The sequence below is a fragment of the Neomonachus schauinslandi genome, chromosome 1 (genome assembly GCF_002201575.2).
Source record: "Neomonachus schauinslandi chromosome 1, ASM220157v2, whole genome shotgun sequence".
Classification (NCBI taxonomy): domain Eukaryota; kingdom Metazoa; phylum Chordata; class Mammalia; order Carnivora; family Phocidae; genus Neomonachus; species Neomonachus schauinslandi.
The window spans coordinates 150,289,872-150,361,960 of NC_058403.1; positions in this window are offsets into that span (position 1 = coordinate 150,289,872).

Below are 72,089 nucleotides of genomic sequence, written 5' to 3' on the forward strand. Positions count from 1 at the left end.
GAAATTGTTATAGCTCTAGACAGACTCACAAAGGAAAAGAGAATATGCAAAAAAAAAAAAAGAATGAGAAGGGATCTCAATAGAGAACTCACAGGCATTGAATGGGTAATGAGAAAATATTAAAATATTAGTAAGAAACTAATAAGGAAATATCACAAAAGTTAGAAAATATTAGAATTCCAATCACATAAATTTGATGATTTCAATGAAATGGAGTAATTCCTTCAAAACCACAAACTACCCAAACTCACCAAGAATAGATAACCTGAATAAAACTATATCTATTGAAGAAATTGAATTCATAGTAAAAAAAAAAAATCTCCCAAAAGGAAACTCCAGACCCAGATAGTTTCACAGGCAGAGAAGAAAAGGCAACATCTGCAAGATTGGTAAGGAGGTCCCCAAGGTAGGAGAACTTTATTAATTTGTCTGCCCCCATGGTTTACCCCTTCAAGCTTTGCAGCACTGGAGTCACTGAAGAAGTCCTATAGTTTTGACCCCCTGGTGGGAGAGAAGGAGGATTTATTCATCCAGAGAACTAACTCCTGTTTCTAAACCATTGTAGATACTAAGGACCTCAGAATTCCTTTCTCAGGCATTCCTGAGTGTCCTTCCAAGAGTCTACCTGGGCCTTTTTCTGAGTGTACCCCTATGCTCAAGAGTTGTTTTCAGGGGCACCTGGGTGGCTCAGTCATTTAAGCATCTGACTTTGGCTCAGGTCATAATCTCAGGGTCTGGAATTGAGCCCCGTGTGGGGCTCCATGCTCAGCGGGAAGTCTGCTTATCCCTCTCCTTTTCCCTCTGCCCCTCTTCCTGCTCATGCTCTCTGTTTCTCTCAAATAAATAAATAAATAAATAAATAAATAAATAAATAAACAAACAAATAAAATCTTAAAAACAGTTGTTTTCAGAAAGCATAGACTGAGTTGGACAGTCTTAGAAGATTCCTAGAGAAGTCCACACAGTGTGCAGGAAGACCTTTGCAGAACAGAGAGGAGAGGGGTGAGAGGAGGGAAGGGTGGCTTCAGGTGGGGGCCAGAGGCTGAGGGGCTGGCTCTCTTCTTTGCACTGCCATGTTCTAGTGGGAATTTGCAAGGAGTTTGAGCATTATAAACTTGAACCTGAATATCATAAAGTCATATTTTTTTACGATGGAAAGATAAAAAGCTTGTTATTCAGGCTTTTGTTAGCTTGATGTATAACTGTTCAATACCTGGACATGTGGTAAATAGGATCCATTTGTGCTCTTATTCTGAGCCCCTCAGTGTAAGTACTGGGGGGGGATGCTGTTTACTGCCATATTCTGAGCACCTAGAACAATGTTTGGCACAGAGCACACAGTCAATAATAATTTTGAATTAATGAATGTGTAGATGAATAGATGAGTTAGTCCTCACCACATGCCTGAAAAGATCCTAGGTGAGAAGAAAGTGGTAATGGTAAATCATTGACACAATGGTGGATAGTTAGAGCATGATTTGAGAAAAAAAATCCTTTATGAGATTAGACATAAGCAGTGTGTTATTATCTGCTCTGCTGGCCTGTGCAGAAGTGGTCTGAGAGCATATCTCAGATGAGCATCCTGATCCCTGATGGGCTGTCACATGCTGTGTTTCAAGAATACTAGCCTTAGCCCTTTCATTGGAACTCATTAAGTCTCCACTGTGGGTCCCAGCCATGAGATGATGCAGTGGTGACTCAGATGGTTTCTCCATCCTCCGGGACCTTACTCAGTATTTGTCATGTTTGCCAGGGAGAGGTTGATTCTCAGGAAGAACTTTGATTCAAGAATGATTTCTGAACTTTTAAGAATCTCAGCTCTGAAATAACTGATGGTATTCTTAGAAGAAAATTAATTTGAGAACATAGTGTGAGAAATTATAGTGGTAGAACATGTTTGCCTCATACTGATAAAAATTCTCCATTTACTATTTGAATTTAATTGAAACAGCTTCTTAAAAAATTTTCCAATTTTGTTATGTTCCTGTAACACAAAGTCATGGTTATTACTCAACTTCATGATGAATTATTTTCAGCCATTTTTATCAGGGAGAAAATATAGCAAACAAGCAATTCAATTATTTAAAAGAACATTGGAGCAATTAAACTTTTCCTACAAATACCACATGAGTAAAGCAGAAGGACAGAAAGTAATGTATTAACTGTTTGCCATTCAAATGGCTCATTGAGTCTCCAACAACCATATGCTACAAATAGGATATTTATATCACATGAAAATTTAGTGCCTAGAAAATCATCAATAGTAAACTTTCACATGACTCATTGGCTTATGGTCTTTAATGATTAAGCCACAAAGGAATAATTACTTCAACAATACCTCATTTATCTTCTCTGTAACTTCCTCCTTAGTTCTGTTAATTCTATTATTAAATAAATGGTAATATCCACCATTTCTTTTAAAATGTAACTAACTGCTAAATAGAGAACAGTAAGGTAAAATAAAATATATTTATAAATGTGTGATTGTTTGCTTTGCTTTTGAGTTGAAAACTTGTCTCTAAAATAAGACAAGCAGACACAGGATATTGAATCCAGAATAAAATAATATTTAATGTTTATTTACTATAACGTACACAGTACAGAGCTATAGACTTGTTATTATTTGATTAAGGCCTTTTGCCTTGACTAGATATGTTTATAATAGGAAATTGAAAAACCCATTTAGATTTCAAATGCATTCCTATAACCATCCTACCATCAACATGAAAATATGAAGAATACAATTTACAAAGTGTTAAATACACTAGTACACTGGTACACAAGGATAGTTGCACTAAAGGTCCCTGGAGGAAAAATAAATTCATATAAAATTGGCTTCTAATATTAAATGTAATCAGTGGCTTAATTAATGAATTAGATAATTTTCCTAATGTAATTATTATCCAGATATTGGTCTTTAGTTCACTATGTGCCCTCTGTGTGTGTGTATGTATGTATGCTGTTTATTGTGATGGTATTATATGAATACATTCATTACTATATCCTTAAGAGACACTAAACACATTTTAAATTTTTTTCTCCTAATGATAATCTGTTTTTCTTTATGTTCTGCTTCCTTATCTTTAAATTTGCCTACTGCATTTTTAATTTATATCATTTTTGTCTCTAATAGTTCTTTTTTCTCTGTAGTCTTCTTTTTATTACATCTTCTTGCAATATAACAGAAGCAGTATTTTTCCTGTCGTTTGAGGATATTAATTTTTCTCATGTTTCCCTCTACCCATAACACTGTCTATTGATCTTCTGTGTTCCTTAATCTATTTTTAAAATTTTTTCTCTGACCTCCATGTTAAATGTTTTTTTTTCAAATGGTTGGTAATTCTTGGTTCTTAGAAACACATTAAACTAATATTGGGTAACTCACTCTGTGTGTTTTGAGGGGGTGTGGTGGTGGTGGAATGGTACCGTTTGCCAAATGATGCATTTCATCGTAAATTGATCAGGCAGAGGAATGTTTATTTATGGGACAACCAAAGGTCGATGGCTGTAGGTCTTGTAGATTTTTTATCTTGAGCTGGCTAGTTTCCCCAGAGAGGAAACTTCAATCTCTTGTTTGAATATGTTATATAAAGTTGACTTCCAGGGTTTGGGAATTGAACAGGGAAAAGAAGCCAGGGGCTCACTGTTGAAAGCAGGCCAGCTGTCACTTAATCTCTTGCTTTCAGTATTGTGTTGTTACCCAAACCTTCCTTGTGCCTCATATTCTCAAGGCCCAACCTTTTTTTCAGTTAAGATTGAGAGAGTAAATAGGGTTCTTCCAGGGAGAGGAAGGTCAAGTAACTCAGCTTTGTAGGAAAGATAAGGAGATCCAGATTTCACATTGCTCCTTGGTCAAATTTTCAGTAAAGTTTACTGTTTTCCACTTCCATCTAGCTCCCCTGATTTCAGAAGTATCTAATGCAACAAATTTGTATGCATTTGGGTGTGGAATAGGTCTGTGGCAGGAGTCACCTTGCTGTTTTTTTTATTTTCCCACCACCAGCAGCAGCTCAAGTTGTATTTAGCCTTCTCTGCTCTGTCAGTCAAGGTACTTCTTATTTATCCTCCATTTTCTTTTCCTGTTCTTTCTCTCTCCCCAACCTCACTTTGTGGATTTCTGTCATTTTGATGGGATTTAAAAATCATTACAAATAATGATAGTAGTTTTGGTTATGTGCCACTTTCTAAAATCTCCCAATGAAGGGAGTTACCAGGAGTTGGAAAAAGACCACAACAAAGAAAGTGTGTTAGTCTGTTCAGGTGGCAATAATAAAATGCCACAGACTGGGTGGCTTATCGACAACAGAAACCGATTTCTCACAGTTCTGGAGGTTGGAAGTCCAAGATCAGGCTGCCAGCATGGTCAGGTACCGGTGAAGGCCCTCTTCTGGGTTGTAGACTACAGATTTCTTGCCATGTCCTCACCTGGTGGAAGGGCTGGGGAGCTCTGGGGAGTCTTTTTTGTAAAGGCAGTGATCCCATTCATGAGGCTCCACCCTCATGGCCTCAGCACCTTCCAAAAGTCCCACCTCCTAACACCATCACAGTGGGCATTAGAATTTCATCATACCAATTCTGGGGAGACACAAATATTCAGATCCAAGTAGAAGGATAGTGGATTGTATGGTCTGATGGCATGTGCATTTAAAGAGATTCTCCTGTGGGTCTCAGGAGAAGAGAAGAGAAATAGTTCAGCAATAAGCATTCAGGATGGCGTCTAACCCTCCCCCAGGCCCTCTGGCACTTGGGTTATAAGAGAGTAGCCATCAGTCAGAGGGTCCCTAAAGAAACAGTCTCCTTAGAGTGATTCAAGTGTTGGTGAGTTTCAAAGGTGAAGGAAATCTAAAAGAAGAGATTGAGGAACTAGGGAATTTTGTTAGTGCTGGATGGAGTATTCCAGAGAGTATGAAGGAAAGGTTTGAGAGCTAGGCAAGGAGTGAAAATTTGTGTTAGGTTGTGGATGTACAAAGCCCTATGAGGAAAATGTCATACTGTTAATGATGACATCAGTGGCTTGGACACCTCGTGGTGACTGAGATCATGAGGGGTGTAGGAATCAAAGGGTCTGTCCTTGTGGCCTAAGGGAAAGGTGAGTTGTCAGTTCTAAGTTCGGTATCCTTCGCACACCTGGTCTCTTGTACCACTGTGATTGATGGAACAGGTAGCATGGCTACAAGGACTGAACCAAGACCAACAGGACCCTGGAAGGTCCCTTGCATCAGGTCCCTATTGACCTCCTTTATTGACTGAAGTAAGTGGTGGTGTTTTTCCTAGCTGACCACATTCTCTGAGGCCTCCATCCACTCAACTGTGGCCTGGATCTGCCATTAATGATGTGCGTGGGCCTCATTTCCCTCACATACAAAAGGAGGGCATTGGCTTACTTCAGTGCTTCTCAAATTTTTCCTAGAGAAGTTTTCTCACACATCTCCTAGAGAAGCCTGTGAAGGTGGCCTGAATAAACTTAGCATTTATTACATTTTAGCTTCACATTCGATACGAAGTTTAAGTGGGAAATAATACTAGCCTATGTGGTGTGATCATTTCTTGACATATTAATTGGATTTTACATTTTCTGCTGCAGGAACCATGACAAATTAGAGCTATGTGTGTGGCATTCCCTGCATTTTCTTTCTTCTGTTTCAGAGAAGTTGCCAGATCCTTAATTTTTCTTTTTTTTTTTTTAAAGATTTTATTTATTTATTTGAGACAGAGAGAATGAGATACAGAGAGCATGAGAGGGAGGAGGGTCAGAGGGAGAAGCAGACTCCCTGCCGAGCAGGGAGCCCGATGCGGGACTCGATCCAGGGACTCCAGGATCATGACCTGAGCCGAAGGCAGTCGCTTAACCAACTGAGCCACCCAGGCGCCCGATCCTTAATTTTTCTGCCTCTTTTTATTTTTTCAGAGTATAAGGAAGACAGAAGCTGATGAATATTAACCGTCCTACCTATCTGTGAAAATCAGAACTCATGGAGCAGTCTGTCCTAGGTATGGGATTAGATAATGTAGAGGGATAGATGCATGGGCCGGGAGAGGGGGGTATTTCCCCTCAGTCTGGGAGGAGGACAGGGTTTGGGGCCTGTGTATAGTTTAGATTTCGGGTCCACCCCTGGCTGCACCCAGAAGAGTATATGGTACACATCAAAGGCTTTACCCTTGGTCTGGGGGCTCCAGCATCAGGGAGATTTTCCCATGTCTGGTTTTAGCTCTGTTGTAGAATATTTGATGGTTTTAAGAGATCCCAGATCATTGAACAAAAAAGGATATCAGCAGTGACTGTGACGGAATGAAGATAAGACAATCCTTATCCCATTTGGGGAACTTCATGGAGGACTCCAGATTCTTGAATGATCCCAGAGGGAACCCGATCAGCTGTCACTTAGATTCACTTTTGTGTCAGCCTTGCAGGGACACTGAGTCACATTTGGCTCCCTGACCTTGGTAAACTCTCTTGGTCTCCTTTCCTTCATTGCAGAATTGAGAAAGTAGGACTGCATGATTTTCATGCGCACACCCAGCTTTAAAATAAAATGTGATCAGGCAGGCAATCCTACCCAGAAGACTCTTCCTCACGTCTCCTCTTTGCCACCCACTAAGCCAAGGCCATGCTCTGGAGTAGCACAGCCAGTTTATGTAGGCCATTGCATTCTAAATGGGAGAGAGTATGCTTTTTGCCAGCTTCTTTTCATGTTCCTTTGCATAGGAGTGTTAGAGAGTTCATTCTGAGCATTAAAATTAAGGAACATTGAGCAATTTCTTTGTTCTTCCTCCTAGCAGAGCCAACTTCAAAAGCACAACAAAATTAGCAAGAAATATGATGTAAAGAACAAATATTATGATGTCTACGAAGCTCAGTAGCATTTTTAAAAATGGGGAAAAACCAAGCCTTAATAAAGATGTAAGAAATTAAAATTAGTAAAGTTTAGTAAACAGATTAAAATATGCATATTTTTCTCAAGCAAATACCCTAAAGAAAATTTTCACTCCTTTTGAGTGCTTCAAAGTAAATAGTTGTCCAACCCTTAATACTAAATGTATTCATACCTTCAAAGAGAGTAAAAGGAGGCCAAGGGTTAACAAATCCTCATCTTTTCTCCAGTTTGCTCTTTACGGCATTTCCCCATATAAATCTGAGATATAGCAGTCACTCACCCAAAACACTAAAAATTCATGCATCATTAAGCATGTGGAAATTCCCGTAATTATGGGTGTCTTCTGTTCACACTAGTATGTGGGAAAGTTGGGGCTTGAGCCACCATCTTGACATTGACATCATAAGCATAATGTTATGCCAGGTTAACAATGGCATTAAGTCAATATTACATAGTCTAAGGGTAGAGATTTTGGATTCCAGGTTTCCCCAAAACACATAGTTGAATCCAACTCATCTTGGCCAAGTTCCAAAGCTTTACACCAGTGCTTCCTTCAGTGTGTGGTGTGATGGGGACCTTGAGGTCTGGAGAGGGGTTGGAGTTCCTGAATTTCAACTAGGTCTCAGGTGATGTGGATGCTGCTGGTCCACGCACAGCTCTTTGACCAGCAAGGCTTTCTGCTGTACCACGAGTAAGTGTGTAATACACATCCATAACTTTTCAAACATACGTTAAAAATAAAATTCTTTTCCCAAACAATTTCAGTCGAAATATCCATTTACTTCCTGTAATTTGCAACATGAATAATTCTGTGCTAAATAAAAATCTAAATCTTATGAGGCTTTTAAGGCGGGAAGGATCGTATCTCATCTAGCAGATGGGATCGGGGAGCATGACAGAAGAGAGGCAGTCTGCATGGAAGGGTGAGAGGATTTGGATAGGCAAAATGGAGATGCCATTACAACCCCTAATACAATGACAGTAGCTGGCTGCAGCAGCAAACATCTGCATGGCACTTAGTGTCTGCCAGGCACCGTTCCAAACCTTCTACCCATATGAACTCATTGTGCCCTCCAAACACCTCTGAGCCAAGTACTTCTGTTACATCATTTTAAGGATATAATTGACATCACTGGGGCATGGAGAGGTTAAATGATTATACTTTCCCAAAGTCGCAAAGCTAGGAAGAAAGAGCTGCAATTTGAATGCGGGCAGGCAGGCTTTCAGAGTCTACCTTCTAGAGCACTCTGCTCTACTCCTCTGTAAGATGGAAAATATGGCATGCTTCTGGGGGGCAGGTTAATCCACCCAGGATAGCATGAAGGGTGCACGAAATACAGAGAGCAGGTGGGACTGGAGCCACAGAGCAGTCGGGATGTTAGTGCAAAAAAGCTAAGAAGTTTGGACTGGATTCAGTAGGTAAAAAAATACATGAATGCTCAGCTCTGATATTGACTTACTTATTCAAATCTATCAGAATCCCCCAGAAGGTGGTAAAGAATATTTTAAGCACATTGGCGGTCTAAATATTTTTAATATACAATCAACACAGACATTAGTTTCAACAGACATGTGTTCAGTTCCTTCCTCTCCCATTTAGTGGTTGTCAGCCATTAAATAAATGGAACTTTGAGGTGGCCATTAAACAGTATGAACATTTTTATCTTTTTATGGTCTACTGAATTTTGCAACACACACACACACACACACACACACACACACACACACACCACAGATTTCCACATTTGGTGGATAGGGCATGTCACTTTGAAGACAGTGCCATAGCTAGACTTCCCAGTGACACTAAGTGGCCCTCTGGCTGACACAGGAAGTTGTGAAGGAGACTAAAGGCAGTGCCTGGCATTGAAGAAGCAATGTTTAGTGTTAATGTTAAATGACTGGCTATTTGAGCAAAGAAGAGTGGCAAGTAGGGGGCCATTGCCAGTGTTCGTGTGGGCCTGTTCCCATAGCCGGGGAGAAATGGGATGTCTCTGTTCACTCTGTCCCTTGTCTTTGTGTCACCGACCCTTATCTCTGGCATTCTACCTTGAGTTCTTTTCCTTGGCATCTCAAACTGACATCTGGCCATTTCAGCCCTTCATTAAGAAGTGTGAGTAGAGACTTGAGTCAAATAGAATATTTTAGAGACTCTGGGTCTATTGACTCAAAGAGGTTTCTTCCCTTTTATTTCACCCTGGGTGAACCCTCAGCCAAGGATGTATTCATCCTCCCTGTGAGTACAAGGAGTGCACACAAGGGGATGCCCACCCTCTCCTGACCACAGCAAGTGTTTAGAATCCCACACCAAACCTTGCCCTCACTCCAGCCTTACAAACTCTGTTCTCTGATTTTCCTTCCAACTTACCATATCCTCATGATGCCAATGAACACTACCCAGGTATACAGTTGAAGATGCTTTAGCTGTGATGTTTCTCCTGACTGCAGTCTCAGACCATTGTCTGGCTTTCGGATGCCAATCCTTCAAGATCCCAGGACACCACTCCTGGGTTAGACTTGCATAACCTCAGCCTCTGCCCCCCACATCACAGGGAGTCAGCTTTTGCAGGGAATAATTTCATAATAACACTACTCAACTGAGTCCTTATAATCTCAGGCACTATGCTAACAGCTATAAAGACATTATGCTACTTAAGTCTTCAAATAAAATAACTATTATTATCTCTATTTTACAGATGAGGAAGTTTAAGCACATTGTTAAATGAGTGCTTAATAAGTGTTGTTTAATACTATTATACTTATAAGAATACAAAATGGTTTTATAACATTGTGATGCCATTTGGTCAAATATATGCAAGAAATTACATTCCACTGTGAAATTCAGGCACATCAATGTATAGATAAAAGTGCTTTAGAAAGGGCTGTGATGGAAATGTACACCAGAGAGCATGATTATGTCACAAAAGAGGGTCTAATTCATGCAGTGTGAGCTTCAAGCAGAGCATGTACTCTAGGGGAGGAGTCTGAGCCTCAGGAACATTTGAGAAAGTCTGGGGGCAGCTGGTGTCCTAATAGTCTGGGAGGAATATTGGCATTCAGTGTATGGGGCCAGGGATGCTGCATTCCCATGGTGTCAGGGCAGTATCTCATAACAATAAATTGTATTATCCAAAATGCCATGTTGTTTAAATGTACTATATATTTAGTGATTTTTAATTTTCTTTTGGTTTGCCTTTTTTGTGAATGACTGAAAGAATCTCCCTGTGTGACTGTGTGTGTGACTATTTCTTTTTGTACTTCTGGTGATTTTTTCCTTTCTTTTATTAGGCTATTAGGTGAATACAAATTTATTAGGTGTATTAGATGAATACAAATTTAGAATTGTTACATTTTTGGGAGGTGAACTGAATCATTATATTATGTTCCTTTTGATCTCTGGTAATGCTTTTCCTTAACATCTGTTTTGCTTGTATTAAAATAACCACGGAAGCTTTTTGTTCTTGGTTGGCTTTTGAGGGGTGTGACTGCCTTTTTGTGTGTTGTACATTTAAGTTTTTTAAAAATAAACTTTTAATTTAATTTAATTTTTAAAAAGATTTTATTTATTTATTTGAGAGAGAGAGAATGAGAGAGAAAGAGAGCATGAGAGGGTCAGAGGGAGAAGCAGACTCCCCCTGAGTTGGGTTTGATCCTGGGACTCCAGGATCATGACCTGAGCTGAAGGCAGATGCTTAACAGACTTAGCCACCCAGGTGCCCCATAAACTTTTAATTTTAGAACAGTTTTATAATTAGAGAAAAATTGCAAAGGTAGTAAAGAGAGCCCCTGTACATCCCATAGCCAGTTTCCTCTATGATCAACATCTTATATTAGTATGCCACATTTTTCAGAATTAATGAACCAACATTGAGTATTATTAACTAAAGCTCATGATTCATTTAGCTGTCCTTATTTTTTGCCTAATGTCCCTTTTCTGTTCCAGGATGACTTACGGGACACCATATTACACTTAGTTGCCATGTCTCCTTAGGCTTCTCTTGGCTGTGACAGGTTTTCAGATTTTTCTTTCTTTTTTTTTTTTTTAATGACCTTAATAGTTTTGAGGAGCACTTGTCAGGTATTTTATAGCATGTCTGTCAACTGGGATTTGTCTGACATTTTTCTTGTCATTGGATTGGGGTTATGAATTTTGGGGGAAAAGATCACAGAGATAAAGTTGTCATTTTCATTACATCATTTTAAGGGCACATACTATGAACATATCTAGTCACTGTTGATGTTGACCTTGATCACTTGGCTGAAGTAGTCAGGTCTCCCTTTGTCACTGTAAAATTGCTTGCCTCCCTCCACTGCCCACTTTCTATACTGTACTCTTGAGGATGTTACTATGCACGGCCCAGGCTTAATGAATGGGAGTTATGCCTACCTTCTTAAGGGCAGAATATCTACATAAATTATTTGTAATTATTTGTCTTCTTTTTCTCATTTATTTATTCAATCATTTGTATCAGTACGGATTATAGACATTTATTTTAGACTTTGGGTTATAATCCAATACTACTTTCTTGTTGCTCAAATTGTTCCAACTGTGGACACTGCAACCTCTTCCTGTGTCCCTTTGAACTAGTGCTATCATTATGGCTACTTTTTAAAAAAAGATTTATCTATTTATTTTAGAGAGAGAGAGAGAGAGATAATGAGCATGCAGGGGGTAGGGGCAGAGGGAGGAGAGAGTCCCAAGCAGACTCTGCGCTGAGTGCAGAGCCCCATATGGGGCTGGATCTCATCACCTTGAAATCAGACCCGAGCCTAAACCAAGAGTTAGTCGCTCAACTGACTGTGCCACCCAGCGACCACTGTGGCTACTTTTTTTTTTTTTTTAAAGAATTCCATTACTTTCTTTCACTATAAGATGCTCCAGGCTGATTTTGTATATTCCTACCCCATTTCCAGAATCAGTAATTTCTCCATGGAGCACTGGTTCATTTTATTGGAGATCTGGCTATTAGATGTGCTTGTTGCTACTATAATATTACTGCCTCCAGGTCCTCTCAGCAGACAAAAGGATTTCTATGTATGTATGCTAACCTGTGTACATCCTCATACTTATAAATATTCATCCATGTAACCATATGTATGTATATGAAGTTAAACATGAGTTCAACTCCAACTCCAGCTCATTACTGTAAAGATTATTCTAGCTTCTTCCCCTGGCTTATCTATAAATTTCCACTCCAGCAATAAGAAACCTGATCCTACCATACACCATCCATTTTCTTAATTGCTGAATTCCAGTATTAAAACATAGCAGCATTAGAATTGTTCACTCATAACTTCTATACTTCATTTACCTTATCAATAAAAGCACAGTACTTATGTACAGTTAATTTTGCCCTTAGTGTTACAGATTCTACTCCACTTAGTTCAGTGCCTTTTCTTCTACTTCCTTCACTAATATTATTTTTTAGACCAGTTAGATTCTTTTGCCATATCCTACATTCCATCCAGGAATCTTCTGACCTACTAAATTTCCTTAAAAAATTTGCATGCATTAAGATTCACTCTTTGTGTTGTAAAGTTCTATGGGTTTTGATCAATGCATAGTGTCATGTATCCACCATTAAATTGTCATTTGGAATAGTTTCATTGCTTTAAAAGAAACTCTGTGCTTCAACTATTCAACCCTACTGCCCTCCCCCAAATTCCTAGCAACCATTGCTAGAGTTTTGCCTTCTCCAGAATGTTGTATAATTAGAATCATACAGTATATAAGCTTTTCAACTGGGTTCTTTCATTTATCAATTTGCATTTAAGATTCATCCCTGTCTTTTTGTGGCTTGATTTGCTATTTTCAATCAGACTTCATTTTTAAAAATTATGGTTGCCTAGTGTTTGCCATATACATTTTTCAAGTAATCTAAGTTGGCTTCAAATAACACTATCAGTATATTTATTCCTTCCCATCCTGTATGACATCATTGTCATTCATTTCACTTACGCATATGCTATAATTATCCAATATATTGTTACTATTATTACTTTACACAATTATTTTTAGATAAATTAATAATAAAAATATTTTATTTTACCTTTATATTTTTCTTTTCTGAAACGCTTCCTTTCTTCAAATAGATTTAAATTTCCTATAGAAACAATTTTCCTTCTCTGTGAAGAATTTCTTTTAACATTTCTTGCAGGACAAGTCTGTTGGTGATGAATTTCCTCAATTGTTATTGTGTAAGAAAGAACACTGCATGTAGAATTCTAGGATGGTGGATTTTTTACTCAGTACTTTAAGTGTTTCACTTCACTGTCTTCTACCTTTGCGTGGTCTCTGATGAGAAGTCTCTACTAATTCTTATCCTTGTTCTATAGGTGACACTATTTCTCTCTGGCTTCTTTCAAGATTTCTTCTTTGTCTTCTGTTCTCTACAGTTGTAATATAACATTCCTCTCTCTATATATAGATATAGATATGTAAATATATATACCAATATATATATATATTGGTATTTTTCCTGCTTGGTATCCTTTGAGCTTCCTGCATTGTGATTTCATACCATCATTGCTTTTGAAATTTTTCAGCCATCATTATTTCAAATATTTTTCTGCTTCATCCTATCTTTCTTCTGGTATTCCAATTACTCATATGCACAGTTCATCAATATTTTGTTCTAGTATTTTTTTCCATTCTTTTTCTGTCTTCGAATTTGAATTTGGGAAGTTTCTGTTGACCTGTCTTCAAGCCCACTGATTCTTTCCTTGGCAATGTCTAGACTACTGATGAGCCCATAAAAGGCATTCACTTCTATTATAATGTTTTTGATTTCTAGTATTCATTTCCTTCTTATTCTTAGTGCTTCAGTCTTTCTGCTTATATTATCTACCTGTTCTTTCATGTTCCTGCCAGTTTATGACTCCAGAACCTCTTGGCTGTGACTATATGAATCTACCAATCTTTCCAGATTTCAAAATGGCTGTTGGTCCTGTAACTCCATTTCTCCTGTGGGCCCAAGAATAGTCATTGATTTTCATGTCAGCTCTTATTGCAAGGATAGAAATGAATATGTATTTTTAGTTCAATTTCTCACTTTTTCTATTTTATGTTTTAGAAGTTTCTTTTCCAAACATCATATAGGTACTTTTAGTAATCTGTATGTGGCATATTTAATATAATTACTGATATGTTTGCACTTAAATGTATTATTTTATTATGCACTTTTATTTCTCTTTTCTTCTCTAGGTTCTTTTTGTTCTCCTATCTTTTCTTTCAAGTATTATGCTTTTAATACATTACTGAATAAATTTGGCAATACCTCCCTAAGGAATTTTGTGTTTTATGTTCATGAGTAAAAATTTTTCACTAGTTTATCTTTGTCAAATTTTAGTATCAAGGCTGAACATCCTATAAAATTTGTTGGGAAATGTTCCATCTTCCTTTGTTTCTTAAAAGAGTTTAAGATGTTTTTTTCCTTGGATTATTGATGGAACTCACTTGTGACGCGTCTGGACTTAAGGTTTTCTTATTTGACCATATGATTTTATTCATATGTGGAATTAAAGAAACAAAACAAATGAGAAAAAGGAAAAAGAGAGAGAGGGAAGAGAAACCAAGAAACAAACTCTTATAGAGAGCAAACTGATGGATACCAGAGGGGAGAGGGTGGGGATGGGTGAAATAAGGGGTGGGGAGTAAGGAGTGCACTTGTCATGATGAGCAATGGGTGATATATGGAAATGTTGAGTCACTATATTGTACAGCTGAAACTAATATAACACTGTGTGTTCACTAACTGGAATTAAAATAAAAACTTAAAAAGAGGTTTTTCTTATTTGGAAAGTTTAATATTATTACAATTTCAATGTTTTCAATAGACAAAGGGTTATTTTGACTTTCTATTACTTCTTTCAGTAGTTTTTATAGTGTACTTTTCAAATAATTATCAAATATATTCATATAAAACTGCCTATATTAACTTTTATCATACTTTCAAATCTCTGTAAGATATATAGTGGTGGAAACACAGATCTTTATGGACTCCACTGAATTTTCTATATATAGGATCATGTCTTCTCCGAATGACAGTCACTTCTTTTTTTAATATTTATGCCTTTTATTTATTTTCTTGACTTATTTCATGGCTGTGACTTCCAGGACAATATTTTAATCTGTTCTTTTCTGTTTATTGCACATAATATCTTGTGTCCTCATTTTTCTGTTGGTCTTTGGTTGTTTGTTGGACATTTATATTTATCAAGTTCAAAAATTAAAAACCAAGTTTTAAAATGTCAGCATAGAAAAGAAAATTATTTTAAAACAAAGTATGTTTGAAAAAGAATTAAAGAGAAAGTCTAGAAAGAAAATATAATAATTGAATTTTAGAAATAAATAATAAAAGAAAAGGAGAATCTAATTAAATATAGATTAGAAAGTAAAAGTTTTCAAGGATACAAGAAACAAGGTAATATACAAGAAACCTACATTCCTGAAGGATAACAGAGAGAGAATAAAGAGAATATTTAAAGAGCTAAGGACTGAGAATTTTCCAGATGAAAGGTATCAAGACAAAAATTCTAGAAACATAAATTCCAAACACGATAAGCAAAAAGCTGCTCAAACTTACACGCATCTCAGAGAAACTCTAGAATACTAAAGGTAAAGAGAAAACTTTCAAACCATGACATACCACAGCTGACTTTTTACAAGTAACAAAGCAAGTCAGAGGATAGTAGGATGTTATAATCAATGTTCTAAGAAAGAATACCTGCCAACTGAGAATTCTATATTCAGAATATGTATCTTTCACAAATAAATGAAAAATAAAGACAAAAATTATAGTGCTCATCACTAGCATATACTCCATAATTAAACATGTGAAGTTATTGTTTGAGCAATGAACAAAAGAAACTAAAAGGGGTTGACAGGTGCAGAAGAAATGGAAGAGAACAAAGGTGGTAGGTGTGTGGACAATGAGCCAGGACTTTATAAAACAAATATATTCATATATTACCTTGTAAATATATATAACTAGAATAAATAAATTGGGGAAGGTGGTTATGAAGTTAAGTTGTTCTAAGTTTCTTGATTCATCTAGAAAAAGTTTAACAGTATCAATTGGCATTAGACTTTGATAAGTCAAATATGTGTGTTGTTGTTTCTAGGTTATTATTTGCTAGAAAGGTAGAAAAAGCATATATATATGCGTCTTCTTAGTAATCCCTTAATTTGTCTAGTTTTTTTCCCCTGAATAAATTCTTTAAGAATTTCTCTTGTGAAAAATATTCCCTTAATTCTTGCATCTTCAAAAATTTTTCTGGCCTTTATTTTTAAACAAAAGCATGGCTGGATATAAATACTTTGTTCTCACTTTCTTTCCTTAAGAACATTAGACATTTTTGCTCCTCTGTGATCTGGTTGTAGTGTTGCTGTGGTGATAGCTATGTTGGTATCTTTTTTTGTCCTTCCAGATTCTCAGATTGATTCTGTAAAAATATTAAATAGTTCAAGTCACCAGAATTGAGAGATTAGAAATAGACTCATATAAATAATCTAATGTAAATAAGATACCTGAAATTAGTAAGGTGGATCATTACATAAATGATATTGGAAAAATTTAAATGCCATTTAGAAAAGAGAACTCTGCATCCTTAATATACTTCTTGAACACCCAAACCAATTTTCAAATGATTACTTATTTAAATATAAAAAAGAAGCTCAAATATCAGAAGAAAATAATCAGTGAATGAAGGAATCCTTTTTATTTTATTTTATTTATGATTATTATTTTTTTAAATTAAATTTAATTTTATTATGCTATGTTAGTCACCATATAATACATCATTAGTTTTTGATGTGATGATCCATGATTCATTGTTCTCGTATAACACCCAGTGCTCCATGCAGTACATGCCCAAATTATTTCTGAGCATGACACAAAATCTAGAAGTTGAGACAAGTTTTAAACATTTTTTATGATTAAAAAATATTACAACTCCGAAGGGGTACATGCACCCCGATGTTGATAGCAGCAATGTCCACAATAGCCAAACTTTGGAAAGAGCCCAGATGTCCATCGACAGATGAATGGATAAAGAAGATGTGGTTCATATATACGATGGAATATTATGCAGCCATCAAAGGGAATGAGATCTTGCCATTTGCAATGACGTGGATGGAACTGGAGGATATTATGCTGAGTGAAATAAGTCAGTCAGAGAAAGACATGTATCATATGACCTCACTGATATGCGGAATTCTTAATCTCAGGAAACAGACTGAAGGTTGCTGGAGTGGGGGGTGGGGTGGGAGGAATGGGGTGGCTGGGTGATGGACACTGGGGAGGGTATGTGCTATGGTGAGCCCTGTGAATTGTGTAAGACTGTTGAATCACAGACCTGTATCTCTGAAACAAATAATACATTATATGTTAAAAAAAAGAAGAAGATAGTAGGAAGGAAAAAATGAAGGGGGGGAAATCAGAGGGGGAGACGAACCATGAGAGACTATGGACTCTGAGAAACAAACTGAGGATTCTAGAGGGGAGGGAGGTGGGAGGATGGGTTAGCCTGGTGATGGGTATTAAAGAGGGCATGTTCTGCATGGAGCACTGGGTGTTGTGCACAAACAATGAATCATGGAACACTACATCAAAAACTAATGTATGGTGATTAACATAACATAATAAAAAAATATTACAACTCAAAACCAAACTACTAGATAAGAGAACATAATTGAAATCAGCCAATGTCTTTTATACAGAAATCTTAAAATTTATTTAACAAATTTAAATAATCAAAACTAAAACTGGGCACATGGTATGAATGAATAGCTCAGCCCAGAAGAAGCAAACACATGGTTAATAAGTATGTAAGATGAATATTCAATATTATGCATAATTAAGGAGATACTGTTCAGAAATGAATGTGTTGATAATAGCAGATTCATTAGGCAATCGTGAAATACAAAAAGGTCTGAAACTCAAAGTTGTTTTTGTAAACTTGGCACCAAATGTTGTTTGTCAACAAAATCTTACCTGAACTGACAATAGGTGTTGGCTCATATGTCTGCACTCCTACCAGTCACTCAAACTATTGCTTTTTTAGAATTTTGTTACTTTTTTGTTATTTTATTATTTGGGTCTTAATTACACTGTGAAATTGTCAAAAGACATTAAGGATATTTCATGGGCAACAATAATTTGGGGGGGATAAACTCATACAAAATTTCTGGATGATAGTTTAGTAATAGGTACCAGACATAAGCCTGCGTGTGCACACACACACACACACACAGTTGTATCCTACCACCTCAGCAACACTTCTGGAACTGCATCTTACATGTGGAGTTGTTTGTACTGCAGCTATGTTTGCAATAGTACAGGGTAATCTAATATTAGTCATTATGTGACAAATTATATCAATTATGATGGTGCCATACAACTGAGTAGCAAGATGGCAGCTTTGAAAAGAGATGGCTCTCTATGTGCAATTTCCATCTTCTTTCCATACTCATGTTTAGTCCATTAATATTAAAAGAATGACAAGTTTGTTTTGTAAGGAGTATCATTTACTCACTCTAAATTTTCTAATTAAGTTGAAATTATGGTATAACCATGCTCCAAACATATGCAATAGTTAGAAAGTAATGGAGTAAATTGTAATAAGTTCATTGAAAAAGATCTTCAAGATACATATCAAGTGAGAATGGGAGAAATTATTCTTTGGATGGAATTTCCCTTATGTCATCCCTGAACTTTAGACAACTTCAAAATAAGAGTCATGTCCTATGGAGAAGTGAAGTAAGGGTCTGCTCAATGCATGGATATTCATGTAGGGTCCCTTCCTATGAGGATGAGAGCAGTTGGCATCAATATCTCCAATACAGGTAGCTGTGCCCCCTGAGACAAGGATCATTCTCTTAAGTATCCTTGGAAGCAAAGAACAGAAATATGTTGGAAAGTGAAAATTCATTGAAGAGAAAAATTAGTTGTAAAACTGTGCAGGGGGGGCAGGACCTCTCAGATAGGACTGATCTACATTTAATTTATATTGCACACATTCTATATACACACACATGAACCTGTATGTGTACATATAAATATATTTTGTATATATGTATAAACACACTGATTATATATTAAATGCCTACATGCACATCATTTTTAAGAAATTTTTTATTGTTATGTTAATCACCATACATTACATCATTAGTTTTTGATGTAGTGTTCCATGATTCATTGTTTGTGCACAACACCCAGTGCTCCATGCAGAACGTGCCCTCTTTAATACTCATCACCAGGCTAACCCATCCTCCCACCCCCCTCCCCTCTAGAATCCTGTTTGTTTTTCAGAATCCTGTTTGTTTTTCTTGCTGATCGCTTGACATTTCCAAGAATAGCTTTAATTAACCTTACCCTAGTGAGTAACTTTAATGCTGCTCTGCATATCTCTGTAGAGTTTCTTTTGTGTATCATGGTTCATCTCCCCCTCCGATTTCCCCCCTTTCATTCTTCCCCTCCTGCTATCTTCTTTTTTTTTTCTTAACATATATTGCATTATTTGTTTCAGAGGTACAGATCTGAGATTCAACAGTCTTGCACAATTCACAGTGCTCACCATAGCACATACCCTCCCCAGTGTCTATCACCCAGCCGCCCCATCCCTCCCACCCACCCCCACTCCAGCAACCCTCAGTTTGTTTCCTGAGATTAAGAATTTCTCGTATCAGTGAGGTCATATGATACATGTCTTTCTCTGATTGACTTATTTTGCTCAGCATAACACCCTCCATTTCCATCCACATCGTTGCAAATGGCAAGATCTCGTTCCTTTTGATGGCTGCATAATATTCCATTGTATATATATACCACATCTTCTTTATCCATTCATCTGTCGATGGACATCTTGGCTCTTTCCACAGTTTGGCTATTGTGGACATTTACATGCACATCATTTTTGAAAATATAACCAAACTTCGTAATAGCTGGGTAGATTCTAATTGACTTGCAGCTATTAAACTAATTTAATGTAAGTTACCATCAAATATAAATGAGTTATTAAAATATCATTGTGCCTGAACTCTTTCCATGCTCATAAAGTGGTCCACTAATATTAAAAGAATGGCAAATTTGTTTTGTAAAGAATATTACTTCCTAACTTTAAATTTCCCAATTAAAAAATACAAAAATGATGATATAAGCGAGTCTTCCAGGAAAATTTTGTTTTGTTTTGTAATTTGTTTTGTAATTTCTCTTCTTTTTTTAAAGTCCTAGTTCTTAGTGGGCAGAGGCCATAGTCAGGCAGCAGATTATTTTCCTCTTTCAAGAGTAGATGCAAAGTCTTTCTCCTTATTTTAAAAAGTTGTATGTGAGAAAAAGTATTTTAAGGGTGTTAACATAATAACGTACCATGCCAGAAGTTCATTCATTCCTTCTGTGCTCAACTTTTGACAAAAATTACATTCTTTTAGTTCTAATTCTTCTGATAGGTTCACATACTATATTGACCAGGACTAAATTTTGCAGATTTTATCAGACACCTCTTGTGAGTCACTTCAAAATCCTTCATCTTTACCTTTTAGACACATGAGCCTGATGGGTTCATCCAGGTGCACTCAAACAGGCCTTACCTCTGGTGATGCCCATGCTCATTTCTAGCCCCGAAGCTCCTCTGACTCTATGATGTGTGATGCCCAGGTCTACACTTTTGAACGTGCAACCAGGAGTCCAGAGGAGTTAATACCCAATGGAACCACCCCTTGACCAATGAAGGATGGAGCCAGTGGATAATATTTCCTCTTTTCTGTTCATAGGTGGAACATTTAGAGAAACACTTAATCAGGTGGGACCTCAGAAGGCTCCAGCTGGATTAAGTAACGGTTGTCACTTGCCAATTCCATTATGCACTTTAGTATCACCCTCTCTCTCCTTTCCTGCTCCACTTCCTATCCTGCCCTCCTGCTCCATGGGGTTCCTTCCCAGTTAAACCAGCTTGGAGTCCTTGCCTCAGACTCTGCTTTCAGAATTATCAAGGCAAAGAAACCAGTAAAACAGTCAATTACTGCCTCCTATAACCTGATGTTGGAAGGTTGCAGATGGCCTCAGGGAAGATCTGATCCTCACTGGTTCAGGGCTGGAAGGCTACTACTATTCTTCTTCCTTTTCTGTCTTTCATTTCTGGTCTTTACACTGTGAGAGTCACATTTGTTTTTACAGTAGAAATGTCTTCCAAGAGCAGCAGAGAAGTAAGCTTCTGGTAGTATTTGTCTCATATTCCTAAAGCTCCCCTGCCCCTTCCCAACAGAACCATATCAGGGACTTATATTAACCAGAGACTGCGGAAACTGGGCGTGCAGAGCCTGGGACTGGGGAGGTAGTGAGGACTGCTCTCAGAAGGAGTTGACTATGCAATAATAATAAAAAAAAGTATTGTGAACATTGTGCTTTTATACTATCAGACATTGAGAAATACAAACTTTCACTATCCTTAAATTATTTTTTCTAGCGTTATTGAGATGTAATTGACATACAACATGTAAATTTAAGATGTACAATGTGTTGATTTGATACACATATATTGCAAAATGACTACCACCACAGCTTTAACAAACACCTCCATCATGTCACATAATTGCCATTTTTTTTGTGTCAAGAATATTTAAGATCTACTTTCTTAGCAACTTTCAAATATGTAATAGTATTAATCACTATAATCATGTAGTACATTGTATCACTAGAATTTATTCATCTTATAACTGGAACTTTGTACCCTTTGATCAACATCTTCCCATTTTCCTTATCTCCCAGCTCCTGGTAACCACAATTCTACTCTATTTCTATGAGTTTGACTTCATTAGATTTCACAAATAAATGAACTCACACAGTATTTGTCTTTCTCTAACTTATTTCACTTAGCATAACACCTTCAAGGTGCATCCATGTTGTTGCAAATGGCAGGATTTCCTTCCTTCTCATGGCTGAACAATATCCTTAATTTTTAGGACAACATCTGCTGTGTGTTCCTGCATGTTCCTCAACTTGGCAGGCCTGTATCCTAGATATGCTAGCCAGAACAAACAGATAAGAAAATAATCCTTATGTGGCCTTAAGTTGGTCACAGTTTCTGTCCTCAACCTATCTGGTCAGTCCATCTTAAACTCAACTTTTGGGCTTACTCCTTACACATTTCTTAACTCTTACACTCCCTCACAGTTTGATCCTGAGGTTTTCTACTGCTTTTATCATTTTGGCTCTGGCTCATTTCCTCAACTATGATTAAGATGTACTGATTTGCAATTTTGGACCACTTTATGTATATACCCTGAAAAGTCCATCAGGTCCCCCTGGACCCTGCGATGCAGACAGGTCTGCACACTGCTGTGACGGGCTCTGTGGTCTGTGGGTCAGTCCTCTGTCTTCTACCTAAGGCACAGCATAATATCAGCTGTCTCCCAAACCTTAGAATTAAAGTGGCTCTCTGAGAACCAACATGATAAAATCCAAGTGTAAGTAACAAAACAAGTCCCTTCTGGAAACACCTAAGACATTATCCAAAAGGGTGTATGTGTGTGTGGGAAAGTGGGTATTTGCAGATTTGGGTATCTCTACTTTGACAACTTGGATATAACGTCAGGAAACAGGACTGGATTATAATGGTAATAATATAAAAAGTGTATCAAATATATTGTGAATTTTATGAAAATAAAAGCCCCTGATAATGAAAAGTGACTGGTCCACATGGTAGATACTATAGAGCATGACTTAGTGTTTAATCAGCAGTGTCCAAGGAAGAGAATTTGGGGACTATTTAGATCTCAAGAATGGTTCAGGAATGCTCCAACTTGCTCATCATGAATTGAATAATCTCTCAGGACCACCCATATTCCTAAGCTCCAAGTTTATGTTCCATAGGGCACTAAAGATTCTGCTCAAAAGTGATTTCATCAAAAGAAGTGATCCTGCCTGAGATGCATGGAAGTCTATTCCAGTGTTCCTGTTGCTATGTTCCCAAGAAAACTTCCTTTACAACAGTGCAGCTTACCACTCCCAGTGCAGCCACGGGCAGGGACTTACCATTCTTCCTGATTGGGTTCAGTCTTAGTTCTTGGAAGAAATACTCTATTTTAAAATCTAAAGTGTATCATAGTAAGCCTTTTGATTTAGGATTTAAGCATGATTGTTGTACACAATGGCCTTACCTTAATTAAACCAATTCATTCCAGGATTCTAGCTTAATGAATTAGCTGCACCAGCTGCACACTGTAGATAGTCTAGGGCTGATGGAATTCAGTAGCTAGAAAACAGATCAGTGAGACTTTGTGCTAGTTCTGAGATTTCTTTGGAACCCACACACCCCCACACCCTGTCTGTCTCACACACACCTTCTCACACACATGTAAATCATGCATAGCTACAACTCTGAAGTGGTTCCTGCCATGCAGCAGTGCCATTTACCTTTCCATCAAGAAAGATGATAGTTTTTATATTTCTTGGAGTTATTCATTAAGCGCTATTTTCATAGTAAATTTCCATAAGACATCTGTTGTTTTGGAGAATTTTCAAAAAGATTTCTTTTTTTTTTTTTTTGAGAATTTTCCTGTATATGCCACTGTGTGTAGCCTTTCCCCTTTTTCATTATAAATTATTTCTCACAGGGTTATTTGATTTGGCATGTGTTTTATTGCCTTTGATGAGAAAAAAATATTCTCTCATTTTGAAGAATCAACACTCCGCTTTGCCTTTCTCTTGACTCCAATTGCTAAGTCAATTTTATTCATGGTGTAGACAACATTCTCTTTGCTAGTAGGTCCCTGAGTTCATATCTGACACTGGATCACTTGTGATATAGGCCACTGTAATAGTCCAAATATAAAAACTGTGGTGACTGAGGCTTCCTTTAGAGATATTCTCTGCCCATTTCTCCCCACAGATTACTCAGATTACTCAGTCACACTGAGCCACCTTCCTATTGCTCAGACAGAACAGATCTTTGGGGTCTTGGCATTTCTTCTTCCCTCTGCCTCTGCACATGGCTGGCTCATTCTCATCCTGTTGTTCTCAGCTCAAATATTACATCATCAGAGATGTCAGCTGTGCAGATTCTACCTTCAAGTAGCCATACCTACATACATCTTTGCCCCACCTCCTTCATCAATACCCTAAGGTCTAGAATGACCAAAAATCTAAAAACAAAAATGTGTACTCATAACGCAGAGTCAATAGAAAAGAAAAAGTTTTTAACACATACAGGATCCCAAAACTATATTTAAACAAAAGCCTATTATATGAACAACAACAACAAAAGGTATAAAAACAAGAGATAAAGGACAAACTTCTGGGTATTTGAAAAAAATACATTAAGATAAAGGCATTTTTTTTGCATTTTTGTTATCAATTTTTCAAATTAATAAGATAGCAGTGAACAACTGAATAAAAAATAAGCAAAAGTCATGAAACAGAGAAAGACAATGAGTAAAGATATGAAATATTAGAGCATACTAAAAATAAAAAAATATTCAGATTAGCATAAATTTATTAAACTTAAATTACTAATCAAATTCAGCAAAACTTTAGTTTTATAAATTAAAATGGATGTGAAGAAAATGTACAATGAAAATTTTCAAGGGCAATTTGAAGTATCTTTCAAAACTTTGATATGGTAATTTCAAAGGTAGATTATTTTATCCCATAAAAATGTTGGAATGGATATAGAGCAACTTATCAATAGTTAGCATTAGTTGAGTACTTACAATGTGCCAGAGTCTGTTTTGAGCACTAAAAATCCCGTTGAATCCAGCCCCAAACTTGATGAGCTAGGCACTATTTCTTTTAAAATATTGTACATGAGAAAACTAAGGCAGCAGAATGGAAGAGTCTTGCTCCAGATACTTAGCTAGTGGGCAGCACAGGTGGAATTAGAATGAGGCCATCTGGATGGCTGCAAGTTCTGGGTACTGAACTTCTACCCTAAACAGTGTGGACTGCTAGTAGCATTGTCAGTAACAGTACAAACCCAGAAACAATAAAAATGTTCATTCGTAAGAAACTAATTGAAAAACAAAGTATGGCCATGTAAACTATGGACTACCGTAGTAGCTAAAGGAATGGAGAAGGTTTACATATACTGATACATACATGTCCTACATATCCTGATAGGGACAGCCATCCAAGACATATTAAGGAAAAAAGTGAAAGTGAATATGTTTAGTGTAATCAACTTTATGTATATACACACACGTATAAATATGCATATATATATGTGTGTGTGTATATATAAATGTACTATATATGTGTATGTATGTATACACTATACATGTGCTTATGCATAAACAAGCTTGGGCTCAGGACGTTGAAGATCTTTTTTCCAAGTATGGCCATGAGCAGATTTTATTGCTTAAAATTAACCCAAGTAACTATACTTGCATGTCAGTGAGAAAACACTAGATCAGTGTTTCCCAACTGCTTTCTCATTTCATAGAATCCATAGAAAAATAATAATAAAATAATAATATGTTTAAGGCACACTGAGAAGGAGCTGCTTGAGATCAGAAGCTGTGACCCAAGGGCCCTGAAGCTAGAGGAGCTTGTGTCCGATGCACATCTGTAACCTAGTCTCTGCCTGCAGGGATCTATAGCTGCAGGGAAGGGAAGGTGAGGGGGTGGAGGCAGAGAGTGTTTCTGAACCTTGGGCATCTTGGTGCAACATCCATGCATAAGAACAGTGGGAGATCAGCAAACGTGCATGGCCTGTGTGTTCCATATCCCTGTTTGGAAAATGGGAACTAGCTTTAGTAGTGGTCATTTTCATGGCATTTTATAGGTCCAGATTGCATGATCAACACAAACCAGTCATTAGTTGTGACCAAAGAGCACTCTGCTCTGCCAATGGTGACATTTTAACTATGTAGATGCTTGTTGTACAGTCATTATTGGTGTATAAAATGCCCTAAAAGTGTCCTTCAGCTTGTAATAAAGTAAGAGCAAGCATCGATGTGCCTCAGCCTTTGTAGGCAGATTGATAAATCAAGGCATGATCGCAGCAGGATAAGTGTGACTATGCACACATAGGCAGATAGGATCTACCTGCTGCTGGCTTTGTGACTACATTTTCATTCACGAGAAGTTATACTTAGAAAAAGAAATTTATAAAGACATGTAGAGTGCCTGCTCTTCCAGCCTCTTGCAAATGCTTCTTTATATAAGGCTCACAGATAATTTATTTTGGAATAAAATACTGAAAACATTTTCCCAACCAAACAATAAATGAAAACATATTTTTGAGTCAAGGGAAAAACCAGGTGGATTTAGGGCTGCTGCACGTGGTTGTGCAGTTGGGGCGGCACCAAAATGCTTCCGAGGGGCAACTGGGAGCTGAACTTTAGCCGGCTGCCTGCTTTTCAGCTATACGCATGGGCGCAGAAGAGCATCAACCCAGCAGAAGTGGCTCAGAGACCCAAAGCAGTAGCCCTGGGGGATATTTTTACATCAAACTTCTTCCTCTAACAAGTATAAAAATTGTGATACATTAGAATGGACAACAAATGCTCTGCAGCCTCTCCCCTCAAGAGTTTGATCTACTTGACATTCCTCGAATCTGGATTCAAGCCTTTTGATTTGTTTTGACAAGTAGAACTCAGGGTAAGTGATATTGTGGGAGTCACAAGGCTAAAGCCCAAGAGCCTTGGAACACTTCATTTTCCCTTCTTGGAACCCAGATGCTATATAAAGAAGCTTGAGCTATAGCAACCATAAGGATGAAAGAGCATGGGCAGAGAGAGGCCGGCTGTAAGCCCGCACCAACCTTCGGACATGGCAGTGAGACCATCTGGGCCCGTCCAGTCCCATTTGGGCCACCAGATGGATGTAACCACCAGCAGAGTAATCCCAGTAGAGCCTAGCAGAGAAACTGCTCAGCTGAGCCCAGACAAATACTCAACCCACAGAACTGTGAACAAATAAATATTGTCTTAAGACACTAAGTTTTGCAATAGTTTGCCTCCTAGTACTACAAAAACCTGAAACAGATAGATAGGGTGGGATTAATCAGTTAGGTTTTGTAGATTATCATCCTGCTTACTTTGATAAGAGTTTAATCTCATGTTAAATCTTTTCTGTATAATTTTGATAAGATCATTATCCACTACAAAGGGTGAGAATTAGAGAACATATATCTGAAGTTTATAATAGTTGACATATAGAAACATTAAAGAATTCCAGTGATTTTAGACAAACACCGATTTTGACTTTTATCCTGAACGTTGAATTATATCTAAATAGAATCTTTACATCAAGCACCGTTTGCAAAATAATACTAGAAGAGTAAGATAATAATTTTTGTCAAATATTAAATAAAGGGTCTTACAGATTAGAAATTCTACTTTCTTAATTCAATTTAATTTAATGGAAAACTTATAAATATCAGGCACCAAAACACAAAGCTGGAGAAGATTATGGTTTTATCATTAATATAACTGATAATCATATAGCAAATGCTGAAAGCAACATAATATGGTTAAAAGCCCCTCATATCACATAGTGCTCTATGAGAATGAGCACTTTTTAATTCTACTAATACCCATCTTTATGATTCCTCAGCCTATCGAATCATTAGGTCACCTAACAATAAATCTCCCCAAACTGCTGCATTTCTAAGATTTCAAATCCAGAAGCTCAAACTCCTGCTCCCATCCTCTTTCATTCCCTTATCTTGTTGAATCTCACTTCTCAGTCCCCTGGTGAGGGAATCTCATCTCTTGACTCTCCTTCCTTTCCCAGTCTATGGGCCTCCTCTACCTCATGCTAGATCTTCCAGCACAGGGCCCCAGTACACAGCTTTTCTTTCCTTCCATGTTACCGGTTCTTAACTGAGAATGGAGAAAATGTACTCGAACCCAAGTCCATCTGCCCAGTGCACAGCAGAGTGAATCATTGAGACATGGGCAAGCCTCAAATCTGCCTCCTGGAAGGGAGAGAGAACAAGTTTTCTATAATCATAAGAGTTGAGATTACATATATTGATGAAAAAGGGTGGAGAAACATGATTATTCATGAAGAAAGATGGAGCATGCACATTGAGCAAGCATATATATAATATACATCCCCTATTCACTTTGGGGTGGAGATTTAAGCTCAGAATGAGGCAAAATTCAGCCCCTGATATCAGGAGGTTACCTTAGGACAAGGAGAAGGGGCTAGAGGCATGCTCTGAGAGCTGGTATAACACGGATGGGGTCTTGGGCTCATTTTCTCGGATGAGGAATATGGGGCCTTGCTTGTTCCTAGGCTGGAGCCATTTCAATTGACCTAGAGTCCAAGCTTCTACGGAGACAGCTGGTGAGTTTGTTAGTGGGGTCTGAAAGGACACAATAGCTGATCAGGGAGAAACAGTTCTCTGAAAGACAAGCTTTAAACTTTTTGTTAATTTCAACCTCATTCACCCTATGGGGTATGGTTTCAAAAGCTCAGGAACTGGTCCAGGTGGGATAAAGGACAAATGGCTGGTCTTAGGTATTGAAGTCTGCAGAATCAGAATTGGCAAGGAGGTTCCAACCTAATGTAACTATATGGGGTGCTAAGTTATTGAAAGGAAATACACTGTGTTCAAGTCAACTCTCTTGGTAATAGTCCTCTGCAGTGACCGTACAAGAATGGGAGCTCTAACAAGTTAATGATTGTACTCCCAGTGTGCTCTGGACTAAGCACAGTGGGTGCTTATTAGGTACCAGAGCTGTATCTGGGACATGGACAGCCATCTCTGTGATTTGTTGAAAGTTGCTTCCTCTCTTTCCACCCCAGTTTTTTCATTAATAGTAGGTAGTCTCTAAAGAAGGTCCCTATCAATTCTTCCTTGCCATGAACATACATGTTCTCTACCTAATAAGAAACAAATTCTATCCCATCTTCCCTTCCCTAGAGTCTGGGCTGGCCTTATGACTTCTTTTGACCAGGACGAGATCCCTAATTAATGGGGTCCAGTGCAAAATGAAAATGTGGGGTCCCTTGCACAAAAATTATTAAAAATTTCAGGGTTGAAATAATAGAGCATTAAACCAAGCTCAGAGTCTTTTTCTAAGCATGGAGCCTTGTATAATTGCAGAGGTCATATGCCTTTAACCAGTAGAATTAATTGAAAGTGGCAGTGCATTGGCTCTAGGCCTTGCCTTTAAAAGAATCAACAGTTTGCATTGACTGTATAATGGGCTGTCATATGGGGTTAATATACATTCTAAGCGTTATTATATGTGCTAGAAGTATATAAAAAACATTTTTGTGAGTGTTGTGTGCATTAGATTAATTGAATTACCATTTTACTTAACTGGACTTGAACCTGACAGTCAAAAATAAAACAAACAAACAAACAAAAAACAGGGAAAACTGGACTGCCTAATAGGAGAGACAATCCCTGCTGCAGTATGGATCTCAGGAAAAAAGCGACAGGAAAGGGCTTATGTGTGAATAACAGCCTTCATAATCTTCCATTGGAGTTACTGATAATGAGATAAGGAGAACTAACAGAATTCAATCCAAGGTCATGCTCTAGGTCTCTGGAATGTGCTAATTATGCTGCTCTACTAATCATGCCATGCCACAAATTATCTGGTGTGGAAGATTTATGGTTTTAGAAATAAACGGAATTTAACAATTTTATTACTATGATTAATTATAGATCAGTCAAAATTGTATAAAAGGATTTATGGGACCAATTCAGGCTAGAGTTTAAGTGATTTGGTTCAAAATTACAAACTATCACCCTGGAAAATTTGAGTCAGGCATCAGAGTGGTGACTTTATTTTAGAAGATTTACATGAAGATGGACGAATAGGTCAGGAGACAAGTAGAATGTGCTGGTTCAATTATGCAAATTCTCTGTCTTTAAGGTCCTTCAGAGGCAGACTGCTGTGCTTGGAACTGAGCAAACTGGACACATAAATGGGATGTAGACAGAATTCCTTCATTTGACCTTTTTACAGACTAGCACAGGGGAATGCTGCCCAAATTACAGTTTAATAAATCCAGGCCAAGAAAAGTGTACTTATGGAGTATCCTCTTGATGATCCAAAAAGGCCATATAAAGGAGTATTTAAGAAAATGTTTAAGAGGATTCCTGGAAGAGAAAACCATTGCCTGGGCTTTAGCAATTCACTGTGGGAATTTGCTGCTGACTAGTCATGACGGACTTTGGGTGACATGAGGTATTTCTGGAGTTTGGATACATGGAAAGATAAAATGTTATTCCAGGGAGAAGGTGGATGATGGCACCTAGAAAGATATATGGAAAACTCTGGCATGAAAGCTAATAGAAAAGAACCCAGCAGTTTCTGGGGCTCAGAAAAATTACCTAAGTTACTTGAACACCTTTAGGAAGATCCAAGTTGAAAGGCAACTCTGGAAGAAGTGAAATGCCAAGAAATCCAGACAGAAATGCTTACTTTCTTCTGTCCTTTACCATCAGAGTAGGTACTGGACACCTGACGTAAAGACAGAGGTAGGATTGGAGGGATAAAGAAGGGTGGGGCATGATTCTTACCTTTGAAGATCTCATAGCCTAATGAGTGAAGAGGCAGGGGGTTGTAGATTCTAAATGCAGCAGCACAAGTGATGTGCGGGATGCATGAATAGAGTATGTGGGAGTTCAGAGAAGAGGGTGAATGCCTCCCATGGATTCACAGAAAATGTGGCAATGCAGCTCACTGTGGAGATATGAATCAGAGTTTGCCAGATGGGGGAAGAGAGCTTAAGCTGTGAGCACAGGGGAGAATTATGACAAGTGATAATGAAATTAGTGTTTCATAATCAACAGGAATTTATGTCACCTCTTCCGAAAGTTAAAGTTTCAACTAAACAAAGAAGTCCTCAGTGTCCCACTTCTCTTAGTTCTTCTATAATTCCTTTTCTGTTCAAATGTGTATGTGGATCTCCTTCCAGACACACATCTTACCTTATTCACTGTGGTTCTTTCTGCTTCCAAAATATACACTCGACCCTCTTTTCTACTATCAACTAACCACAGAACATCTGATCCTCCCAAAATTCCTAGGAAGGTGTGGAAATTGGAAGGGATGGATCTTGGGTTGTAGTCATTTACACAAGGGAACAGATAATACTCCTAATATGTTAAAAGCTCAGGAGCAGCAGTAGGATGGCCTCTGGCTGTTACTCTTGTTTCTCCTGCAGAGCTTGAGTGAATGGAAAACCACAACAGAATATTCCAAAATACCTAAGCCTTTGGTCTAATTTGCATAACAATTTGGTGTTGTCTTGGCAGGATCTGGAGCAACAAGGACCCTTAGTCCTCAGAGGGAAAAGTACAACTCAGTACTGAGACCTACCTGAGATGTTTAATTGAGTCAGGGTTTTGCCCTTACTTCAAGGCATGATAGACTAAGCCTCTCTGTCTTAGTCTCTGTCTTTAACTTCTGTGTTGCCACGCCCCATAGCTTCTTTTTTGTACAAACCCGTGAAAGAATTTTTCACCCCTGGACTAGATTGAGATAGGTAATCCCCAGAAAAAGATTGAAAAAAAAGAGACACCCCTTTGTTTAATTTATGCTAAACCATCACAGAAGCCATTGTCCATGATGATCACATGGCATGGTATTTTCATTTTACTCAAGAGGAGATAATGACCCTGATGATGATGTTATTTGCCAGCATCCATGGCTGATTTTGTGATAGAGCCAATATTTAAATCCCTGTTCATATCCCTCCAATGTCCATGCTCTTTAGGAAGATACATGATCAGAACATCTATATAGACAAGGAGATTAGGAGATACACTGAGAAAGATGGGGATCCACCCTTCACCCTAGTCCAGAGACAACTCCTTCAAAGACTCTTTGAGATTTTTGGAATCTTTGTTATTTCCCTGATGTTTGTTGCATTTACAGGTCCTTTCCTGCACAACAATGACTATAGTGAACATGTTAACATGCTGCTATTTTGTCAGAGACAACAACATGTGGGGCAGTTTCCTGGACACTGTAGCTTGTGCTGGAGAGAAAGGAATCCTAGATTAGGTAGTAAGAACTGGAATGAAGAAAGCTTGTGGGCAAATCCTGGCATGACATACATGCCCCAAAGTCAATGGATATTATTTTGTTTTAATAAAATTCTTGTGAACAGAAAAAAAAAAAAAAGGAGAAGATAGTATTATCTCCTCTGAGGGGAGGGGTCTTGCCAGGATAATTTGTTTTGATCTGGGCACCAATTCTTCCATAGTGCATTGTCAAAAAACAGGGGATGAAAAGTTTTGATTGTGAAAGTCTGGGAGACCATCAGGCCAGTGAATCAATATTAAATAAAAAGAACTGGGGAATGTTCATCCTGGACAGGGGAGCCAGGAGACTCCCCTGTTTGTCCTATGAAAAAGAACCAACTGATTGTCTGAGATTCATGAGGGTTGAACGCAGCCCAGGGAGATAGATTTTGGCCAGATAAAGGCACTATTTGCTAACAGAGATATTAAAAGATTAGAGGTTGTGAATTCCTTTCCCAGGAGATGATATGCAAAGACTCAGGTGTTGAATGGGTGGTAAGCATACAATTAGGCTAACAAGTTACTGAAATTTAATTAACCCTTGCTTCTATGGAATTGGAAAGAGTCAAGGGGTCCAGCAGTTTTCAAACTACTTATGGAGGTACTTCAATGGTTGCTTGTGAAGGAATTGGGAAAACAAAAGTGTTTGGGCAAGACTCTGGGCTTTCTATCCCTTCTTCCCCCAGAACCAGGTTTTCATATGCTTTTCATATTTTGTTTTTATATAAGAATTTAATTAAATAAAACATTCCATGACTTTAAAAATTATAAAGTACTTGTCTATAACAATTCATAAAATTTGATTGTATGTCAGTTTGTTGTATTGCTGTACCTCCTAGTGCCTAGGAATTCTCATCATGGTAGTAAATCATTCATTCACTCATCCATTCAACAAGTATTTATTGAGTATCTGCTGTATTCTAAGTACTCTTTTTAGAGACTGGACATACAGGTTTGAAAAAAAGTGAACAGGGTCCCTGCTCTCATGAAACATAAACTAAAATGGGAGGAGTAAAAACAAAGAAGCTAGACAGTTTTAGAGAGTGTAAGTGTGACAAAGGAAATGAAACTATTATTTGAAGCCAGCACATATGTATAACCGATATTTAGGTCACTGAGCTCATGGTCAATTATTTTTCCTTTCTGAAAAATAAATGATAAAGCTAATTGAAGCCATCTCTAATTACTTCTATGATCTGAACAATGATATAATTTCAGAGCCAGATGAACCTGTGCTGACCCTACTCATTCTTGGATAAAAAGACTGGCCCCAAATGGCTCAGAGATATGCTCAGGGTCCCTTGGCAAATTGTTGTTGAGCTGAATTAAATACTTGCCTTCTGGTTTTCTACTATTGGAAAATCCATCTGTCAACAAAAGGGGAATTAGGGCAAAGGCCCAATAACAACAATAAGAGAAAAACCAAGAAAAATGTTTGACTTAGGTTTAACCTCAGTAAACCTTATTGGAATACCCTCAGAATACATAAACTCTTAGATATTTGGTCTTTAGAAAAAATATATGAATATCATAATGGGTCATTCAGTATGCTGAATAGATCAGAAACTCCCTGTGACCTCAATTTAATATTGCATGCTGATGACTTGATATTCCAAGAATGACCTTATAACAGGATTTTCTGACTTACTTTTCCCTCACCATCCATTTTCAACATGGCACCAGGGTAAACTTTTCATAAGAGAAATCAGATATTACTCTTCCGCTTAAAATCCTCCAAATGCTTTTTAACATGTTCAGAAGTTGGTCCAAAACTTCTTGACAGGGTCTAGAGCTTCCTACATGATCTGGTCCCATCAAATTTCCTATCTTTTGCTCTTCTCCCCACACTGGTCCTCTTCTTGCTTCTGGAACATGCTAAGCATGTTCCCACCCCCATATCTATACTGGTCAAATATTTAATATATTTAGCACTTAACCCAAATATACCTTTCTCTAGGAGATTTCCACCAGTCACAATATCTGAAATGGCTAAGAAGCCAAATACCTTCTTGTATTTTCATAATAAAACTTAGCACCACCTAAAATGAAAATATTTCTTTGTTTAATGTATATTGCCTTTATCTATACTAGAAGGTAAGATCCACAAGGGTGAGATATTCTGCTCTATCTTTAGCCCCAGAGTAAGTGCCTGACCACAAAGGAGTGACTCAATCACATGTGCTGAAGGAATATCAGACAGCATGAAAAATGGACTCATCAGGGATAGAGTTATCCTGGGTCCCAGGTCCCCAACTAGATGTATGCAGAGAAAATTGCACTTGGCATCATGCAACCTTGAGTTGAGTGCTCTGATGTATTTTTGCTCACCCTTAATTTCTATTTCTCAAGGGAAGATACCTGACTGGAATATCTGAGCACCGTTGGATAGGGAGTATTGCTATGACAAGAATTTGTACCAAGGACCTTAAAAATAAGTGGAGGGGGAGACAAACCATGAGAGACTATGGACTTCAAGGAACAAACTGAGGGTTTTAGAGGGGAAGGGGGTGGGAGGGAATGGGTTAGCCAGTGATGGGTATTAAGGAGGGCACGTACTGCATGGAGCACTGGGTGTTATACAAAAACAATGAATCATGAATCACTACATCAAAAACTAATGATGTATTGTATGGTGACTAACATAACATAATAAAGTTAAATTAAATTAAAAAAAATAAGTGTGCTCTGTCATGTGTAGTTCATCACATTTAGCTGCCTTCACTCCTTTCAAGTCCCTCACAAAATAATTAATTTAAAAGTAAAATAAAATGAATAAATGCATATAATTTTTTTTCCCTAAAGAAAGTGGCTCAATGGCCCCTGGGTGGCTTCTTTCCTCAGAAGACAGCCATCAGATATTTAAGACTCCTGGAATTCTCAATAGGCCTCCAAAGATACACTTCGTGGAGTACATAAACTCATGCAGTGGGAGCATACTACAAGGTGATGGCCAGAGTATATTCCTTAAAAATCACAGGTGGAAGTCAAATTCATTTATATGCTACTTCAGAGCTTTCCCAGCTGAATCAACATTTTAATTTTGGCCCTATATCAGTGGCTTTCCCTCAGCATGCTACCTCACTGTCATGGGCATTCATCCCATGTATGCTTGATGAGGGGCTGTCCAATGTCATAATCAGGGTGGTATGAATATGTGTGTTGGGGAGTAGTGTGTGTGTTAGGCTGGGAGAGAAGGATGGAAAGGGAGGGAGGATGGAGGAAAGGATGGAAACTTGAATACAATTTCTTTCTTTGGTAATAAAATCTATATATCCATTGAAGATTTTCCTGAAGTCTTACATGCTAAATTATAACCTTTGCTGTTTACTTGCCTTTGACTATGGAAAATACTGTCTTTCAGGGATGTAGACTAGCTTTAGTGAGTTGCGTGCCAGGGCCAGAAGCAGGGGAGCCTTTATGGACAGGTGAGGAACAGGTTTTTGTGTATATTAGGCATTGTCTTCTGGGAGTCTGCCCCTCCTCAGCGGGCCTATCTTGTTCAGGTCTGTGGCTCTTTATGTCAGCCACATAATGATCTCTCCCTGGGATCATATTGGCTCAAAAACACCCTGATCCCCAGAGTTCTTGGGCTTTGATTGTGCTACTCCTCACCTGAAATGTTTCCCCGGTGCCATTCTATGTATGGAACTCATTTCCTTCTCTTAATGGCTGGGCTGTCTGACCCAGACCCCAAGGCTTATGCCTTCCCTGAGCAGTACTTACTATTATTATTACTTCTCCATGGTGCTTAGTCTGTGTGCAAGATTAGATGATTCAGAAGTCAGTGCCTGGATTCAAAAGCTGGCTCACCTATGTAACCCAGTGCCAGCTATTTATTCTCTCTAGAACTCAGTTTGCAAACCTGTAAAATGGAGTTTATAGTTAGATATTTATTGAGTTAATAAGTGAAATCCACAGATGTAAAGTCCTTTACATAATGTCTGGCCCATAACAAATGCTTCACGTAAATTCATCAAACAAAGGAAAGGCTGTGTTTGAATTAACACTTGAATTTGTAAACTTCATTGGATAGCCTATAAATATATAAGCCATTACAGGCTGGCACAGATTATTATGAACAATATAATGGGCTACTCAGTATGCTGAGTGCAGGGGAACTCCCAGTGACCCCAATTTAATCCTGTTCTTGCTGATCACTTGACATTTCCAAGAATAGCTTTAATTAACCTTACCCTAGTGAGTAACTTTAATGCTGCTCTGCATATCTCTGTAGAGTTTCTTTTGTGTATCACATTAGTCCCAGCCAATGTTGAGAGAGTTCACCATCATTTAGTAGCTTACTAATTGGGCAACATCTGTATATATGCACGTAAGGATAGAAAAAATATATATGTTTACATATATAGCATACATGCATGTCATGAGTCAGCACTTAAGTAAACCCATGTGTAATGTGAATATATTTGACAGAAGCAACAGGACTCTTCTGTGAAACTAAATTGGTATTCTTTGATGAGTAGCAAAACTTTCTTAATACAAAACCAAAAGGTGCATATGTTTGGATTTTCCTGGATCTCTCACTCTCTCTTTCTCTCTCTCTTCACACACACACACACACACACGCATACACACTCATGTACACACATATATGCTGTTTGATTTTTTGGTATTTATGTATAGGTATTATTTTCTCACATAGACTAAGGTGGCATTGTAAAAGGGAACACATGAAAAAGATAAAGTATAAATTAAACTCCTATTTCTGCAACTTATAAAAAGAGGGGGCTTATACAATAAGATTCTATTTGTATAAGAGAAGGATAGTCATGGATGACTCAGAAGGACTTGCTAAGTAATTATGTATCAAGAATTATGCTCAGGTCACTGTGAGTATTAAATAAATGAGATAAATATGTATAAGTTTGTTTGACAGACTGAAAAGTAATATGTGACTATTATATATTATAATTTTTATTGTAAGCATGTATAAAGTTATATGGGTAAATAAGTTAGATTTATTTTCTAAAGCAAAAATGAGTACATGATCAGATTTACGGTAGTAACAGAAAGGAAAAGTACAAACAAAAAGGTACTGTTTAATGAACATGTGCTATGATCCAGGCATTGTGCAATATATTTCCATGTGTTACTTTATATTTCTGAGCGTGTATGGTCTCAAGAAGTAGATTGGGTTTTTATACACTTAATTACACTTAAGCTTCTACTTGAACAGTCCATTAAAGAAAACCTCAGAGTTTCCCTAGGTGGTCTGCCCCAAGTATGAAAAAATCCTTCCCTTTTCTAAAGCAGAATTCCATCTCTTTGTAACTCAGTTGTCCTAATTCAGAGCAAAAGTAGCTTGTCTGACTTCCCCATGGAGCCCTCAATGGTTCCTATGTCACGAGTCCCAGCTGCACACCTTCATTTCCTGAAGTTGTTCCCCATATGACCTGATTTCTATTCTGGAAAATCTCTTTTTGGTGACCCCTCTCTCTTTTTCTCAATGTCCCACTTAAGGCATCACACCCAGAATTAAATGCAACCAAGTGTACCGAGGGCCTGTAGATTCATCCTATATATGGTTGGGGAGGTGCTATATTTCAGATACCTCCCTCCTTTCTGCTGTATATGACTGTGACCTATCTATATCTATGTATCAATGTGTTTATCTATCTAGCTGTCTATACATATATATGGTGACTTGAAGTTTAGTTTCCATGTGGCAAAAATAGAAAGACATCACTGTGTGTATGAATCTTACCCACTTTGTTTCTTCAAATAATATGTAACAATGTAATGACTTTCATGGTCATAGTCCTTCTTTTACTGATCTTAGAGAGTAAGGAGTAGAAATCTCTATAGAAAGATGAGTTTGTCTGAAAAATCCTTTTTATTATTATTTCTTTGCTGAGAGAAGAGTATTTGTTACTGTCTTTTTCAAATTCAATTTCATAAACCAATTCAATAAATAGTTATTTCTCTAGGCCAAAAGGGCTAAAGATATTCCCTAGTCTCCTCATGAAATCCTTTTGATTTTAATAAACTCAGACAGTAAGAATCAAGAAAAAAAAAGCTATTATGCATTTCATCATCTGAGTTTTGCTCACTGTTAACAACCATTCTTGGACTAAATATCTGCCACCTGATGGTTCTTATGAGAACGTTAGGTATTACCGGAGCCACTATAGGGTTCAAAATTCATTCATTCATTCATTCATTCACTCATTCAACAAATATACAAAAGTTCACACACTTGAGTGGAATAGATGAATAATTATTTTGGAATAAAACATTTCTATAATGAAGTTGGCTATATTTAAGTATCTCCATAGGCAGTGAATACAATGTAATTTTGTATTGATATCAAATCATAATAAATTACCAACTTTGGTAGAATTGTTTTATATCTCAGTATTTTCGGTCATTAAGTTTCATCTGCCTGGGTAGTTCCTTGCTGCCCATTATTCTTCCTGTTGACATCCCTTTGTTTTTAGAAGTTGGGCTTATTTGACCTTCCCCTCATTTGTGCTTTCTCTCTACTGGATATAAATATCCACATATTTTCTCATAATATGTCTAATGTTTCATTGCATTAATTTATGAAAATTTCTCACTCTGCTAGACTCTAAACCTCTTTCAGGTAGTCCCACACTGTTTGCCTTGCAACTCTGAGTGCCTAATCCCTAACTTGGTTTAAGATGATTAGTATGCTCTGCAAACAATGAATCATGGAAAACTACATCAAAAACTAATGATGTAATGTATGGTGATTAACATAACATAGTAAAATAAAATTAAAAAAAAGATGATTCGTATGCCCTCAAGAATGCTCAATTGAATAACTAAAACCCCAACTATAGATAAATGTGTAAAAATGTTTTTTGCTAAACCATCCAGGACAAAGGAACTCCCTGCATGAAGTAGAATTCAGATCTGTGAATTTAGATAGGAAAAAAACATATCTTAATTTTCACTATGTTCTAAATGATATTTATCATTTCTTTCATTTATGAATATGAGTAACAAACCATAGTAGTATTAGCAGTACCAGTGACTTTGTCACCAATAGAAATGACAGATATTTCCATATCTTACTGCAGTCACTAAAGATGTGTCAATGTATTGTTTATGTTCAACATCATTTGTAATTATGTTATTTATTAGATCTGCCAGTGCATCTTATTATTTAACTCATCAATAAAAGGCAACTATATTACTTCTTCATCATTTTTTTCATATTCTGATAACTATATTTCAATGTAATTATTTTCCTTGGTAATCCTATGTATTTTTTATGTATTTAAAAACTTTATTCTGAGAAAGGGGTCAACAGGTTTAAATAGACTGAGAAATGTTTCTATGGTACAAAAAATGTTAAGGACATCTGTCCATACTACATTAATGAAAATTTAATGAGAAAGAAAAGCATGATGTTAGTAAACCCCAGCTTTAACATCTATATTCTCTCTTTTCTATATTTTTAGGATCTATGCTTTTGCCTTTTATGAGATGATTTATATTAAACATATTTACCCAAAAGAATGGGGATGAGTCTGATCTCAATCATTAATCCTTGATGTCATATTGGTTATTCTTTAATGTATATGAATTCCAATGTTACTCTTCCCTGGAGATGCTTTTCCCTTTTCTTATAGAGTAGAAGATACTGGCACTATTTACAATGAATTTTTTTTAAAAGCTCAATGGTTTATGAGAGACTATGGACTCTGAGAAACAAACTGAAGGTTTGAGATGGAAGGGGTGTGGTGGGATGGGTTAGCCTGGTGATGGGTATTAAAGAGGGCATGTACTGCATGGAGCCCTGAGTGTTATACACAAACAATGAATCATGGAACACTACATCAAAAACTAATGATGTAATGTATGGTGATTAACATAACATAATTTAAAAAAATAAAAAATAAAACTCAATGGTTTCAGGGTTAGGGAAATATTTGTTTTTAGTAAGGCTGAACATGAAAATATATTTCAAGAATTCAGGAACTACCCAGTAATATTCAAACTGGGAATTATTCTTTTATTTCTAAAATTAAAAAAAAAGTTTTAAGGCTAAAACAACTTTTCACTACCACAGTATGGGAGGACATTTTGTGGTGATCATTGAGAGTACACCATTGAAAGTGATTCTTCCAGGTATCTACATTGTCTAAATCCATGGAATGGCAACTAGGAACAAAAGGATACAATAGCATTTTGGAAGAAAACACTTCACTCTAAAGGCCAAATTAACAAATTCAGATATAAAAACTGATAGCTGATTGTTACCATCAGCTATGATACAGGAGAGTGAAATTTGAACATGGATAAACATGAGATGAAGGAAATATGTACCACACAGTGGTGTAGAATGATATCCCGGTATAGGAAAGACCAGAATGTGAAAGATGGAGATGGTCAATAAATCCTAGGAGACATCATAAAGGGAATTTCCTGCTCGGTCTGAAATGAACACAGAACATCAGTGGAGCTACCATTGATGTGAAGGGCTTCGGTGAGGCAGTGCTATTGGAATGAAATGCAACTTTAGAATCTGAATGATGGAAGATAATCAAGAAGAAAAAGAAAGACTCAAATTTTTAGTGATGTTACTTGGAGTTTACCAAACAGATATTCAGGGGCGCTTGGGTGGCTCAGTCGTGAAGCATCTGCCTTTGGCTCAGGTCATGATCCCAGGGTCCTGGAATCGAGCCCCACATGGAGCCCTGCATTGGGCTCACTGTTCAGCAGGAAGCCTGCTTCTTCCTCTCCCATTCCCCCTGCTTGTGTTCCCTCTCTCACTATGTCTCTCTCTCTGTCAAATAAATAAATAAAATATTAAAAAAAAAAGGAGAGAGAGAGATACTTCGTTCCCTGTTTGTTCACTCTGGGCACCAGTCTTGACTTTAGTGTCCAGGTAGGAACCCCATAGCCAAGATTGCCAATACAATAATAATTTTAACATGAGAATTTATGGAAGGCAACAATAAGACATGTTAATAGTGGTTTTCTACTTTAGTTATGAACACATAAGAGTTTGCTATGCATACATATATAACAAACTATAATGGTTATTACTGTAGGTTAATTGCCTGTTATTACTTACACATCGGTTTTAAATATTAAATATTCTCTTGAAAGGAGTAATGATTATGTCATTCTAGACTAAATCTTAGCCTAGACTAAGCTTAGACTAAGTCTAGGAATTAGCTTAGATCTTGCCAGAGCCAAGAGATCAACAGGTATCCCCTGACAGCATCCACAAATACTGGGTCATGTTAGATGTGCACACAAGCTCCTTTAGGCAGAGCGAGAGCATGAGGATGGTGCCTACTGGCATCCATGATATTTGGAGAGTATTTAAGTTAGCTTCTAGATATGTATTAAATTAGATATCTGCTCTTCAAGCTGAAACTTTTAAGAAAAGCAAATAAGCCTCTTTCCCAGAAAGACTGGATGTGTTTCAGTTAGCTGTTCCTGTGCTGGGCCCTGGGGTGTAGCCAAGTGAGTCTGCACAAACTCTTGAAGAGACATTTCTCAGTTCACTGTACCCTGTGGGTCTTATGGACACAGGCCCCATTGGCATTCAAAGCTAGATGTTTTGAGGACCTGTCTCTTAGGTGTAGGTCTTAAAGCTGATGTGCCAGATGTGGGGTTCAAACCATTCACTCCTCATAAGCTCTAGTTGTGAGTTCTCTCTTGAGTGTGGGTCACCACGCCAAGGGTAGGGTTTGTGGTAAGATTGTGTATCAGCTTTTCCTACCTATTTTTATGTGGAATTTTTCTCATTTGCTCTATGTGTGGGAATCACTCAGCTAGTTTCTGGATCTCTTTCAGAGGAAATTGTCCTGTATGTAACCGTAGATTCAGTCTCCATGGGAAAAGGTGAGTTCAGGAGTCTTCTACATTGCCCTCTTGAACTGGAACCTCTTAGCCTGGGAATTCTTTTTTTTTTTTTTTAATTTTTTATTGTTACGTTAATCACCATACATCATTAGTTTTAGATTAGCCTGGGACTTCTGAGCACTTTCCTGTCCTGTACATCTGTTCTTGCTTATAGGCTTGCACAATGTGCAGGTTTTCTGTATAGTTCCTCCCTTATTTCCCCCCCTGAGTTGTTAGTGGCTGGTGAGGACTGAAGTAGAACACAGCTGGACTTCAAGTCATAGTACTACTGGTGGTGTGGAGATTGTGATCATATTCCCAATGTTGACCGTAAACTAGCCTTCAAAGGAAAAGAACCCTCAAGAGTTAAATGGCTTTTCCACATAAAGTATCATGTCATCTGTGAAGAGAGAGAGTTTGACTTCTTCTTTGCCAATTTGAATACCTTTTATTTCTTTTTGTTGTCTGATTGCTGTTGCCAGGACTTCTAGTACTATGTTGAACAATAGTGGCAAGAGTGGGCATCCTTGACGTGTTCCTGATCTTAAGGGAAAGGCTCTCATCTTTTCCCCATTGAGGATGATATTCACTGTGGGTTTTTCATAGATGGATTTTATGAACTTGAGGAATGTTCCCTCTATCCCTATATTCTGAAAAGTTTTAATTAGGAAAGGATGCCGTATTTTGTCAAATGCTTTTTTTGCATCAATTGAGAGGACCATATGGTTCTTCTCTCTCATCAGTGTGTTCTATCACATTGATTGATTTGCGAATGTTGAACCACCCTTGTACCCCGGGGATAAATCCCACTTGGTCGTGGTGGATGATCCTTTTAATGCATTGTTGGATCCTATTAGCTAGGATTTTGTTGAGAATTTTGGAATCCATATTCATCAGGGATATTGGTCTGAAATTCTCCTTTTTGATGGAGTCTTTGCCTGGTTTGGGGATTAAGGTAATCTTGGCCTCATAGAATGAGTCTGGAAGCTTTCCTTCTGTTTCTATTTTTTGAAAGAGCTTCAGGAGAATAGGTATTATTTCTTCTTTGAATGTTTGGTAGAATTCCCCAGGGAATCCATCAGGCCCTGGACTCTTGTTTTTTGGGAGGTTTTTGATCACTGCTTCAATCTCGTTACTGGTTATTGGCCTATTCAGGTTGTCAATTTCTTCCTGTTTCAGTCTTGGCAGTTTATAGGTTTCCAGGAAGACATCCATTTCTTCCAGGTTGCTCAGTTTATTGGCCTATAGTTGTTGATAATAATTTCTAATAATTGTTTCTATTTCCTTGGTGTTAGTCGTGATCTCTCCCCTTTCATTCATAATTTTATTAATTTGGGTCCTTTCTCTCATCTTTTGGATAAGTCTGGCCAGTGGTTTATCAATCTTATTAATTCTTTCAAAGAACCAACTTCTAGTTTTGTTGATCTGATCTACTGTGTTTCTGGTTTCTAATTCATTGATCTCTGCTCTAATCTTAATTATTTCTCTTCTAATGCATGGCTTAGGCATCATTTGTTGCTTTTTCTCTAGTTCTTTAATGTGTAAAGTTAGTTGGTGAATTTGGGATTTTTCTATTTTTTTTTGAGTGAGGCGTGGATGGCTATGTATTTCCCCCTTAGGACCGACTTTGCAGTATCCCATAGGTTTTGGACTGATGTGTTTTTGTTCTCATTGGTTTCCATGAATTGTTTAAGTTCTTCTTTGATTTCTTGGTTGACCCAAGCATTATTGAGCAGAGTGGTCTTTAGCTACCAAGTGTCTGAATTTGATACTTTATGTGGAAAATCCAAAAGAGTCCACCCCTAAATTACTAGAACTCATACAGCTATTCAGTAATGTGGCAGGATACAAAATCAATGCACAGAGATCAGTTGCTTTCTTATACACTAACAATGCAACTGTAGAAAGAGAACTTAGAGAAACAATTCCATTTACAATAACACCAAAAACCATAAGATACCTCACAATAAACCTAACCAAAGAGGTAATGGATCTATACTCTAGGAACTACAGAACACTCATGAAAGAAATTGAAGAAGACACAAAAAGATGGAAAAATATTCCATGCTCATGGATTGGAAGAATAAACATTGTTAAAATGTCTATGCTACCCAGAGCAATCTATACCTTCAATGCCATCCTGATCAAAATTCCAATGACATTTTTCAAAGTGCTGGAATAAACAATCTAAAATTTGTATGGAATCAGAAAAGACCCCGAATCATCAAGGAAATGTTGAAAAATAAAAACAAAGCTGGGGGCATCATGTTATATTTCAAGCTATATTACAAAGCAGTGATCACCAAGACAGCATGGTACTGGCACAAAAACAGACATACAGACCAATGGAACAGAATAGAGAGCGCAGTTATGGACCCTCAACTCTATGGTCAAATAATCTTCGACAAAGCAGGAAAAAATATGCAATGGAAAAAAGACAGTCTCTTCAATAAATGGTGCTGGGAAAATTGGATAGCCACATGCAGAAGAATGAAACTCGACCATTCTCTAACACCATACACAAACGTAAACTCAAAATGGATGAAAGACCTCAATGTGAGAAAGGAACCCATCAAAATCCTAGAGGAGAACATAGGCAGTAACCTCTTTGACATTGACCACAGTAACTTCTTTCAAGATACCACTCCAAAGGCTAGTGAAACAAAAGCAAAAATGAACTTTTGGGACTTCATCAAGATAAAAAGCTTCTGCACAGCAAAGGAAACAGTCAACAAAACAAAGAGGCAACCCACAGAATGGGAGAAGATATTTGCAAATGATACTACAGACAAAGAACTGATTTCCAAGATCTATAAAGAACTTCTCAAACTCAACACCCAAAAACCAAATCATCAAGTCAAAAAATGAGCAGAAGGCATGAACAGACACTTGTCCAAAGAAGACATACAAATGGCTAACAGACACATGAAAAAATGTTCATCATCATTAGCCATCAGGGAAATTCCAATCAAAATCACATTGAGATACCACCTTACACCAGTTAGAATGGCAAAATTGACAAGGCAAGAAACAACAAATGTTGGAGAGGTTGTGGACAAAGGGGAACCCTCTTACACTGTTGGTGGGAATGCAAGTTGGTACAGCCACTTTGGAAAACAGTGTGGAGGTGCCTCAAAAAATTAAAAATAGGGCTACCCTATGACCCAGCAATTGCATTACTGGATATTTACCCCAAAGACACAGATGTAGTGAAAAGAAGGGCCATATGCACCCCAATGTTCATAGCAGCAATGTCCACAATAACCAAACTGTGGAAAGAGCTGAGATGCCCTTCAACAGATGAATGGATAAAGAAGATGTGGTCCATACACACAATGGAATATTACTCAGCCACCAGAAAGGATGAATACCCAAGTTTTATGTCAACATGGGTGGGACTGGAGGAGATTATGCTAAGCGAAATAAGTCAAGCAGAGAAAGTCAATTATCATATGGTTTCACTTATTTGTGGAACATAGGAATAGCATGGAGGACATTAGGAGAAGGAAGGGAAAAATGAAAGGGGGGAAATCAGAGGGGGAGACAAACCATGAGAGACTATGGACTCTGAGAAACAAACTGAGGGTTTTAGAAGGAAGGGGGGTGGGGGGATGAGTTAGCCTGGTGATGGGTATTAAGGAGGGCAAGTACGGCATGGAACACTGGGTATTATATGAAAACAATGAATCATGGATCACTACATCAAAACTAATGATGTACTGTATGGTGACTAACATAACATAATAAAATAAAATTAAATTAAAAAAAAGAGAGTTAAATGGCTGCCTGTGTGAACAGTGATCTCTAAGTCTTTTTCCTCAAGGTCTAAATGTCCAAATGACAATTTCTTTTAGCTATTCAAAGACCGGAATAGTCAAGTCATTCCCCACTGACTGCTTTCAGACAGTTGTGCACCACCCCCATCCATTCCTCCAGTTCAAGTTCTAGCTGCAGCAAAAATGCAGAGGTGAGCAGGGTTCCAGGATTGAGAGGTGGGAGGTGAGAGAGAACACACCTTGTTTGTTTTGGGGATAAAGAACCTGACCCTGGTACATACATTCCAAAGCTCTGCTGCCAAAAGATGTGGAAGAAGAAGTTACGCCTGGCATGTGTGCTTTGGAAGTGTTTGTTGGTCAGCTACGACAGTAGCAGGAAGTGTGTTCTGAAGAATTGAAAAACAGGGACCCAAGGTGGAAAGGAGGGACGTTGTCAGAGTTGGAAAGGGCAGAGAGAGACTCATCCTTCCCCCAGGAAATGCCAAAATCTATTGGGTGTGGACATTTGGCATGAGCATCTGCTTCTGCCCATTTTATTTTAAATCTTTTTTTTTTATTCATTTGAGACACAGAGATACAGAAAGAGAGAGAGAGAGAGAAAGCATGAGCAGGGAGAGAGGCAGAGGGAGAGGAAGAAGCAGGCTCCTCGCTGAGCCAGGAGCCCAATGTGGGGCTCGATCCCAGGACCCTGGGATCATGACCTGAGCTGAAGGCAGACGCTTAACCATCTGAGCCACCCAGGTGCCCCTGCCCATTTTATTTTTATTTATTTTTTCATTCACCAGCATCTGCTTTTGTTTTTTATTTATTTATTTTCATATTTTTAGGACTCTTTTTATTATGTTCAAATAGCCACCATATAGTACATCATTAGTTTTTGATGTAATGTTCAATGATTCATTGTTTGCGTATAACACCCAGTGCTCATCACAACACATGCTCTCCTTAATACCCATCACCCAGTTACCCCGTCCCCCCACACCACTCCTTTCTGTAACCCTGTTTGTTCCCCAGAGTCCAGAGTCTATCATGGTTTGTCACCCTCTCTGATTTCTGCCCCTTTTAAAAATAACAACTCTGTTAAGGTTTAATTGACATACAGTAAACTATATATATTTAAAATAAGGGGAGGAAGGTGGCAGGGGGGATGGGTTAGCCCAGTGATGGGTATTAAGGAGGGCACTTATTGCATGGAGCACTGGGTGTTATATGCAAACAATGAATCATGGAACACTACATAAAAAGCTAATGATGTACTGTATGGTGACTAACATAATAAATAAAATAAAATAAAACACAGTATTATAAGTTTTGAAATATCCATACACCTGTAAAACCATCAGCCCCCAAAAATTATCCTCATGACCATTTGTAACCTCTTTCTCCTGACTCTAGCTGCCACCTCCACTGCAGTTCCAGGCAATCATTAATCTGTTTTCTGTCACTACAGTTAGTTTGCAATTTCTAGAATTTTCTATAAATGGAATCATATATGTTCACTCTTTGGTCTGTTTTTTTTAAATTCAACATAATTATTCTGAGATTCATACAACTTTTTGCATATATCAGTAGTTCATTTTTAAATTGATGAATACTATTCCATTGCATGTCATATTGTAATTTGTTTATCCATTCAGTGCTTGATAGATATTTGGTTATTTGGTTTGTTTCCAGTTCTTATTTGCTACAGATAAGGTTGCTGTGAACATTTGTGTACAAGTCTTTGTGCGGATATATGCTTTCATTTCTCTTGGGTAAATGCCCAGGAGAGTATAAATCATAGAGTTGTAGGTTTTATTTTTTAAGAAACTCTCAAATTGTTTTCCAAAGTGGTTGCATAAAGGCTGTAGTTCCCTGCATCCTCACTAACACCTGGTATGATAAGTCTGTAATTTTAACCATTCTTCTTGGGGTGTTGGTTTCTTATTGTGGTTTTAATTCCCATTTCTCTGATGATTAATGCTAAATTTTGATGTGCTTATTTGTGATCTGTGTATCTTTGGTGGCAAAGTTTCTGTTCAAACTTCTGGCCTATTTTTACTGGTGTTTAGTCTTACCTTTTCTGTTTGTTTGTTTGTTTTCTCATTATTGAATTTTGAGAATTATTTGTATATTCTGGATACAAATCCTTCATGGGGATGTATAATTTTTAATATTTTCTTCCAGTCTGTGGCTTATCTTTTCATTCTCTCTCCAGATCTCTCTATGCTCCATTCTGCAAACTATAACAGCTTTGTTAAGCTCAGACTCTCAGCTCCAGAAAGCCACTGTGCTCAGCCTTGGATCCCTCTCTGCATCATGGCTGAGAAATTCTTTCAAAGCACTAAGTTAGGCAATTGTAGGGCCCATCTCAATTGTTTTTCATTTCTCAGGGGTTACCATCTTTCTTTGCCTGATGTCCAGTGCCTTGAAAATTATTGTGTCATATATTTTCCCATTTTTTTTTGGATTTTTCAGGCAAGAGGATAAATCTTGACTCCACTATTTCACATTAGCCAGAATCTGAAGCCTTGAGTGTGGCAACTTTACTCCTGGGAATGGATACTGGAGGCTGTCTTTTTGCAGCCTTTTGGCAGCTGTCGTTCCCCCCCCGCCCCATTATTAGTAAATGAGAATCATTTTAAAAAGACTTAGCTGGCAAAGCCTGTCTATATGGCAGCTGAAACTAAAAAATGATTCACTTCTTGCACTATACAACAGAATTGCCTTTATAACACAGAGTTGCCTATAAAAGTGATTCACTTCTTGCACTGTGTAGTTTGCTGTATAGCAAAACAGTAGACAATGAATTAACTACAGTCTGGAAATGTGGGGAGAAGGATATGAGACACCTAATAGAAGAGACTTTTCTTTGCTCAGAGTTTTGAGCATTTATAAACTGATCAATTTTATTAGGAGTCTTGGAAAGTTTTGTGTATGAAGAATACGTAGGTACAGGAAACAATAATAGCATCCATATAAGTGCAGTGAAGAAATCTCAGACTAAAAGATAAGTTTAATTCCAAGAGTCACTAAGCAGTTAAAGATATCAAGTCCATGCAAAATCGATACCACAATAAAAAAAAAGTACATTAGTTTTCAAATGAACAGAACTAGTATAGCAAAAATAAGTTTTAAAATATAGTTATATCCTTGGAATGATTAAAAGAGAATAAATCACCCACAAATAATAATAACCCAATAAAATCTTAAAAATAAAAATATGATTCTTAAATACAAATGAGTTCAGTAGAAGGCAAAAAAGAGAATATTGTGAATATAACTGTCATAAGAAATGGATTATGAATTTGGATTATCAAGTCAAAAAATGATCAAATGGGCCAAAGATAAATAAATGATGTGAAAAGAAAGTTACAAAACACAGATGATAGATTTATGGGTACCTGTGTCCATGTGGTAAGAGTTTATAGAAAAGAGAGATACTGGGGAGGTTGGAATATTCAAATAAATAATTAAAGTCATGAAAAGACAGCATGGAGAATTAAGAGATAATCAAAATGAAAGATTAAGGAATAAAATACACACTCCTCTATGTATTTAGGTGAAAGTTCAGATCAGGAAAAAATTGAAAGCTTCCAGAATTTTAGGAAAAGAAAAAAAAAAGAGATTATGATCAATAGATTAAGAATCACACTGACACTGGACATGCATCCAGTATATATAGTGGGGAAAAAAGAGAAATATCATCAAATATTTTGAAGTACAATTATTTTGAGCAAATAATTCTTTATCTAGTCAAAGTAGCATACAAATAACACACATATGTGTGTGTACTGCTATTGTTTAGATACTCCCAGACCCTTTTGCTCCCACTCAGGTCTGGAATGCCTGTATCATTGTTTATAGTCTCCAGACAAGACATGGGAAGGGTCTTCCACTAGGGATCTAACCTGCCCAAAAGAAAATATACCAGGTTACTAAAAACATGATTTCCTACCAAAATGACCTAACCCAGTGATACTACAGTGAAACCCGTGAGGAACAAGTCCCATCCACTGGCACAGAACTTCCAATCAACTATTTTACAAAGGCATCAAAGCCATTAAGGTACAGAAACAAAACACTGAGGCAAATCTCCTGACTCCAAGGCTGTCGCTCTTTTCTGCTGTATTGGCATTATACTTCTTATCCCCTAAGTTTGGTGCTCAAGTTGAATGGGGCATGTAGAAGAACCAATAGAGCTTGACATACTGGATCATATACAAATCATTTAGAAAGGATATTTTATAAAGGATTCAAAATGCAAAAGAGAAAATGGACTATATTTTATTTTGGGCAAAATATTGCTCAATGTGCTTATAGCTATCTTGAAGTGTTTAAATATTCCCCCATACACTTATCAACCTCTCTTTCTAGAAATCCGTCCTCCCTACCCCAAAAAGATGAGTATTTCCTTAAGACTTGATTGACAGTGCAGATTACATAAATGCCCAAATTTTCTTGCAGTTATTGTAGAGTTTTATAATCTCTGGCATCTTCCTTTTTTTCTCTCATATAAAGCTGAGGGATTCTTTTTGTCCAGGAGGAAAACAGGATAGAGTTTAATTGCTTTGTACTGTGTTCCAGGGTCACAAATTTTACAAAAGAGCTTTCACTAAATCTCAATCCCAGTCCAATGTTCCTCTTTCTAATTGAAATTCAAAATGAAGTGAGATTTCAGAATGTTTATGAGCTTAATATTATGGACTAATGTGTAATATTTGTTTACCAGCAATAATTTAGGATAATTTGCCTATAAAAGTGCAATGTAGAACGTCCCATTTAATGGTACATTAAGTGAAAGAGGAAGAACTTTCTCAGGTCCCAAAACAAAAGAATGGTTTTACTATCCATTCTTCTTCAGGATCATTGCAGTGCTTTCCAAATTAAATCACTTTTATGATTGGAGAGTGCTGGAGAGGGGGCTTTCTGGCACTGACTTTTACATTTGAAAACTGGTTTGAAAAGTTTGACATTACCTCTCAGTCCATGGATAGCTGAGCAGGCATAAGAAGTGTTCTTTGATAATTCTCCATTTCTACTACTGTATTTGTACATTGAAGAGTTTTTATCTTTTCCAAGGTTAATTAATAATATGGTGATATTATGCAAAGTTTAAAACATATATACAAATAGAAAAATAAAATAAATCCCATTTAGTCACCATCCAGATTTATCAGTTATCAAACTTTTTCACACTTGCTTCGCATATTCTTTTATGCAGTGTACCTTGGAGAACGTGGTTGTCCTGAAAACATCATGATTGCATTTAAAAGAAGCACAGATATTATGTTAGATGACTTTAGATATTTAAAGATCTTTTTCTTTTCAGTCAAATGTATGTTCCAAGGATGTGTATCAAAAATAGCTGTAAAAATTTCATGCATTTAAATATGAAATCCAAAATAGATAGCGTTCGGCCACTCTTACCCACACTCTGTTTTCTTCTCATGGGGTTCTCCCTCAAAGAAGACAAATTTTTGGATAATATTTGGGGGATGGAAGAGGTAATGTCATTAAATTGTCATTCCTTTCACTTTTTATCAGGTATTTGATTTTAGAAAATCCTGACATTAGCTACTGTCCCTTTTTAATTTTTTTTATTATGTTATGTTAATCACCATACATCATTCGTTTTTTCTAATTTTTTTTATTACGTTATGTTAATCACCATACATTACATCATTAGTTTTTGATATAGTGTTCCATGGTCCATTATTTGCATATAACACCCAGTGCTCCATGCATAACGTGCCTTCTTTAATACCCATCACCAGGCTAACCCATCCTTCCACCCCCCTCCCCTCTAGAACCCTCAGTTTGTTTTTCAGAGTCCATCATCTCTCATGGTTCATCTCCCCCTCCAATTTCCCCCCTTCATTCTTCCCATCCTGCTATCTTCCTTTTTTTTTTTAACATATAATGTATTATTTGTTTCAGAGGTACAAATCTGATTCAACAGTCTTGCACAATTAACAGTGCTCACCATAGCACATACCCTCCCCAATGTCCATCACCCAGCCGCCCCATCCCTCCCACCCCCCACCAGTCCAGCAACCCTCAGTTTGTTTCCTGAGATTAAGAATTCCTTATATCAGTGAGGTCATCTGATACATGTCTTTCTCTGATTGACTTATTTTGATCAGCATAACACTCTCCAGTTCCATCTACGTCGTTGCAATGGCAAGATCTCAATCCTTTTGATGGCTGCATAATATTCTATTATATATATATACCACTTCTTCTTTATCCATTCATCTGTCAATGGACATCTTGGCTCTTTCCACACTTTGGCTATTGTGGACATTGCTGCTATAAACATCGGGGTGCACGTACCCCTTCGGATCCCTACATTTGTATCTTTGGGGTAAATACCCAGTAGTGCAATTGCTGGATCGTATGGTAGCTCTATTTTCAACTTTTTGAGGAACCTCCATACTGTTTTCCAGAGTGGCTGCACCAGCTTGCATTCCCACCAACAGTGTAAGAGGGTTCCCCTTTCTCCGCAACCCTGCCAACATCTGTCGTTTCCTGACTTGTTAATTTTAGCCATTCTGACTGGTGTGAGGTGGTATCTCCTTGAGGTTTTGATTTGGGATTCCCTGATGCCGAGCAATGTTGAGCACTTTTTCATGTGTCTGTTGGCCATTTGGATGTCTTCTTTGGAGAAATGTCTGTTCATATCTTCTGCCCATTTCTTGATTGGATCATTTGTTCTTTGGGTGTTGAGTTGAAGAAGTTCTTTGTAGATTTTGGATACTAGGCCTTTATCTGATATGTCATTTGTGAATATCTTCTCCCATTCTGCCAGTTGTCTTTTGGTTTTGTTAACTGTTTCTTTTGCTTTGCAAAAGCTTTTTATCTTGATGAGGTCCCAATAGTTCATTTTTGCCCTTGCTTCCCTTGCCTTTGGCAATGTTTCTAGGAAGAAGTTGCTTCAGCTGAGGTCAAAGAGGTTGCTGCCTGTGTTCTCCTTTAGGATTTTGATGGACTCCTGTCTCACATTTAGGTCTTTCAAACCATTTGGAGTCTATTTTTGTGTGTGCTGTAAGGAAATAGTCCAGTTTCATTCTTCTGCATGTGGCTGTCCAATTTTTCCAACACCATTTGTTGAAGAGACTGTCTTTTTTTGATTGGACATTCTTTCCTGCTTTGTCAAAGATTAGTTGACCATAGAGTTGAGGGTCCAGTTCAGAGATCTCTATTCTCTTCCATTGATCTATGTGTCTGTTTTTGTGCCAGTACCATACTGTCTTATGATGACAGCTCTGTAATAGAGCTTGAGTCCAGAATTGTGATGCTGTCAGCTTTGCTTTTCTTTTTCAACATTCCTCTGGTGATCCGGGGTCTTTTGTGGTTCCACAAAAATTTTAGGATTATTTATTCCATTTCTTTGAAAAAAGTGGATGGTGTTCTGATGGGGATTGCATTGAATGTGTAGATTGCTCTAGGTAGCATTGACATCTTCACAATATTTGTTCTTCCAATCCATGAGCATGGAACGTTTTTCCATTTCTTTGTGTCTTCCTCAATTTCTTTCATGAGTATTTTATAGTTTTCTGAGTACAGATCCTTTGCCTCTTTGGTTAGATTTATTCCTAGGTATCTTATGGTTTTGGGTGCAATTGTAAATGGGATGGACTGCTTAATTTCTCTTTCTTCAGTCTTGTTGTTGGTGTATAGGAATGCCACTGATTTCTGTGCATTGATTTTATATCCTGCCACTTGACTGAATTCCTGTATGAGTTCTAGCAGTTTTGGGGTGGAGTCTTTGGGGTTTTCCACATAAAGTATCATATCATCTGCAAAGAGTGAGAGTTTGACTTCTTCTTTGCCGATTTGGATGCCTTTGAATTCTTTTTGTTGTCTGACTGCTGTGGCTAGGACTTCCAATACTATGTTGAATAGCAGTGGTGATAGTGGACATCCCTGCCGTGTTCCTGACCTTAGGAGGAAAGCTTTCAGTTTTTCCTCATTGAGAATGATATTTGCTGTAGGTTTTTCATAGATGGCTTTTATGATATTGAGGTATGTACCCTCTATCCCTATACTCTAAAGAGTTTTGATCAAGAAAGGATGCTGTACTTTGTCAAATGCTTTTTTATGCACCTATTGAGAGGATCATATGGCTCTTGTTCTTTCTTTTATTAATGTATTGTATCACATTGATTGATTTGCAGATGTTGAACCAACCTTGCAGCCCAGGGATAAATCCCATTTGGTCGTGGTGAATAATCCTTTTAATGTACTGTTGGCTAGTATTTTGGTGAGAATTTTTGCATCCATGTTCATCAAGGATATTGGTCTGTAATTCTCCTTTTTGATGGCATCTTTGTCTGGTTTGGGGATCAAGGTAATGCTGGCTTCATAAAACGAGTTTGGAAGTTTTCCTTCCATTTCTATTTGTTGGAACAGTTTCAGAAGGATAGGTATTAATTCTTAAAATGTTTGGTAGAATTCCTCTGGGAAGCCATCTGGCCCTGGGCTTTTGTTTGTTGGGAGATTTTTGATGACTGCTTCAATTTCCTTAGTGGTTTTAGGTCTGTTCAGGTTTTCTATTTCTTCCTGGTTCAGTTTTGGTAGTTTATACATCTCTAGGAATGCATCCATTTCTTCCAGGTTACCTAATTTGCTGGCATAGAGTTGCTCATAATATGTTCTTAGAATTGTTTGTATTTCTTTGGTGTTGGTTGTGATCTCTCCTCTTTCATTCATGATTTGTTGATTTGGGTCATTTCTCTTTTCTTTTTGATAAGTCTGGCCAGGGGTTTATCAATGTTGTTAATTCTTTCAAAGAACCAGGTCCTAGTCTCATTGATCTGTTCTATTGTTCTTTTGGTTTCTATTTCATTGATTTCTGCTCTGATCTTTATGATTTCTCTTCTCCTGCTGGGTTTAGGCTTTATTTGCTGTTCTTTCTCCAGCTCCTTTAGGTGGAGGGTTAGGTTGTGTACTTGAGACCTTTCTTGTTTCTTGAGAAAGGCTTGTATTGCTATATACTTTCCTCTTAGGACTGCCTTGCTGCATCCCAAAGATTTTGAACAGTTGTGTTTTCATTTTCATTGGTTTCCATGAATTATTTTAGTTCTTCTTTAATTTCCTGGTTGACCCATTCATTCTTTAGTAGGATGCTCTTTAGCCTCCATGGATTTGAGTTCTTTCCAACTTTCCTCTTGTGATTGAATTCTAGTTTCAAAGCATTGTGGTCTGAAAATAGGCAGGGAATGATCCCAATCCTTTGGTACCAGTTGAGACCTGATTTATGACCTAGGATGTGATCGATTCTGGAGAATGTTCCATGGGCACTAGAGAAGAATGTGTATTCTGTTGCTTTGGGATAGAATGTTCTGAGTATAACTGTGAAGTCCATTTGGTCCAGTGTGTCATTTAAAGTCTTTATTTCCTTGTTGATCTTTTGCTTAGATGATCTGTCATTTTCAGTGAGGGGGGGTGTTAAATTCCCGCACTATTATTGTATTGTTGTCAATGTATTTCTTTGCTTTTGTTATTAACTGCCTTATATAATTGGCTGCTCCCATATTAGGGGCATAGATATTTACAATTGTTAGATCTTCTTGTTGGATAGATCCTTTAAGTAGGATATAGTGTCCTTCCTCTTCTCTTATTGCAGTCTTTGGTTTAAAATCTAATTTGTCTGATATAAGGATTGCCACCCCAGCTTTCTTTTGGTGTCCATTAGCATGGTAAATGGTTTTCCACCCCCTCACTTTCAATCTGGGGGTGTCCTTGGATCTAAAATGAGTCTCTTGCAGACAGCATATGGATGGCTCTTGTTTTTTAATCCAGTCTGATAGCCTGTGTCTTTTGATTGGGGCATTGAGCCCATTTACATTCAGGGTAACTATTGAAAGATATGAATTTAGTGCCATTGCATTGCCTGTAAGGCGACTGTTACTGTATATGGTCTGTGTTCCTTTCTGGTCTGTGTTGCTTTAAGGCTCTCTCTTTGCTTAGAGGACCCCTTTCAATGTTTCTTGTAGGGCTGGTTTTGTGTTTGCAAATTCCTTTAGTTTTTGTTTGTCCTGGAAGTTTTTTATCTCTCCTTCTATTTTCAATGACAGCGTAGCTGGATATAGTATTCTTAACTACATATTTTTTTCATTTAGTGCTCCGAATATATCATACCAGTCCTTTCTTGCCTTCCAGGTCTCTGTAACTAGGTCTGTTGCCAATCTAATGTTTCTACCATTGTAGGTTACAGATCTCTTTTCCTGAGCTGCTTTCAGGATTTTCTCTTTGTCTCTGAGACTCGTAAGTTTTACTATTAGATGTCAGGGTGTTGACCTATTTTTATTGATTTTGAGAGGGGTTCTCTGTGCCTCCTGGATTTTGATGCCTGTTTCCTTCCCCAAATTAGGGAAGTTCTCTGCTTTAATTTGCTCCAATATATCTTCTGCCCCTCTCTTTCTTCTTCTTCTGGGATCCCAATTATTCTAATGTTGTTTTGTCTTATGGTATCGTTTATCTCTCGAATTCTGCCCTCGTGATCCAGTAGTTGTTTATCTCTCTTTTTCTCAGCTTCTTTATTTTCCATCATTTGGTCTTCTATATCACTAATTCTCTCTTCTGCCTCATATATCCTAGCAGTTAGAGCCTCCATTTTTGATTGCACCTCATTAATAGCCTTTTTGATTTCAACTTGGTTACATTTTAGTTCTTTTATTTCTCCAGAAAGGGTTTCTCTAATAACTTCCATGCTTTTTTCAAGCCAAGCTAGTATCTTTAAAATCATCATTCTGAACTCTAGTTCTGACATCTTACTACTGTCCATATTGATTAGGTCTCTGGCAGTCAGTACTGCCTCTTGTTCTTTTTTTGAGGTAATTTTTTCCATCTTGTCATTTTGTCCAGAGGAGAATAGATGAATGAGAGAACAAAATGCTAACAAGGTAACAACATTCCCAGAAAATATACACTAAACAAATCAGAAAAGACCTGAAACCGGGGGGAAAGAAAGGGAAAGAAAGAAAAAAGAACAGAAAAAAAAGAAAAAGAAAAAGATAAATACAAAGAAAAACAAAACAAAACAAAACAAAAAACAGAATATGATCCAATATGATCAGGCGGGTGCATAGATCAGTGCCACACACTAGATTTGGGGCATATTTTGGTCTGTTAGAAGGAAGTGCCTCCCAAAATTTTAAAGAAAGAAAAATTTATATATGTACAAAAATAAGGGTTAATACAATGAAGGGATGGAATATGAATGTAAAGATGAAAATATAAAAGAATTTATAAAAGGAATTGATAAGATAAGAAGTTGGTTGAAAAAAGAAAGAAGAGGATTTAAAAAAACAAAGGGTAAGAATGTGATCTGGTAGGAGACTAGAACAAAGCCATACACTAGAGATTTAGGGTATATTCTGTTAGAAGAAATGTATCCCAAAATTTTAAAGAGAGAGCAACTTATATATATATATATATACACCAAAAACAAGGGTAACTACTATGAAGGCATAGAATATGATTCTAAAAATGAAAAATAAAAAAGATTTTTTAAAAAAGGAATTGATAAGATGTTGGTTGAAAAAGGGAAAAAGAAAAATTAAAAAAAAAAAAAGAAAAGACAGTTAAAAAAAAATTAACTTTGAAAGACTAAAGAATCATGGTAAAAAAGCCATGAATTCTAAGTGCAGTATTCCCCTAGTGCTGGAGTTCTGCCATTCTCATTGATGGGTAAACTTGGTCTTGGCTGGATGTTCTTGTTGATCTTCTGGGGGAGGGGCCTGTTGCCGTGGCTCCCAAATGTCTTTGCCAGAGGCAGAATTGCCCCATCCTTGTGGGGTCTGGGCTAGGTAATCTGCTCGGGTTTGCTCTCGGGAGCTTTTGTTCCCTGAAAGCTTTCCTACAGCTTTGGAGGACAAGAGTGAAAATGGCAGCCTCCCAATCTCCTCCCTGGAGGAGCCGAGAACTCAGGGCCCCACTCTTCAGTGCACCCCCAGAGAAAAGCAGTCAATCAGTCCCATCTCCCCAGTCTCCGGCCACACTCGGTGCTCACCCGCCTGTGACCGAGCGTTTCTATCTCTGGCACCCGACCCCGGGTGGAGTCTCCAAACCCAGCAGATCCCTGTGGTGCACTCCTATGCCATTCCTCCTGGGGGAGGAAGGGGAGTCTTCCTGGATCTGCCACTTGTTGGGTCCCTGCTGGAGGAGCAGTGGCACCACTGTGCCGCGGATCACAGTTTATGGCAATCCCGAGCTGAGAGCCCATGCCTTGGCTCCCTCTCTGCAGCCAGCTTCCCTGCTCTGATACCTGTGAGCTCTGCCGCACTCAGGCACCCCCGGTCTTTCTGTGACCCCGAGGGTCCTGAGACCACACTGTCCCGTGAGGGTTCCACCCCCCGCTTAGCCACTGGAGCGACGTCCCTCAGCAGAGCCGACTTCTAAAAGTTCTAATTTTGTGCTCAGCTGCTCTATCATTTGCCAGAAGCAGCTGCTGGAGGCCCCCTCCCCCACCGTCTATCCTGCCGAATATCACCTCGGATTCACTTCTCCGCACGTCCTACCTTCCAGAAAGTGGTTGCTTTTCTGTTCAGAGAGTTGTTGCTATTCTTTTCTTTGATCTCCTGTTGAGTTTGTAGGTGTTCAGAATGGTTTGATCCCTATCCAGCTGAATTCCTGGGACCAGATGAAATCCAGGTCTCCTGCATTGCCACCATCTTGCTCTGCCCACATCATTAGTTTTTGATGTAGTGTTCAATGATTCATTGTTTGCATACTGTCCCTTTTCCAAACCTTCTCTATTACCGTAGATATGCTTAAGATGAGGAGAGGGTTTGGGGTGACTTGCCTAATACTACAGGAGGCTTCCACTTTGCTTAGAGGTTTTTTGTCCTCTCTGGGATAATGCAGAACAAGAAGTAGTGGGATGGATGAAAGGGAGAAATTTTTTTTTGTAAAGTGGAAGGAAGGTAGGTTCCTAGGCAGGTCAGTTTTAGGAAAAAGAAGATAGGGATGTTGAAGAGCTAGAAATTGATTCCTTTAGATTATTCCTGCTCCTATAGCCCTTGGGAAGATTTCATGTGCTCACATTGGTATATACCTAAAGCAAAGATAAAATAATGGAAATTAGCATACTGTAAATACATTCTTGCTCTTCTTGGGTCAATATTCATGAGACATAAATTCTGGAGCTCTGAATTGGAAGCTGGAAAATCAGGCTGTACCCGTCCCTAGCAGTGGGATCTTCAACCAAACACTGTTCCTTGAGACTACATTTCCATCTATGAAATAAAAGTACTTGAGTCTCTTCCAGCTTAATGCTCACTGGCTCTGGGTTGATTGGTAGCATGCAGTTCAAGACTGGGAGGTGGACACTGGGTAGGTCATGGAGATCCTTGAAGGTCAGAGAAAGATTCTAGTCTTCTGATGGGAATCGTTGTCAATGATCAAGAATGGTGTGAATGTATACATCCACAAGGCTCAAAACAATAGAAGGGATTATAGGCCAGTTTCTGTTATCTAGGCTTTTGTCCTATCCACTAATATGAGTAAGTGAAATGCGATAATGATGACTAATATTTGTGCTATGGGATCTATATTATTTAATATTTATCCAATAATTCTAAAAAAAGTGAATCAATTAGTTTCATTTTACAGATTAGAAAACAGATTAGAGAGGAGTGAAGTATGTTGCCCAAGTTCACAGACTAACTAAAAGGAAGAATTAGGACTCAGGGGTATGTCTATACCCTAAAACTTTACAACTGTTGCTTCAAGTATTTTGTCTTGTGAACATGGTTACATGAACTTGAACAGGTCTTTGTTTTTTATTAAATCCCTTTAAGTGACCTTTCAGCTTTAAAATCTATACTTTAGATTTTAACCCAGTGGCATTATAAATAAGGTCTGGAAAATGTGCCTGCAGTAAGCTCCAGGAACGAAAATAAAAGGAAATAACTTTGGGAAGTTGCCCACACACAAAACACAGACCAAGAGAAGAGTTAGAATAAATACAAGGATGGTTATATACCAAATCATTATCAGTCTTTGTCTCTTTTGTAAGAGACAATACAAATAGCCTGTATTCAACAATCTTGCACCTAACTTTAAGCATTCACAAACAGATTTCTTATTTTACTGTTTCCATGACAACACATGACATTTCACATGTGTTTTTCAAGGAAGAAAAGGTGAAAATTACTCTCAGTGTTAAATTGAATTTTTCTACTTCTCCTCACCTATTTTATTCATAGAGACTTAGAAGGTACAACAATTTCATGTTCCTTTCAAAATTTCAGTGCCATTTTTCTATATTAGATGCAGAATTATGTGAATTCAACTTCAGCTCCATTTTCTAAGTCCAGTATTTTTATATAGAGAAAGTTTCTTTAAGGTTGCTTTATTCAACAAGCAATATTCATTACAATAGGGATAGTTCCACAAAATTATATTCATTTTGTGTAACTTTTAAACTGTAATGTGTCAATATTTTAGACTCTCACCATTGCTAAATTTGGGTGTGGTCCTCCATTTGCTTTACCCAGATCTTTTTTCCCATTATGTTTACTAGTAGATGGTTAAATGAGGAGTCAACAAATATTTGGGAAGGAATGAATAATTAAATACAGAAACGTTTTTGAACTAATTTTTACTTGGAAAACAGATTCTTTTAGAGTGAAATACTGTGATGGTTAAAGAATATTTCATTTTGGGATTGAAAAAACCTTGATATTTATTGGGCATTAGTAGTGGTATTAGTCAGGGTTCTCCTTAGGGAATCAATAGGATGTGTGTGTATATAGAGAGAGGTTTTGGTTTTTTTTTTTAATTTGAATTTTAGTTAATTAATATACAGTGTAACATTAGTTTCAGGTGTACAATATAGTGATTCATCACTTACATACAACACTAGGTGCTCATCACAATAAGTGCACTCCTTAATCCCCATCACATATTTCATCTGCCCTCCCTCAGCTCCCACTCACCTCCTCTCTGGTAACCATCAGTTTGTTCTCTATAGTAAAGAGTCTGTTTCTTGGTTTGCCAAGAGAGGTTTATTTTAAGGAATTGGCTCATGTTATTGCATAGGTTTGGTAAGTCCAAAATCTGCAGGGGAGGCTAGTGGGCTGGAGACCCAGGGAAGAGATACAGTTTGATTCCAAAGGTAGTCTGCTGGCAGAAATTCTTCATGCTCAAGGGAGGCCAGTCTTTGTTCCTTTAAAGCTTTCAAGTGATTGGGTGAGGCCCACCTATTTTATGGAAAGTAATCTGCTTTACTCAGATTTAAATGTTAATCTCGTCCACAAAACACCTTCAGAGAAACATTTGGCCAAATATCTAGGCATTGTATCCGAGCCAAGATGACACTAAAATCAACCATCACAGACACTGTGCTAGGCGCTGCTGTTTTAAAGAGTTTGAGGAACCAACACAATATGATAGAATCTTTTGGCCTCCACTTGCCATCATGTGTCCGGGCATATTTCTTATTTGTTGAATGTCTAGGATATGCCAGACGTGGTTCTTGCCTGTGCAGATTAGTCTAATAGAGAATTATTATATTCTTGAGAACTACTGTGAATTGTTTTATACTTCTACAAGTTGACCCTTTGCTCAGCATCAAGTGGCTCATTGACAACAGAGAAAATATTGCTTCAAAAACACCCTTTATATGCGACTTCATGATTTCCCAAGCACTTTATTATGTAATGTAGGTGACACAACGATCTTTGACATAGCAGGGATGATACTTCATTCTCATTTGACAAAAGGGAAGCATGAGGCAATATTCTCCTGAGGAAGCAGTGACATCCCAATCACTTACTTCTTGACTCCAACTGAAGTTCTTGAAGTGGAATTCATTTCCCCAGGGTCATGCCAGTTATGAATGATGAAGCTAAGGCTTGGATTTATTTCTGTCAAACTCTAGAGTTTGTGTTCTGTCAGCTTCTGTTATTTTCACTGTGTGTGTGTGGGTGTGTGTGTGTGTGAATATTATGGGTATGGAGTGTTTAGGGACTTATTTGGAACTCATACCCTCCCCACACCATTCACTGTGGGCTTCTCTAGTAGTTGCCCTAACAGCAACTTTCATGGATTACTTCCCACTGGGTAGTTTCCAAATGTATATTTACTGGAAACAAAGATTTTCATCCTGCTTCTCAGATCCATAATAGTATTTCAAAGCATGAGAAGAAAGGAATGAGCAACTGGATGATTAAGAAACTTAAAGTGGATGGTAAAAAAACTAAGGTGGCTAATGAAACAAAACCAGAACAGAATTTTTACTTATACTTTTTGTTCTTTCCAGTGATCACTTCTAGCCCTGCTAGTGCTCAGACACCTGGCATTCTCAGCAAGGGGGATGCTCCTGAAGCTGATTTAACCTGCTCCCTTCTCCAGAAATGCAGAGGAAGGGCAATGTGGTGGAAAGAACAGACATGCAGTTAGGTTGACTGCCATTTATTGCATGCCTGATAACTGGAAAGTTGCTCAACCACTCAGAACCTTGGTTTCTTTATCTGTAAAAAAGGATGATAATAATTTGTTCTCAGCATTCTTGTTAAAGGATTAAATGAAGCAACGCTTTTCTGTGTGCCTGTAGCAAGTAGTGCTCAGTAGTCCTAGCTGTCTTTCACTTAACAAGAAAAATAAAGCAAATTATCCTAAATTTTTAAAGACCCAAAAGAAGAAAGGGAAAAATTTGGCACTAGGGCTTTATTTGTGGAAGGGACCTGTTGACCATCCTTCGCCATCACACCTCTTCACTGACCTACTTCAGGACTGACTCTAGCCCATCAGCTATGCTAAATGAGTGAACCCATTAACACAAGGTAAAGATAAGGCTTCCCCAATTATTACTGCCACAGACTACTTTGACTTTATCTAGCGTTTATCTCAATGGAAATACTAAGCCCCAGGAACTCTTACAAGTCTGAACAAAACAGCTGCTTTTTAAGGGACTTCCAATTTTCTCATGAAGTTACAAATTTGAAGACTGAGTTTTGAAGTTTCAGATATACTCCTTACCTTCAGTAGAGTCTTAAGTCATCCTTTTGGTCATAGCTACTCTGCAAAGGGTTATGTTATTTTGGTAATAGAGAAATGTTACTTTCTACTTTTTCTGCTTTCACATTACCAAGTTCTTCCCATTTCAAAGCCACTTACTTTTTCTTCTTTCACCGGGAACTATTCCCTTTCAAGTGGTGGAAATTTTTTCTTTGTGATACAATTTCAAAGCTACAGAAAAATCGCAAGATAGTATAAGGAAATCACGTGCCCTTTATGCAGCTTAAGAAGTTGTTCACATTTTCTTTCCCTCTCTCATGTTTTCTGAAACCTTTGAAATTGAGTTGTAAACATGGCCATTGTTATGCCTAAATATTGTAGTGTGCCTTCTCAAATCACAAGGGCTTCGTCTTAGATAACCTATATATATTCTCTTATATAGTATCATGAACAAAATAAGGAAATTTAACATTGATACTAGTATTTAATCCACAGTCTATAATCAAACTTCATCAGTGATACTAACAGTATCTTTTATAGCTTTTTTTTGTTGTTGTTCCTGGATCAGGACCAAGTTCAGGATCACACATTTCATTAAATACTCAAGTGTCTTTCATGTTCCATAATCTGGAGTTTCTTCAGCCTTTCTTTGTCCTTCTTGAACTTGATGTCTTTGCCTGACCCCTACTTTGAGTTACTCTTTTTCCCTTTGGCATCAATTTATAGGGTGTCATTTCATCTTTGACGGTATGTAAATATTTTGTTTGTCATCAAATGTTCACCTACTAGATTTACCACCTATTTATGCTTTTGTAACTCCATCATTCCATCCATATTTGTTAGTTAACAGACTACCAAAAAGAATTGTTCCTTTCTATCTATCATCTATCATCTATCTATCTATCTATCTATCTATCTATCTATCTATCTATCTATCTAATCTATCATCTATCTATCATCTATCATCCATATTTGTTATTTAACAGTCTACTGAAAAGAGTTGTTCCTTTCTCCCATCCAAGTACTAACCAGGCCCGACCTTGCTTATCTTCCGAGATCAGACGAGATTGGGCGCTTTCGAATTGTTCCTATCTATCTATCTATCTATCATCTATCTATCATCTATCTACCTATCATCTATCTATCTATCATCTATCTATCTATCATCTATCATCTGTCTATCTATCATCTATCATCTATCTATCTGTCTATCATCTATCATTTATCATCTAATCAGTATGGACTCATGGATTCTTATCCTATACAATGGGTTATAATCCATTACTATCCATTACTATCTTTACTTATTTTGATGCTTGAATTATTCCAGATTTATTTCATAGGAAATCCTTCATTCTAGCTCCTGTGACTTTTTGGTATGTTTCCATTATTTTCTAGCATGTACTGGCCCGTATATCCCAGACTCATCTTTCACTTTCTCTACCCCAGCCTTGGAATCAGATTTTTACCCAAAGAGCCCTGCACTAGGTACACTAATTGTTAATAGTGTAACATTCCTTCTAGATCCACTCAGCAACAGTGCTAGTAAATATATCAATTATAAAACTTATGTTCATGCTGATTACTTTAATCCCAAATCAGTACACCATGAGATATATTCTAGTCCCTCCCCTTTCCTTATCTGTAACTCCCTTCGCCACCACTGAGAAACCAGGTTCTCACTACCCGAAATATGTTTACTCATTTGCCCAAGACTGAATGTACAGAAGGTAGCAGTAAGAGCAGAAAAATGCCTTTAACATCTGAGAGATCTTTAACATCTGCTGGTCATGGCTGCCCCTCAATCAAATTATTGAAAGCCAAGAAGAAAATTATATCTAAATCTCTCTCAGAGCCTGCTCCTCCTCTCAAAGAGAGATCGATCATGGGGTGTGAAATGCTGTGGCAATTAATTTGACAGTCCCTTTTACTGCTTCACCACTGGTTGGTCATCTCAAGGGCCACAAGTAGACATGGCATTTATCACATTTACAGCCAGAGCTATCCACTTGAATGACCCTTTAAGAGTGAGAAAGAGAAACCTTATCCTTAGATGCACTGGTAAAAACTTTAAGAACATTTGGATGGGGTTCATCAGAGGGTCAAGAGTTTGGTGCCATGCACTTCAATGAAAATTTTCTTAGGTATGAGACCATATTTCAGGAAAGGATGTGTGATATTAGAATGTATTTCTCTGTCAAGTCTGGATCTTATCCAAGGGGCCAAACAAGGAAGACAGCCTTCTTTCCCACCAAGGAGCTGAGCTGAGACTGACAGTCCAAGAGGCTATGTTAGAATTAACAGGGTGTTTACCCAAAGTAAACAGGGAATTCTGAAGCACAGCAAGAAAATGGTAGAGAAAGTCAAAAAATCATGTCAAGATTCTGGTTTGAAAGGCAAGGCAAAGTCAGGAATGGGAAGATAAGAAGCAAAGTCAGACATAATACTACAGAGGAAACTCTTGAAGTTCAGAGAGGCAGAGAAAGGGCAAACTGCAGGAGAATGGTGTGGGGGCCGGCTTAGGGGGCTGCTGGCTATGTGACATACAGTCTTAAAGAACTGGGCAGATCACATATACCATAATCACATCACTTCCTTCCAAGTTGTAGACCCTACAGATCAACCACTTTTACTGCAGCATCTCTTTTTCTGGTCATTCCAAACAAGGGTTTTATAAAAGCATATGAGGTGAAACCTGCAGTAAATCCCTTTGCAGTGGGGAGTCACCATTCTGCCTCCTCCTGCTGCCTTGTTTTATGTAAATCATTTGTCACACAGAGTGTTAAATAAGAAAAAATTAAAGCAATTGTTGTAAAATACTTTGCTTTGGAGCCTGATAGCTTTGTTTGAATATCTGCTTGGTTATTTGCTGTGTGTGTGTGTGTGTGTGTGTGTGTGTGTGTGTGTCTTACCTAACCTCAGTGTGCCTCAATTTCCCCATTTGTAAAATGGGGTTGATAGAACCTAGTTAACAATACAGTTTTGAAGATTATAAAACACTTAACCATGACTGGCACATAATACAGGCTTCATAATAACTAGCTATTATGTTAGTTTGGTTGTCATTCTTTTTATACTTTTTATAAACATTATATTATTTCCATATTCCAATATGCTTATGAGACTGATAAGTAGATTTTTACTACAGGTTTATATGAACAGCTTGAGGATTGGGGAAAATAAAATTTTCTCAAGAATATGTATCTGGTGAGCAGTGAAGATGAATGCCAGGCTGCGGATTCCAGGGCTGATGTGCATTAGTTGAGGCCATCCAGTCTCCATATTGCCTTCCCACTGCCCTACTTTGTTGTTATGTCAAAATCTCCTTTGAAGGATGGGCCAAATAATTTTCTCTTGGGACTAGAAGAAGTGGAATAATCTTGACTTTGGAAGGGTCTGGAATGAAATACCTGTATGTCAACCACTTCTTGTAACTCCCTTTTGAGTCCAGCCATTCCTGCTCTAACCAGCTATCTGAAGGTGAGACCTAACAGCACCTTGGCTCACATGCATCGAGTACTTCTGCCTTTCTATCTGAGGGTTCCTCTGAGACATTAAAGGTATCCACTTTGGTAAACAAAATTTGGGAATTTTGGAATTCTGAGGGTGTTTACATACCATGAAGTAAACCTTGTCAGAAAGCAATGAGGACAAGTGGATCACCATCCTCTTCTATCCCCCAGGTGGGCCATTTGGAAGTGTATTCAATGGGTTCCTCAAGGGCGCTGGCAGACTGAACTCCAACAGCCCACTCAAGAGGCAAGACCAATTTAAGAGTTTTCTGTTCCTTCTCTCACTCTCTTCTGTTTCCCATTCTGTTCATTTTCCAATATAAAGAAGCATCATGTGAGTCCTTAGCATAGGCTCTGCTCTCCAAGGGGAGCCAGGATCCAGCATCTAATCCAATATTCATATTAGCTTTCTTGCTGCTCCAATAGTAGTGTTGATCTTGTGTTCTGGTGTTGAGTTTCTGCCTTGTGGAAGCCATTTGCTCAGCCATTCAGTAAATGTTTGTCATGCTATATCTAACATGGGCTTGACCTGGGGATTGAGAGAAGATACAATTATCTATTCATGTAGACTAGAAGAAGGAGTGAAGGGACATATGTGCAGATAAATTGTTTTCTGAAATCAGAAATCATGTAGTCTTCAATATATATTCTTGTCATATTAGTGTGGAAGGATTTTCTTCCTCCAACTGAGGTCCTCAAGGCAGTGTTTCTCCATAGATCTCCAGGTAAACCACCTGTTCCTCTAAGACAGTGGTTCTCCAGAATCACCTAGAGGGCTTGTTAGAATAGATTCCCTGGCATACCCTCAGAATTTCTGATTCAGTAGGTGTGGGTTAGGGCCCATGAATTTTCACTTTTAACAAGTTCCCTGATGATGCCATACTGTTATTCCTGGACCACACTTTGAGAACCAATCTGAGATGGAAGGACCATTGAATGCTCTTGTCTCAAAGCATCCAAGAGGAATTCTTACATCAGTGCTGTATTTAGAATCCTGAAAAGACTGAGGGAGGCCATAAATTTTATTCTCCTGATGCTCATAAAGAAAGACCCTTGAGACCCATGAATGTTCCTACCTTGAAGTCTTTGCCCACACCTCTTTCTCATTCTTACAGCTAGAGTTCATGTGCCTCATTCTCACACTGACCTGGAAAAATTCCATTCACAATAACAATCAATATCAAATATCCCTGAAGTCTTTCTCAGAATTCTTCCAACTCTAGGCAAATTTAAGTACATAATCTCTATGACCACCACCCTCTCCTATGCCTTGACTCTGTCAGGAAGTTTGTGGAAAACTCTGAAATGAGCAAGAAAACATTACTGTGTGTCCTATCTAGCTTACTATCAGTTATTTCCCTCTTTCATTATTTTGGAGCTATTTTACAACTCTGGAAAATGTGGAAAGCTGCAAATGATGCAAATGATTCTTGTCCAGAGAAATGCAAATTAATTGTATCTGGTGGAATGCACTTGATTATTGCCCTATGGATAGATCTATTGTTTATTTGCAAATTTATTTCAGATATGTGTGTGTGTGTATTTGTATACACACGGGCATATATATATATATTTTTTAAAATTTTTTTATTTATTATTTTTTAATGTATATATCTTTGAATTCTCCTTTGAATCAGTTATAACATCTTGCTAGTTCTGTCATTAATTAATGAGTTAAATATAATTTTTAAATTATATATATAATATATATGTTTATATTTAGCACATGTTCTTTTTCTATCTGTATGAACATCATGATTATACTATCTTTTAAATACTCCTTTAACAACTCTATCAGCCATTACATTGAATGGCTCATCTAGTGGCTCATCTGTGCCTGCAAGCACCTCTGCCACCACCTTTCTATGAATTCCCAGAATTCAAAAGCTTTTTTGGTTTATATTAGATTCTAATACAGTGTTTATTGTGGGTGCTCAATAACTCTTTCTTGGGTAAATAAAAAACATGTGACTTTAGGACAGAAGATATATTGTCATGCAGAAAAGGAGGTAAAGAGTTTTCCAGGCAGATGGAAAGAATAACAAAAAGACCCCCAAACATGAAATAGTGCTAGAAGATGAAGGGCTATGGCAGAAAATGAAAAAGGCAGGCAGAATTCAGTTCTTAAAGGTCTGTTCCTGAGGGACCACTGAAGGCTCTCAGATAATCAAATTTGCAGTTGAAATTGGTCCCTCTTTCTGCCACAAGGAGTTTAGATTTGAAGGATAGGAGCCTGGAAACAGGCAGATCCCCTGAGAAAACTTATCTCCCAGCTATAGGAACCCAGTTATTTTGAATGGTCTCCTCTTGTATCTCTTGGTCACCCAGGATGGAGTAATTTGGGGTACTAAATTCCTGGTTCCATGGGTGTGTGACTGTCCTCAAATATCTATAGATGGGAGCCACCTGCCTATGTCGTTGCAGATGACTTCCTTATTCTGTGTTAGATTGTCTGTTTTGAGAACATCCTGGTGTTATAGCTGGATCCTCATGGACGTCACTGATTGCCTGGCCACACATCTGCTACTCATCACTTCATTTTCTGATCACTTTGTTCTCTCTACAAAGCTGGCCTTATGTCCTCAGCATTGGTCCCATCTCTGTTCAACTCAAGTTCAGACCCTGGCCCCTTCTGTTCAGTTTGGTTCTGCATTATGTTATACAATATCCAACCAAGTCCATATTTAAAGAACTCTCATTTTCAAAATGTGATTAACAATGTTGAACTAAGTTCATCATAGGGATGCAGTGTAGATCAAATGAAATAACTAGATATCAAATTGTACTTAAATCTATTAAGTTCTATACAAGTTTAAGGTCTTATTGTGAGGAATAACATTTTAAAAACCAGATGCAGTGACAGCAATTTAAGTGGTGCTTGGTATATTGACTGAAAGTGTGCATCTGAAAGAGAATAAAATGAAGCAGGATGGAAAGTCACTATTTTTCCTTTTGAAAGAGAAAAATAACATAACTGAATTAGATTGGTTGCTGAAAATTATCTTAGCAATTTTTACTTCTATTATGGTTTTATCTTCTCAGAAAGTGAATTCTATTATTTTGCTATTATGAGCAAAGATGGCAAAATAAGAGCAAAATTTATCCAAATGCATTTAAAACTTAAAAATTTTCTATTTTCTATATCACATCACATGTATACATAAGACCAAAAAGTAATATTTTCAATGACATATGCTAGTGCTTTATATGGGCACTACTCCAAATTTTGTAGTCATGTAAAAGATGCAAAATAACTATCTGTTCTTATGTACCATATCAGTGCATTTCTCCTTAAAATAAGGGTTTCCTTATTTTATTTTTCATCCCTGAAATTGGGTTTTCTGAGGCTTGAGTTCTACTTCTAAAATGGGTGCATAGTACTTCAAAAAAGGTGATATAAAAAAGAAAAAATAAGATTTTTTTTTTACATTGGTAAAATAGATATCTTCCAGGAAATATTTCACTAACCTTTTGGTTTGTCTTGCTAAGTTACTGAAATCAATAAAACTACATTTCTGAGGAATTCATATTTCATGATGTTCAGGTAACACAACTATAATTTTTTTTTGGTTGAATTCAATAAAAAAAAAAGTACCACAAATCAGCCCTACTGGCAGAAAGTTTATTGAGGAGAGGAAAGATAAGGGGGCAGACTTGTGACTAATCCGGACTTTGGTGGTAAAAGAGGAAGAGAGAGAGAGAGAAAGAGACAAAGAATAGGAATACAAATTTTACCTGGGCTGGGATAGTAATTGGCAAAGTTCCATTTAATGTGAATAGAAAAATCAACATAAATTTACATGTTTCATGTAATCAGTGAAAACAGAGAACTTAAACTGTAGACAGGAATATTAAAAGCAAAGAAACAGCCAGCCATATCTGGATCAGATTTGCTGTTATTCAAAATGAATATTATTCTTGTGAAGATGGTTTTGTTTTTTTCTTCTATTGGGGGGGGGGGAGAGGAGATATAGTTGGAAATGAGTAAAGATAACAAAAAGTGTCTATAATTTAATAATGATAACTATAGAGATGATGACAAAGCTTCATTTTTTGGAAGGTTTTTTTTTTTTTTTTCTCTCCTAATGGTACCAGAAAGGCAAGTTAAGGCACAGTTATTATGGCTACATTTTGCTGATTCAGAGATTGAAGCAGAAAATTAAAAAATTCACTTCTAAGAAGTGTGTTTTTATGTACTGCTTGAATTTACAATTTGTGAAATACTTCAGGGTTCTCTTTTAACTTCTAAGAGATTTACAAAGCACTCCTACCTATATCTTCATACTTTACTATTGTTGATTTGAACTTGAAGTTTATACATTACTAGATAAAGAACCAGGCATTGAAGAGATACACTAAAATAATTTTATATTTTGAGAATTTGAATTTGAGCATTCTAAATTTTTCTTTTCCTAATTCAGTTTTGCCTAGGCTTTGAAAAAGTTACCTTAGTTATTAACTCGTTTACTCTCTGTCAAATAGGAAACAATGCATAAGGTCTCTCTATATATCTGGAATAATGGAAGTAAAAATCTTTAAGTTCATTTACCTTGTTGAATCCAGTTATCTGTTATGGTTGAAAGAAAAAAGAAAAATCTGCAAAAAGAGAACATTGTATTTGCTTCCCCCCAAAATTCCCAACTTAAATCACCATTGAAGACAGCTACAAATCCTGAAATGAATAAATATGCTAACAGTGATCCACAGTGCCCTTCCATTTTTAGCAGTTCTACTTTAGTAGATGTTACAAAAAAAGTTAAATGGAAATAATTTTGTTTTCTCTTAAAATGACTAATGGTCACAGAAAATAGTTCCCAGACGGCGGTCTGCAAGCCAGGAAGAGAAACCTCACTAGAACTCAACCAGCTGGGTTGCCAACATTTTGCAGAAGGGGAACTCACATTTAGAGTCCAAGAAGCACTTACCAGAAATATATTTAAATCTATTACCAAATCTTTTAGTGCTGAAAATATGAGTCTATGTCCACCTCGGCTCTTTTAATATATTAAATTGTACTTCTGGACCTTTACAGAAGACATATTTATAGTACTACATAGACACAGAGCACCATTTCTCTAAGGGAAAAAAATAAGATCTCTACTCACATTTAAGTACCATTTTTCCCTTAGAAATTATAAAATGCTGTCTGTCATGTAGTAAAAAGGCCCATCCTTGATAATTATATATTTTAAAATGGGCCTTGCAGAAGGACATAAGGTAGGATTATACTGAAAGAAATATTGTAGGATCATGTAGCATACATAAAAATCTATTAAAATAAATATTATATTTGTCTGCTTTGGGCCAAAGGCAGTAGATTTTGAAGAAAACCCATCTTCACATCCTTACACACTGAATATTTAAATAACTTCTATATTTATCATGTTTTTCTTTTCTTTATAAGATATTTTATTCAGCACCTAATTGAAATGAGTAGATATACTAGAGAATTTACCAGTATTCAAAGAGAAGTAAATAGTCAAAATGCTTTCCTTCTCAGAGTTTACAAACTGTGAAAAGTAATGCAATTAAATAAATGTTAATTAACCACACTATTCATTAATCACAAGACTCTGTGAGAGGCACTAATGACTAAAAATAATTTTAAAAGATTCAGAAATAAGTGGATCATTTCTTTCCTTGGTACCCTATGCTGATTTCTTTCATAGCGCAAAATTGAGATGGCCTGTTGCCCTGTTGTCTTAGTTCAGGTTGTTGTGTCGCACGTGTAATAAGCTAGATGATTATAAATGGCAGAAATTTATTTCTCACAATTTTGGAGACTGGATATCCAAGATCAATGTGCCAGCGTGGTTGAGTTCTGGTGACAGCCCTGTGCCAGGTTGCAGATTAGCCTACTTCTTGCTGTGTCCCCACATAGTAGTTAAAGGGGTGAGGGGAGGGAGCTCTCTGCAGTTCCTTTTATAAGGGCCCTAATCTCCCTCAAGAGCTCTCTCCCCTTAAAATAACCTAGTCACCTCCTCAAGGCCCCACTTCCTAATACCATCACCTTGGGAGTTAAGATGTCAGCATATGAGTTTTGGGAGCACACAAACATTCAGTCTATAACACCTGTTTCCTCTATTATACAAATAGCCCATCACAGGGTAAAACCTAGTACTTTCTCATTACAATTGGTACAT